This window comes from Lynx rufus, unplaced genomic scaffold (assembly GCF_022079265.1).
Source record: "Lynx rufus isolate CCGP_SWC_20201006 ecotype Redwood Valley unplaced genomic scaffold, mLynRuf1.p SCAF_1, whole genome shotgun sequence".
In the NCBI taxonomy this organism is placed as follows: Eukaryota; Metazoa; Chordata; class Mammalia; order Carnivora; family Felidae; genus Lynx; species Lynx rufus.
In genome coordinates, this window is record NW_025814823.1 from 174,554,392 (window position 1) to 174,625,816 (window position 71,425).

General features: G+C 49.8%; 1 protein-coding gene across 2 annotated transcripts; it reads right to left on the bottom strand.

The window, feature by feature from the left end:
* Positions 1 to 5,137: 5,137 nt before the first annotated feature.
* On the bottom strand, positions 5,138 to 58,708 carry HRH2 (histamine receptor H2). 2 transcript variants are annotated; one of them, XM_047090937.1, is made up of 3 exons: positions 58,642 to 58,708; positions 35,297 to 36,875; positions 5,138 to 8,061 (listed from the first exon to the last, which is right to left on the bottom strand). In XM_047090937.1, exons 2-3 carry the CDS (start codon positions 36,370 to 36,372, stop codon positions 7,869 to 7,871), a joined length of 1,269 nt encoding a protein of 422 aa, XP_046946893.1. In that variant the 5' UTR covers positions 36,373 to 36,875; positions 58,642 to 58,708; the 3' UTR covers positions 5,138 to 7,868. The 2 variants fall into 2 exon arrangements, with proteins under 2 accessions (XP_046946893.1, XP_046946903.1); XM_047090947.1 differs by lacking the exon at positions 58,642 to 58,708 and adding an exon at positions 41,778 to 41,903.
* Positions 58,709 to 71,425: the final 12,717 nt, after the last annotated feature.

The window sequence follows — 71,425 nt, forward strand, 5'->3', positions numbered from 1 at the left end:
ATCAGAAGTAGGGCAGGTGGGACAGGCTGCCAATCCAAGAGAACGTCCCCAGGTACATAACTATTTTTTATTTCCATTTTACACTTGGTGAAACTGACACACAGACCATGCCTTCCACTTTGTCTTGAGGGATTCCTAACATCAGAAATTGTGACCACTGAGGGGCGCCTGGGTGGCTCAGTCGGTTGAGCATCCGACTTCGGCTCAGGCCATGATCTCACGGCTTGTGAGTTCGAGCCCTGCGTCGGGCTCTGGGCTGATGGCCCAGAGCCTGGAGCCTGCTTCCAATTCTGTGTCTCCCTCTCTCTCTGCCCCTAACCCACTGGCATTCTGTCTCTGTCTCTCTCAAAAATAAACAAACATTAAAAAAAATAAAAAAAAAAGAAATTGTGACCACTGAGAATATACCATATTAAAAATAATTTTTATATAATCATGAGTTGAGCCGAAGCTATGGTTGACAAGCTATGGTAGACATCTAAAATGTATTTTGTAGCTATTTAACTGAGCATCATTCATTTTTTAAGTTTACATTTTCTTATATTTTGGAAGCTCTGACTTGTTCTTTCGGTTCCCAAATCTCTCTGTAGGTCTCAGAACAGCATGTGGTTCTAGTGTCTAATGGATAGAATAACCCTGCCAGCAGGGGGCACCCCTGCCCATTGCAGTGGTTAGAAAAACAAGATTTTTGTCAAAGCAGAATTTTCAAAAGATTAAAAACACAACTCATGCAAATGTATAGTCAACACGTATCAGAGTTTAATTGAACCCATTCGGGGGCGGCAGAGGGGTGGGGAACAAGCAAGGTGGTAAAGTTAGCACAAAGAAGTATCTGAGAGACAACTCTGTACCTGGAAAGGAAGAACCTTGAAATAAGACTGCCAAGACACAAAACTGGTCAGTGTCCTACAGCACAATAAACCATAACCTCTGGCATTATCTTTTCTACGGAAGAGAAGTCACTTGCATTTCTACCGGGCCACAGGAAAATCATTTGCAACGATCAATCTTGTACAAATTAACATGTGACTGCAGACTCTGGTCCCTGATCAATAATAAGTAGTCAGCAAAGGGACCCTTCCCCTAGAGAATCATCTAATACTGGTCACGCCTGCTAGCCACGCTCCAATATGACACTCGGAGGACACACCATCACCTTGAGCCCTATTTCCATGCTTTGGATACATTTTCTTAAGAATAGAAAAGATGTTTTCTGGGGCAAGTCCTGGCTGGGCTCAGGGCTGGATGTCGATGCATGGGTACCTGGGCAGGTAAATAGTTTGGCACCCCCTCCAGATCTATGTCTCTCAGTCTCTGTTCTACACTTAGTAGAACCAAGGGAAAAATGATTTTTCCGTAAGAACAACCAGATACAGAAAGAAAGTCACTCATTCACGTCTATGGTCCCAGCGAGTCAGTTCTGAAAATACTCAGCAAAACATTTCTCATTTTTTGGTGGTTATTATTCCTTCCTTAGGTTGCCTTTGGGAGTATCCAAATCCAATAACTAGTGGGGAGCATAGTAAAGAGTTTTAATTTTATATAAGACTTTTTTTTTTTTTTTTGTAAGCAACAGGAATGACTGGGTTTTAGAATTGCGTTGGGTGTCACTGTGGATGCCAAGCTTGCTCTGACCGCACACGTACACACAAATTGTATGGAACGGGCAAGTCCATAGGGACTAAAAAGAGACCGGTGGTTGTCAAGGTGTCGGGGAGAGACCGCCAATGAAGTTTCTTTTGGGGATGACGAAAATGTTCTGGATTCAGACAGTGGTGACGGTTGCACAACTTAGTGGATGTGCAAAAAGTGCTGCATTGTATACTTTGGCCATTGTGAGCGAATACCGTCTTTCACACCACCTATGTGACTTGGGCAGGCTGGCTTCCTCCCTGGGGACCCAGAGGAAGGTAAGACTTGGTAGCACTCATGGAAAGCCTGGGGTGAGCTTTCTTCTAGTTAAATGTCCTGTCCTGCACTCACCGGAGGTAGGGCATCTCTAGGGGGAATATTCTAACTTCTAGGGGATGGAAGAAGCCAAGGCATGATAAAAAAGACAGGTGGGATGGTGGGGCTGTAGGGAGACAGGCCTCCCACCCCCCCAGGGTCATTGGTGGGAGCTTGGATGATCTGTGCCTCTCTGAAGGGCTATTGGGCCACACGTAGAGTCCATTTCCAGAATTACACATGGAGGTATGTTAAACACACATGCACGCCTCCCCACCCCCCATACCACCACCACCACCACCAAAACTCACTTGCATATGTGCACAAGGAAATGTTGTCAGACGATCATCATGGTATTGTTTAAACAGCTAAAAATTAGAAATGACTCAAATGTTCATGGCTAGGGGGACACCACAGAACACCCTCTGGTAGTTAGCAACAATGAAGGAGCTCTTTATGGGCTAATGTGGTTGACCCTTGGAGACACATTGCTGAATTCAGCTCCTACGGCGGAGTATGGCGTTTATGTTAAAGCAAACAAAACTGAACAAAACACCATGCAGCAGACTGGGTAGCAGAGGTTGCATCAGGGAGAATTGCTAGGGGGAAGGAGGGAGAAGGGTGGTCAAAGGGACTCTGGGTTTCTCTGGAATGTTACAATTTTGAAGACAAGCGGGTCTGGGTTGGAGCCTCAGCTGTGTCACTTACTTGGGTTTTTAACTGCTCACTTTGTGTCCCTCTTCAGGCCCCAGCTGGTGGGGATGTGAATCTCTACCTGGCAGGGCTGACTGGTGGAAGAAATGAGCTGGCGTCTGTGGAGGGGCTGACATAGTGTCTGGGCACAAGAAGGGACTCATAAATGTCAGTTGAAAGATGATAGGGTCGTCTGGGAGCCACACAGAGCCTGCAGGTCCCTCTGGGACACTATTTCCTCGGGAATCCTGCCAGGACCACTGGGCACATGAGAGCCCCGGTAATGCCCCAGCAATGAGGGCTGTGGTCCAGCCAGGCTTGCACAGCGGCATCTCAGGGCATGAGAGGCACGTTGTGCTGTGTGACCCTGAGTGGGGAGGTTGGGGATGTGGCACGGACACCTGCAGTGACCTCCAAAACTAACAGATTATGAACCCCTTAGAGCTACCAGCTGGGTGAAAGGAAGCTTCTCCCAGCCACTCTTCAGATTGTTAGTGACCACGGAAGGCTCCTGAATTGTCCCTGGAAAGCTTGGAATTCTGGGAGGTATGTGTCCTTGGCCATTATTTCCTGCTTGGGTGGCCTGGAAAGAGCTCTCTCAGATGGACAGCGAAGATGGTAAATTCTCCCCCAAAGCTCCAGCTGCAGTCGGGTCAGCAAAGGTGAACCGCTGGCTATGCAGCCGAGATGGGATTCCAAATGGATTCCCACAGTCTCGGCTCTGAGCGCTCCCCCCTCCCACCCACCGCGCTTCTAACCTGCGTTTAAGCACAGCCCGGCCCACGTGCCCCAGGAGCGCATCCCTTCAGAAGGTCACGGCTGCCGCGGCCATGTCCTCCCCACACCCCGCTCTCTGCACCTTCCACCAGGCCTTGGTCATCCCGGCACTGGCCCCCGTGTCCCATTCCTTCCATGGTTCCTTGGTGATTTTAGGTTCAAGCCAGTCTCCCTGGAGGGTGGGGAAGGTCTGTTCCTTTGGGCTCCCAGCATGGAGTCTATGGCCTGCAGTAGAGCCTGTGATAGATCCTCATAAAATGCTACAGTCCGTCCTCACTGGCAGGGGCTGCTCCCTCAGCTCGAGTCTGATCTTTCCATAACACACACGGCATCGTTTTAGCCTCTCTTGATGAAGACCCTTCCAAGCCATGCCATGACTCCTGTGCCCAATGCAGCCGCCTTGGGGGGCCTCCCCGTGGTCAGCCCTTCCAGATGCCCTGATCTCCTTTTCCTCCCGCCGCCCCCCACCTCTTTGCCTAGTTAGCAATAATGGTTTAGCTTCTCTCCAGCTCCCTATGGGTGGAACCTAAGCTGGTTGGATTAGGATGCTGGAAATTGCGATTCCCAGGCTTCCAGCCCTGGCCGGTTGCCTATGCAGTGCCCCACTATTCGTCACACCCACTAGTACAGTTCGGGGGACACGTCCCTGTCATCTTCTTCCATCTACACAAACTGCTTAACACCATCTATTGGCTCCATTTGCCACTCTCATCTTTCCCAATCCCCCTTAGCACATCTTGGTCTTTTCTCCCCTGAGAAAACCCACATAACAACCCATTCTGAGCCAATCACTTCCCGTGAGCTTTGGCTGAGCTGACACGGAATCCCTTCTCTGCCTCCAGGGACATTCGACAAGGCGCGCGCCTCTGGGCCTTCTCTGCAAGGCCCCACGTTCAGGATTCCACAGCCTCCTCTGGCCTCTTCCCTTCCCTCCCAGGGGACACTGCTCACCCCTGTCCTCAAACGGTGACCTCGACTCTGGTCAGCTCCCCCTTTCACTTTCCAAACCCTCTCATCGGTGCCTTTGGGACTCACTCCTGGCACAAACTCCGTGAACTTCTTCTTGACCTGGTGGTCCCTTGCCTGTGCCTACTCTACTGCAGACTTCCTTGACGGACACGTTTTCCATTTAAAAAAAAATTTTTTTTTCAACGTTTATTTATTTTTGGGACAGAGAGAGACAGAGCATGAATGGGGGAGGGGCAGAGAGAGAGGGAGACACAGAATCGGAAACAGGCTCCAGGCTCTGAGCCATCAGCCCAGAGCCCGACGCGGGGCTCGAACTCACGGACCGCGAGATCGTGACCTGGCTGAAGTCGGACGCTTAACCGACTGCGCCACCCAGGCACCCCTCGTTTTCCATTTTAAAGATCTCCTCTTCTCCTACTTCACAAAGGCGTCTCGGAAGCTGGCAATTTCAGAAATACTCCCTTTTATAAACCCTTATCAAGAGCCTACCACGTACCTCGCTCACAGGGCAAGCGGGACAAAGGCCTGATCCTTCCGACCAGCCTGTCCTTCATTGCCAGCATGGTGTCCTATGATGAAACCTTGTTCCCTGAGGACTCTTTTACTTTTTAAGGTAGCTTCCAAGTTGGCTTTTACTGCAGTGTTTTCTCATAACTCTTTTTCTAAATCAAGACACGCCGTACGATGAAGTCTGGGGAGTATTCCTCACCAGGAAGTGAAAAAATAAAACCGCGAGGCAGCATCTGTTTCGATAGCTTTATTGGAACATGGTCGCAACACAGAACATGGATCTGGGGACCCACCGCAGACACTCCTCCTCTAGACAGCATGTGCCCCACTTCTGCAGCCAGCAGAGGCTCTAGGAAGCCTCCAGAAGGGTGGCGGCAGCTCAGAGACAGACCCGAAGGAGGCCCCTGCAGTGGCAGGTGGTGTGTGGGCACGATGGGTTGGAGCCCTGACCAGCTGAGACCGTGATCAGCCAGGCCAGTCTTATGCCTCCAACTGCTTGGCCATGACTTAGAGACCCACCTGCCTTAGACCCCCAAGAAAACTTGAGGAAGGGATTCTGGGGCTTTCAGATGGAATCCAGCCAAGAAATTGAGCATCTCTGAGGGCCACTGGGGCAAATCATGCCTTCAAGTATGCTGGCAGATAAACTGCTTAAAGCCCCTGCTATGTGCCAAACGCTCTTCTAGGGACTAGACATACAAAGGTCCAAAGAAATAGGCAGGGCCCATGACCTCCTGCGTGGGGGAGATGGACAGAGAACCACACAGATGACTGTAAATTACAAACAATCAATGGCTTCTGAGGAGAGTTCTGGGGTATGTGGGGGAGGCCTGACCTAATAGGGTGGGTCAAGGAAGACTTCCTCAAGAAGTGATATTTCAGCTGAGATCTCATGGTCTCACGTCATGGAAACAGCCTTGTGCATGGCCTAGTAGCTGCAAAGAGCAATAAAATAAACAAACAAAAGAGAGAAGCCAGTGGGGTTGGGGTGAAGCGACAGAGGGGACCATGGCAGGAGGAGGCTGGAGGGACAGGTCAGGGCTGACCATGCAGGGCTGGTGGGCCATGAGAAAGATGGTTTCTTGCATGCGCGACGTGACCATATTAGTGTTTTGCACAGCGCGTTGTGGCTGTTGGGTGGGGAGGCAGGCTGGAGGAAGGCCAGCAGGGAACATGGAGAGCTGTCAGGAAGCTGTCTCAATTGTCCTGACCGAGGGATGGCAGTGGGGCCGAGTGGGGACAGGGCAGGTGCAGAGAATCAAGCAGAAGGTGGGGACATGTGGAACTAGGGCTCAAGAAAACTGAGCAAGAGGAGCTAGAAAGGGAGGTGCCAAGGCTGACCTCCTTGGCCAGTGGCTCGGGCTCTAAAGCCAGTGGCAGACGTCTGTCTGAGACCGGGAACCCGGAGAGGAGCAGGTGCAGCGAAAAGGTCTAGAGTGTGGTTGTGGACATGCTAAAAGCGAGGTGCCTTTGAAACACCCAGGTTGGAGGTCGTGGCTGGAAAGCCACAGTCGTGGCTGGAAAGCTCCCAGAGGAAGCTTGGGGTCCAGGTACAAATCTGTGAGTCATTTCCTCACAGGGAAGCCTCCTGGTAACTTCGGTTAAGAGGGCGCAGACGAGGTCACAGAGGGAGAGAAATCGCAGTGAGAAGAGAAAGCCCTTGGGACAGGCACACCGGACAGCCGGGGAGAGGACAGTGAGTCGCAAGAGGGCTGAGAAGGCATAGGTGTGCAGGGAGGGGGACGCCACGAGGGGGTCTTGGAACCAAGGAAGGAGTGGGCTCAGGGAGGGGCAGTGGTTAGCAGTGAGGGTCCACGCACACCCTCATTTCTCCAGGCTGTCATCACCCTCACTGCCTTGGGTCTCATCAACAACCCTGTAAATAGGCCATCTTACCCCCTTGGACAGAGGAGTCAAGAGATGGCCAGAAAGATCGCTACTGACGCACCCAAGGTTACGTATCCAGCAGAGGGCGCTGTGGGGCCAACTCCCCCCACCCGGCAAGGCCACCTCTCCCTCTAGGACTCCGGCGCACTAACCACCACTGCCCACCCCGGACCTGCCCCGAATGTTCGAATGCTCGCTCCGCTCCACACCACTTCTTGATGAAAAGCACCAGAGAGGGTTAGTACTGCAGCATGAAGGGATCCCCTAGGCTCCGGCTCTGAGCCTCGCTAAGAGGCAGGTAGGCTGAGTCAAGGAAATACCTTGATCTCTCTCCTGAGAAGCAGTGCAAGGTCATGGCAAGAGCCTGGGCTTGAAGCCGGGCTTTTTACCCATGCTCCCACTTGCTAATTCCCTGCACAGCTATTTTTCGAGTGCCTCCTATGAGCCGGGAACACATACTAGCTGAGTACCCTGAGGCAGGCCCCGGTCTTCTCTGAGCCTCAGTTTCTACTCTGTCATGTAGGTTGGTGATTCTTACCACATGTTATAAGGATTATGTGAACTCATGTAGATGAAGTACCCGGCACACAGAAGGTGCTCATTAAAGGCTAATTTCCTTCCTTTCCTTTCTCTTCTCTTCCCTTCCCTCTCCTTTCCTCTCCTTCATCCTACAGAACCCATGAGGGAGTGAGAGACTAACTCTTTATGGCAACGCCGTCTGCTGTGCTCAGAGGGCCTGCGCGTTCCTGCACGTACAAATCCATGCACACACCTGTGCACGCACCTCCAACGTCCAGCCATCTCTGCTCGTGACTCAGGGCCAGCACCAACGTGAGCTCTGAACCCATGGGATTCAGCGGACCCAGACCCAGGAGAGTTCTGAGCATCTGCTGAGAATGCCCGGCACAGGACAGGCCGCACCACACTAGACCCAAGGACCCCGGCACCCCGCTGCGTGCTCTGGGACTCCCTAGACTCGGGCTAGGGCGCATCTTCGGTGGCTCTGGGGGCTTCTGGGTCCTTAATGGCTCCAGGAGTCAAATCTTGGTGACCAGAAGCAGTATCTTCTGTGTCCTGGGCTGGGTCTAGACAGCCTCGGAGGGCAGAGTCCTCACCGCTTCCTGGGGTGGTGTCCTCAGTGGCTCCTCGGACAGTGGCTCGCCTGGCTGCTCCTCTGAGGGGCCTCTCACGTGTCTCTGGAGGAACCTAAGCCCCCACAGACTCTTGCAGCAGCTTAGAAGGTTGCTGGAGCACACAGTGCAGGATAGCGCTGGCTTCCTGAGGAGACACAAGCACAGGTCAGGGCTGAGGTGACCATGGAGCAAGGCCAGTGGGCCCAGGACCTAGCCTCTGGCCTTTGCTTCCTCTAAGCTGGCCTTGGGAAGGGTGGGGTGGGATGGGGTGGGAGCCCTTCCTTTGCCACCAGGGCTGCCCACGTGCAGCCGGGACTTCCCTCAACCCACAAAGGAGAGAGCATCCAGGAGACGTGCTTTCCGATCTCAAGTCTGCTTCTAACATGCTCTGTGTGCCCCTGAACTCCTCTGAACCCCAAACGGAGGAAAAAATAACCACCTTTCCAATTTTTGGCAGGATTAAGTGTCACACAATATGTACGAAGGTATCCCACACATTGTCTGGCTCACAATAGGAGCCCAGGTAATGTTTGCTGTTTCTGACTCTAGATGAAATGGTTCCCGAACAATCTACAGCACGCCTTGCAGGAGTTCGGGGGAAGGCTGGGAGAAGAAGACACACAGATTTATTCAGCCTTGCCTTAAAATCAGTTGCGAACACATCTGTCCATTAGAAAGTGTGCTCCCTAAAGGCAAGGCACTTGCCCCGACAATTATGGCTGGCATATAGTAGTTCCTCCGTTAATCTCTGTTGAGTCAATCTGATCAAAGACTAGATCGCTGAAGACTGAGTTAGCCCAAAGCTTGGTAGGAAAGTTTTTAACAAAGCATTTGGCATACATTTTGAGGAATAAGAGGATTTCCCTCACTTCTGGGCATACAAATTTCCTTGGCCCTGTTGCCTGCTACAGTGTGGATGGCAGACCTGCTTTTCTCTTTAGCTACTTTCAGGGAGTCAGAATTCCCTCATCACTTTTATTTCAAGCTTCATGAAGTCAGAGGGAAAGGCTCAGTGTGGCGCCCCTGTTTTCAGTGCCTGGAGACCTACCCAACACCTGCAGATCTCCCTTTATGACCGAGAACAGGTGGCAGGCTCTGAGCTTTCGTCAGGCGATTGGGTCTGGTCAAACTTTGATCAGACCTTGTTTTGTGTCATTGTATCTATGTTCACGAGTTCTTTGTGTTTTCCACAAGTGATAGTACATTTCTGTTTATGGTGACAATATCAAGTTTCCTCGTAAATAAATTTCAGCGCAAAGTGTGTTATCATGCAGGTGGGAGAAGACTATGGGCTGGACTGGATGGGGAAGGGAATGCGCAAGCAGCTGCGGTTTGGGGAGTGCGGTTCCTCGTCCCCGACACATTCCAGCTGACCCTCAGTGCAAACACAGGAGAAGCTAAGTAGTGCATGGTGACCTTAGAGACTCTGTCTGGGGTCTCTGTAGCTCCAGGGCAGGACAAAATAGCTCTGTCTAAAGCTACCAATGCCTCCTACTTTCTGGCTTCCCTGCCTAGGCTGGAGTGGTAACTTTCCTTGTCGGTTTCAAGCTGGGAGCCACGCATCGCTTGGTCCTGAGACCCACTGCAGTTCCTGGGGGTGTCCTGTGAAACTCACACGGGGCCTCAGCTCCTGCCATCATCTGTTAAGGTAATCTGGCTGCCAGAGGAATCAAACTCCCTGCTCCTCCCTTCTACATAAAGAGAGCAAAGAGCACCGAGCTCGCCTTTAGAATCTGTTAGATGGGGGTTGTGGGTTTGGATGCCTGGCTTTGTAAGACACAGATGACAGTGGCCGCCGACCCCCTAGCTTTCCTAGGTGTGTAGGTACGCTCCAGCTTAGCCACTGCTAGAGTCCTCGAGTGGCCCAAACTCTCTCTGTAGGTCTGGCCAGCCCTTCTCTCCCCAGAACACCTGCCCTCGCCTGGACCTCAAGGTCATACCCCTGGCACCTCCGAGGCTCCAGTCCTCCATGCCAGCCAGTGTACATATTTGACCAAGCAGGCAGGTATCTACCCTTGGATTAACATTCCAGACGCAGCTCTGATAAACCGATTTTCACTGAAATTATCAAAGAAAAGCTAGCTGTGGCTACGAAAGAACTACCTCCCTTCAAACGAGCTTCCACATCACTTAAAATAATATTATTATGGAAATATCACATGATCCTGGTAAAAAATTCAGGCCGGAGAGACGAACAAAACAAAGAAAATAAACATCTCAAATAACTCCTCTACTCAGCCATATCTTTTTGTTACCTGTCTGTTCTGTCATTAAATATTTTTAAATGAAATACATTATACACCCAAAGAGACTACATAAAAAACAAAAATGCATCATTTAAAGAATATAAAAGAATACGAAAATGGATACCAGTATAACCACCTCTCAGGTTACGAAACAGAATTTACCAGGAACTGACTTGTTTCAGCAAATATTTACGTATCCCTAAAAAACATATTGCAGTGTTCTGCCTGCATTTTACTTTTTGGGTCGGGTGGGGGGGGGGAGGCTGTAAATTACAGCTTTTTTCTTTTCATGAAATAATAATTAATTCAGCAGTATTGTCATTTTCCAAACGGGGACAATCCAGATTTAGCTCCCACAAGGCTGTTCACAGATGACAATCATCTTGAAATAAAACTTGAGTGGACAAATGTGATTTATCTGCCCCACACGCCTTCCTTTGGGAACCATCCACTCCCCACAGCATGTGGTCCGGGTGGGAGTGCAATCACTGGGCCCCATCCCCTAGGGGATGCCTTTGGATTGAGCTATCCACGTGGCAACAGTGACTGCTTGAGAGGTGAGTCCATAACTCAAACTGGGAGAAAGAGAGTCCTTTCCACGACTACTGTATCTTTCTTATGAGGCAGAGAAGCTGGGAGCACGTGAAACGAAGGTAAGTCAAGGGCTATCCAACTGAATTACTATCGCTTGCAACCGAAACACTTTTGTCTAATACGACAACACAGAGCATTAGTTGAGGTAGACTATTTCCAATATGGTCAGCAAAACAACCTTCTACAACATTTTATAACTAAACACAACCAACCTTCTAGACTTTATGATCACAGCAGTGCTCTAAACCCTTTACGGCTGTAAACAAAACAACTTTTACGATATTTTGGAACCGCAAACGTAAGTTTCACATGCCTGGAAAGACCTGCCACCTACTTGACGTTTTGAGTGCATTTAAAAGGCTTGAAAAAAATACTGGCTTATTTATCGCTTAATACACAGTTGCAGATGCTAAAATTTTGGTTATTTAATGCATGTAGTGGTTTTGGGCATACACAATCTCTCAGCATACATCTCAATCATTATCACTTAGGTAAGAAGCATAAACTTATGTAATAACTATAATTTACTCTGGACTGAAAACATGTCACCGCTTGTAAAAAAAAAAAAAAACAGAAAAAAACAAAGATTAAAACTACAAATCGAAAGTATTTAAAATTTAGTATTTCCCTTTTATATAAATGAAATCATGTCTTATGATTGTTTTTCTGTAGCTACCTTTTGTTGTTACTGTTTAATGCCATATTTTTTTTCAGTTAATTGAAACTGTGTTGATGCATGTCCCTGCAGTTCATTGCCACTGTTGTAAAGTAGTTCATTACATTGTACTCCAATTTATTTGTCCATTCCCCTGTTGATGCACATCTGAATTGTTTCCATTTTTTTTCAGTCATGTCCTTCTCATACTTGCTTTTGAATTTATACTATAATGGCCTCATCAAATGAATAAGAGAGTTTCCCTTTTTCTCTCCTCTGATAGGATCTGTGCAGAATTGGAATGATTTGTTCTTGGAGTACTTGGCAGAACTCCTTTGAAAACCAAATATTACTGGTGTTTCATTCATTTTATTTATTTTGAATGGTTACAGGACCATTCCAGTTTTCTCTTTAATTCCAAGTCAGTTCTGGCAAGTTCTATTTTGCGAGATAAAATTCCCTATATCTGAGTTTTCTGTTGTTTAGGGCATAGAATGGATTACAGCACTCTTATTATCCTTCTTAATCTCTGTAACATCTAAAATTTCTAAAATAATACCCCCCATACTCTTATTGCTTACTTATGATGTTTGTGATTAATCTTTGTAGTTCTGTAAATTTTACTTTACGTATTTTTGAAGCTAGTTTATTGGGTATGTACGAGTTGAGAATTACTATCATTCCAGTAAATAGAATCTTTTTCAAAATATGGTGACCATATTTATCTTTAGTAATATATTTTGCTTAAAATTCACTTTGTCTGATATTAATATAGCTACCCAGATTTCTTTTGGTTAGTATTTGCCTAGCATATTGTATTTTTCTTTCCTTATACTTTCTACATTTTTGTTTCCTTAAGTCTATTTCTTGCAAAAAAAACATTTGTTTAGGTTAAAAAAAAAACAAATCGGACAGCCTTTATTTTTCTTAAGTGGTCAGTTTATTCCATCTACACGTATCATGATTACTGATACACCTTGACTGATTTCTTCAATGTGATTTTGTGTTTTATATTTGCCCCACCTCTAACCTTTCCTGTGTTTTCTCGCTTTGCTTTAAATTTTTTTTAACGTTTATTTATTTTTGAGACAGAGAGAGACAGAGCATGAACGGGGGAGGGGCAGAGAGGGAGGGAGACACAGAATCGGAAGCAGGCTCCAGGCTCCAAGCCGTCAGCCCAGAGCCCGACGCGGGGCTCGAACTCACGGACCGTGAGATCGTGACCTGAGTTGAAGTCGGACGCTTAACCGACCGAGCCACCCAGGCGCCCCTCTTGCTTTGCTTTAAATTGCCTTTTCTCGCCTCATTCTCTTTCTTTCTTATCTTGTGGAATCTCTAGCCTCTTATAAAATAATTTTAAGATGCATATTTAACATAATAAAGGCTAGTGGCGTGGAGCCCTCCTCCGCTCCTTAGTTTGCCATCCATGCCAGCTGTAAGTTGGGATGAGACATTCAGCCAAATTTCAATATTGTGTAGACCGTACTAGGTTACAGAGTCCAGAGAGACTGGTAGGGTTAGTATTTCCTGACCCCCTCCATAGTCCCATGGCCCGTCCCGCCCTGAGCCCTAACCCTTGAAGCTAGGGTGTAAATGGGGGTTCTTGAGGGCACGTAACGCAGTGTCCACACAGTAAGTGCCTATGGTAAGCAGTTGTCGTTTTCACCTTTTCCTATCATCGAGTCCCCTTCTCTTTGGGATCCAGCCTTCCTCACTCTTTGCCCACATGAGGGAGGGGGTTGACCTCTTACTCTTCGCCCTGACTCCAGGCCTGGGTGCAGAGGTAGACACGTGACCCCCTCCCCCAGCCAACAAAACGTAGGCCTGTAACTTTTTGGTTGCAAAAGTTGGAACCATAGGAAAGGACACATTTCCCACTGGACCTGCCAAGGTGGTAAGATGTGACCTCGGAGCTGCTGGCGGCACCCCAGGGAGACTCTGACCGAGGCTGAAGTTAACACAGGGTGGAACTGAGTTGAAAGGGGGAGAAGGATGAATTTCTGACGACGTGTGTGCATTGGGAGCCAGCCATCCTTGAAGCTACTCTTGTTCTCTGCAGTTATATGAGCCGGTTCCCCACCTCCACCAATCCCAGCCTCTTTTAACTGGGATTCTACTGCTGGTGGTCAACAGTGTCCTAGTAATATTCCTAGAATCTGAATTTGAATCTGAATCTGAATCCCCTCTTTTCATACGGAGGGTGTTACAATATATTCAGCCACCCACAGTCTGGATCTCATTTCAGCGCCACGCTCTGTAGAGGAAGCCTTGCCCAGGTCCTCCCTGAACCTGGGTTTTCTCATCTGTGAAATAAGTTGATAAGAGCAACCTCACAGGACATACCGTTAATGACTGTCAGTGCCCTTTGCTATAACCTTCTATTGCTTATAGTACAAATTATCACACAGAACCACCACGTGCACGCATCCCTCTGCTATTACTTCTACCTGTGTCTTTGCACACGTCCCGTTGCTTGAAATGCCTTTCTCTTCTTGCCGTTCAACTTCTACTTCTGTTTCAAGGTTCTGTTCAGGCATCACCTCCTGCGGGAAGCTGTCTCTGAGGCTTCCCGGGATCGCCGAAATCTGCCCCAGCTCCTGGAGCCCCTCTGCTGAGGCCCTGACCTCCTTGGGTTAACTATCAGTTTCCCTGTCTATTTCCCAGACTAAAGCCAGGCAACCGGACCTCTAGTCTGCATCCCACTGTCCCAAGTTTATCGTAGGCGTTCAGCCATGTGTGTGAAAAGGAAAAACCCAATAAATGTCAGTTTCGACAGTGATTCTCCCATGTTCCGACTTCCCCAATTCACAGATTGGCAGAAACAGAAGCACTTCCCCTGCCATTCTGGCAGTGCCTCTGCTGTGTGAGGTAGCCCACGCCGGCTTTATTTCCATATCTACCTCTCTGCGGCTAGCCTGGAAGAGCCTCGTGGGCAGGAACGCCGGGAAGGGCAGCGAGGGACGCCGGCCGTTTCAGCCAGCACCTCTGAGGCTAGCCATGTGCCGGAGAAAGTGTGAGATTTGGGACGAGGAGTCCTGAGTGTGGTTTGAGACTTCCTCATTCTCCTGCCGTTGGGTCGCAGTCAACTCCATGCCTTCTCCTGGGGACAATTCCAGCGAAAGGGCTGGGAGAGGAAGGCCCCCCTTCCCCCTCCCTTGTCTCCCGCAACGGGCCCAGCCATTGGCTGCTTTGTACCTTAGGGTCACCGAGAACCAGCGGTCGGGGGACTGTGTGTTGAGGGTCTGGGCTCACGTCTGAACCCAGGTCCTTGCTCTCTGGTTCCCAACAACACGGCAGAACCAACCACTGCCCGTGTCAGTTTCACCTACATCCTGGGAACTGGGTCACCGGAAGTCCTTTCTCCTCTATGAGGAAATGCAAGTGGAGATTAGAAAGGGGAAGAGGCTCTCTCACATCCTCAGAGCCAGCCACAACCCACCAGAGGTCTCTCCCCTGCCTCAAGCTTCTGTCATAATGAGGGGTGACCCCCCCCTCCAGGCCAGACCCAATTTCGGGTTGCTCTGAAGTAAGCTATGAGGTGGCAATTTGGGGACACCATGACGCCCAGACACCAATCAGAGTATTATCTTCCTATACCTGTGTTCCGGCCACAAATTGATAGTGCCTGATAGGCCGAAATGACCGAACTTCAGGCCTCTCTGCTCATGAAAGAAACTAATTTTTCACGCCCTTCTCATAATTTTCTGGAAGCAAACACGGAGAATTTGCCTACACCAGCATCTGCTTTGAAGGGACGGTGGAGAGGTCTTTCTGTCCTTCAGCAGCCAATGCCAACAGCAAACTGGACAGAGGCTTCCTGCAGGAGTTTCGCTCACACGCTCGGTTCACCTTCATGCCAGACAAGGTGAGAGGCTTCCCGGAACTCCCTGGGACTCAGTTGATATAAAGAGGTAACAGTCATAAACCATTGGGCCCTTTAAATTTTCTCCCCATGACAAGGGAAATAGATGGTGACGGTCCAAAAGCTTTAGGCTCCTAAAAGGGATCTTGATTAGGGACCTCACAGGACATGCATCCCTGAGTGCTGGAGCGTCACAGCCTGGGACTGCTCTGGGAACTCAATGACGGAGGGGTTGGCTGCGACTCTAGCAGTCCCCAAGGGGCCTGCCACAGAGCAAGTATCATGAGTTGTACTGGCGAGTGAATAAGTGATTCACAAGAACTAGCATTTACTCAGTGCTCATGTGCTAGGTCCTGACTGGGCAGTTTTGCATCCTTTTTCTAGTTAACCACTGGCACTATGAGGCAAGCACTGGTGTCCCATTTCACAGACCAGAAAACTGAGGCTCTGGGCATCTCAGCGATGCCCCTAGGTCACCCCATAGCAAAACTCAAATATGAAACAACGGCCGTTGTCTCCCACCTGCACCCCCTTCCCACTGGGGCACGCTCCTTCTGGAAGACCAGACCGAATGAATTTGATAGAATGAGCTAGTATGAGAGATGTGGAGACGGTTAAGGGTGGGGCCACTGGTCTCAAGTGACTCACGGGTGAGGGTTGGTGTGTGGACACACACAGCCGTGTGGGTGTGTGAGCGCATGCCAGGGCCTGAGTGTGTCCGGGCGTGCATGGGCAAGACTGTGCGGCACAGAACCATTCCTGGCTCCGGGCCTCAGGGGAAGCGACGTGGAGCAGGTGGCATCTGAGCTGGGCCTGGGGCGATGGGTGGGAACTGAAAGGGGATGTGGGGAGGGGGGGAGGTCTCTTTGGGCAGAGGAGGCAGCCTGAGCTGAGGGCTGTGTTCTGAGAGCAGGGGTGCCTAGTTCATCCGGCGAAGGAGGAGCCCCGGGATGTAGCCCCGGGAGAGGAGACGGCACGGGATCCTATAGCCAGAACATGATGGGCGCGGTGGGCGGGTCTGCATGGGACCTGGCAGGTGCTGGAAGTTGCAGGATGTGGGGGGGGGCGGGGGGGAGGGGTCAGGAGCCCACCGATGGACAGTCTCAGCTCGTGGCCTGCCCTGGCCCTTCTCCATGATTTTACAACTATGTGGGTCAGTGAGATGGCACCCGAGTGAGTGCCAGGCATGGGGAAGGAGCATGACCCTTTGTCCCGTGTGCCCACCACGGGGAGGCTGCAGGGCGTGGGGCTGCACAGTGTTCAGGGGTGTTCTAAGACTCTCGGTCACCAGTCATGTTGAGCATTTACCGTGTGCCTGGCCTGCCAGGTGGGCACCACCCACATCTTTGCAGATGAGGGGAGCAGCCCTTCATGGAATTAAGTGACCTGACCAAGGCCACACAGCGTGTGGGTGGAGGAATGGGGTTCTTGCCATGTCTGCTTGGTCCAAAGCCTGTGCTCTGAGCCCTGAGAGAAAACAAGTGATAGCCGCCATCCCCGGAGCGACCCCCCCACTCTGGCTCTCAGCATTTATAAGTATGAGTTCATTTAATCCACACACCAACCCCATGGGGTAAGTGCTATTACTCTCCCCGTCGATGGAGGAGAAAACTAAGGCACAGAGAGGTTAGGAAACCTGCCCGAGGTCACACAGCCAGTAAGTAGAGCTGGGTGTTACAGCATGCTGGGCTTGTTGCTTGAAAAACTGAAGGCGTGGGGGGCCCTAGTTTCACTCAACCCCTCCTGTGCCTCCACGTTATCCACATCCTGCGGCTGTACTCGGACCGCCGAATAATAAAGTGCTCATGGGTTGGGCACTTAACCCTGAACTCTCCAGCACCTACATGACACATAGGATATAGTCGTTAATTTATTATCTCTGACAGACGAGGAAGTCTGGGCCCCGAGAACTTTAGTCAGTTGCTCAGCGATTCCCAGCAAGCAAGTGGCAGAGCCTTGAGGGAGCCCAGTGTGGCCCAGCTGTAAAGCTGGAGACGCCCTGCCCACTCTGCCCCCTTCCAATACACAACGTGGCTCTCGGGGAGGCCGGGCATCCTCCGTCGATCTGGGTCACACTCCGTTCCACCCTGGTCCCAGCCTTGTGCTTCCCCCGCCCTGTTGCTCAAACCCTCCAGTAACCCCCACGAAACTGGCATGCTTGCCCAAGCCTCTCCTTGAGACTACAGAACGTTTTGTAAAACTGAAGAAGGTTCCAGAGCCCCTGCCCTCTTGCACCAGTGGGTGCTTATGTCGGAAGAACCCAGGGCCCCTGAGTCAATTATCAAAGTCATTTCCTATCACTCGTTCTGCCCTACTTTTGTGAGGCAGGCGAAGTGGCATGCCCATTTTGCAGATGGGGGGACTGAGGCTCAGGCAGGCCTGGCATTTGCCCAAGGTCAGGTGTGGTCAGGTGCTGCATCGTGGACCGAGCTCCCTGCATCACCATGCTGGTCTCTTCGGTTTGAGACTTGTTTGCTCTGAATGGCTCAGGACCTGGACGTGTGACAGGGCCTCCTCTCTCTGACGGCTCCTTCCCAGCCCTTTCAAAGACTCTTCTCCCCTCTTCCCTGTCCCCTCCGCCCCCTCTGGCCCCTTCTCCTTGCATCTATGTCCTGCCCTGGCCAGCCCCCCCTTACAGCCCTTCCAAGATGCTTCCCTTATGTGGCTTTGAGGAAGTGATACCTTCAGATGTGGCTGGCGGCCGGCAGGGAGGCCAACAGCCTGTCTAAAAAACAACCGTGCACAGTGTAACAAAAGGCTTAAAATCTCCCTCCCCTTCTACCAGTAATGCTCTTCCCAGAAATTCAGTTTCTAGGGAAATAATCTGAGAGACACAAAATATCCTCTGCGTGGAGATGTTCATCACAGGGTTGCTTATAATAGCAAAAAAAAAAAGTGGATACAACAGCAAAGTACGTAGGGAAACATTTCAGTCAGTGATGAGGCCCTTCATGCACCCCTCCCCCCGCAAGCAAACTGCCATGGGCCGGTGTCCACTGAGAGATACCCCCACATGCCAGGCACTGTTCTCAGGCCTTCATATTTATTCTCTCCTTTAATCCTGACGATTTTTTTTAAGTTGGTACTTAAAACGCCCCCATTTGCAGACAAACAAACTGAGGCAAGGAGAGGCTAGGTAAACTGCCCAAGGTCAGAAGCTTCCAGGCACCCCGACTCCACCAGACTCAACCACTCCCAGAGCCGTGGCGGTGACTGATGACCATCACCAGGAGTTAGTTGTTGAGGGCAGGTCAACGTGCCAGGCGCTTCTCCCTCTTGCTAGTCCCCATTGCCATTGCTGCCCCCCCCCACCACCATCCAGGCCGGCGAGGGCACAGATGATTCCTTAGGCCCCAGACAGAAACAGCAGTGAGAAAGTCTTAGGGTGTTTGGCGTTCAAGAGCCCATGAGAGCAGTCCCCCACCACCCAGAGAGGAGGAACCCGCTGGGGACTGGGCCAGGAGCCTAGAGTTAGGTGGGAGAGTAGGCCCTGCCCCTGCCGCCCTCCCTTGGGGTCACTGGGGTGACTGGAGGCGAGGTGGGGGTCACTGAAGGATGAGTGTGGGGGTCTGAACGCACAGGGGCTTGTGCCCTACTCCCAGCTGGAAGCCAGGACAAGGGAGGGATCCCTTGCACCCCAATTCCTCTGCTCCCATGGGGGGTGCAGGGGGTCCCCCAGATCTCCTGGACCTACGGTGAGCCCCAGCACATGACTGGGCTTTGAGGCCTGCCTGCTGGGAGAGGTCCAGGGGGCTGGGAACCTGCAGCAGAGGCCAAAGCCCCTGAGAGAATGTGGTTGGTCTTCGGCAGTGCCAGATAGAGCCCAGGAGTAGGTCAGCGGTGTCCCCTGGGCCCGACCATGGTGCAAACACCATGGAGGGAACCTGGCAGGACAGGTCTATCGCGGTCCAGAGGGTGCTGTGGGGGTCAGACAGCCTGGGGAACTTCGCTTACCCTGGTGGGAAGGAGATGGTTGGGGGCGGGGGAGGAGAGTGGAGACGATCTCGTATTGAGTTGGTTCAACTTCCAAAGTCACCACGTTTACAGCTGGAAGTGACTGAGCTCTCGGACCTGGAAAGCATGCGTTTCTCCAGCTTCCACGAAATGGTCCAAGGGCACCCAGGGCGGAATGCAACAAAGAATCTTACAGCTGGGCGGGCACAGGGCACTAACAGCCCTGCTCCTTTCTCCAGCCTGGGACATTGGTGCTGTACGGACCAGCCTCACTTTTCAGATGGGGACAGAGTCCTAGAGAGGGGAGGACTTGCTCAAGATCAACTAGCCAGCACAACGGGGAGATCAGCCCTCAGAGCTCTCTCAGCAGACCACAGCACTACACGGCATCGCATTGCCCACGAGCGCACCCCTCTCCCCACGCTGTCCCTTTGCCCAGAATGGCACCTCTGCTCCTCAGCTTAGAAAATTCCAACTGTCCTTCAGGAGTCAGCTGAGACGTTCTGAGACATCACCTCCCTCTGGGCCCTTGGTAAAGGAAGAGTGGACGAATGAATCAGTAAGACTTAGCAGCCCCCAAAACAGGAGACATGTGGCCTGCTGAGGAACTCAAAGTGTGTCACCTCTTGTTGCCAGGATATTAAAGCCACGTTGGCTCAGGAAAAGCCTGAAGGGAGGAGAGAGCCATGATTTCAGGGATTGCATAAGACGGCGACAGAAATGGGGTTTCTCTTTGACTTTCCATTTGAATGTTCCCTTTCAACAATGATTAAGTATTTATAGATACTGTGTTTCCAAAATCAGTGTGGAAGTTCCCTGAACCCTCTGGGCATTGGGACTGCCTTGCCGCCCATCCCAAATGTCCATCCCTGGGTCACAATGGCACGTGTTCAGTCCCGGAATGAGGAAGACCGGAGTCTCATCCACGGGCCTGTGATGCCCAAGCCTGTGACCCTCCCTCCACCCTGCAACCTCCTGCACAATCCGTACAGAGAAGCGGACCCACCGAGGCTTTGTAGAACCACTTTTTGCTACTTTTTGCCAGTTGGGACAAACTCCCCTGTCCCCTCCTTTCTACCTCTGGGCAGAGAGTAAGTGGTCCACAAACCCCAGGAGAGACTCAGGGGCTGTGGACACCCTGAAATGCACAGTGGGTCTCAGGCATTACCCTACTCCTGTCCCCCAACGCTGCCACACACAGCCCCTACGGGTTTAATGAACACCCCAAAGCTGAGAAGCCTGTGACCCACTGCTGTTTCTGTAGGAGCAGTGGCAGCTGGCAGAAATCTTAGCTCTCTTTAACAGATGAGGAAACTGGGGCTCAGAGAGGGATGCGATCTTCTCACGGCCACACAGCCAGTCAGTGGCAGAGGCGATGAGAAATCCAGATCCCCCCATCTGCCAGGCTGGGGTTCTTTCGGCAGCCCCGCCGTGCACCTGCTCTGCACCCCTACCTGCACTCACAGCTTGGGTCGTGACAAGGACACGTTTTCCTGAATTTGCCTCCGTAACTCAGAATGATTCATTAGTATGAAAAACATGCTCTTCGCTGCCCTTGCCAGAAGATTCTTGACACAAACACACTGGGGGTTTGGCATAAAATCTCTCCCTTGTTAAGCATTTATATATAATGAGGGTTGAAATGGTCCCTTGAGACTGATCCAAGCCCCCCATTTTCGGAGGAGAGATATGAGGCTCAGGGGTCAGGGCCTGATTTGAACAATTCAGTGGCACAGCTGCGATATGAATCCACAAAGCCTGCCTTGAACTTTCCAGCTGCTCCTTTGTAGAGGGGTGAAAGAGAGGAAGGAAGGAAGGAAGGAAGGAAGGAAGGAAGGCAGGCTACCACTTACTAAGCATCTACTCTATGCTAGGTGCTTTGTATAAATTGATGCTGAGCCTTATTGCTATCCCCACAGGGAGACATTTTCATCCCTGTTGTGCAGATGAGCAAGCTGAAGCTCAGAGAGAGCAGGCCATGGGCCCGGAGTCACAGAGCCCAGCAAGTGCTGGGGCTGGAACTGACACCCATTTCTTTCCCCTACACCAAGGGTTGGCAGCAGGCCAAATCGCCTGCAGGCCAAATCCAGCCTACCAACCTATTTTTGTTGAAATGGTGGTGGTGGTGGTGATAGGGGGGAATCAATAGAAGAATAACATTTCAGGACTCGTGAAAATGATATGGAATTCGAATTTCCGCATCCATAATAAAGTTTTATTGGAACACAGCCATCCCCATTCATTTACGTATTGTCTGTGGCTGCTTTCACATCGAAAGAGCAGAGTTGAGTAGTTGCGACAAAGAACATACGGGTTGCAAAGCCCAAACTATCTACTATCTGGCTCTTTGCAGATAAGATTTGCTGACTCCTGCCTGATGCCATGCAATTTCCCAGGGAGCCTGGAAAGTCCGCAGAGCTTCCCTTGTCCCTGCGCAAGGGCGTCAGGGCTGAAACCCAGGCCTCCTCCTGTTTGCCAAGCTGTATGCCCTGGGGCTGGATCCCCTGGAGAGGGGACCTTCACTCATTTGTTCACCTGGAGTGTTCACCCTCTTCTTATGGGGAGAAAGCTACTAGCAGTGGCCCCAAATGCACAGTTCCCCTTCCCTCCTCATCACAGCCCCTGGGAAGGCAGCCCCAAAGCATGTCCCATCAGATCTGCTGCAGAAGGAGTGGATAGCGAAGGTGGGGAACAAGCAGGGGCAGGGGTCTGCATGAAGCCAGAGGGAGGGAGGGGGGATGGCCTGGGCACAAGCTGGGGCTTCTAGCTGGCTTCAAAGGCACAATTCCCAGGGAGTGAAATGAGGAGTTCTCTACCTTTCAAGTGACTCCTGGGAAGTCACTATTTATTCTCCTTGACTTTTAAGGCTGTAAAAGGCTTCCCACCTCCTCTCTCTCTCTCTCTCTCTGCTCTCCTTCCCCTAACTTCCTCTCTGGGGGTAGAAAGGAATCTCATTCCCCAAATGCTCAGAAGAGACAGAAGATGAAAAGGATTAATTTCTTGCTGTAGCCTGTCTGCTCTCCTGCAGCTGTGCTGAAGCATGAGCACTGCAGGCCTGGGAACGGGTGTTCTGGGCAGGTGGCAGGGACAAGGGGAGTCTAGGGGTCCATGATACAGCTTCATGCCTGGAGCTCCCCAAACAAGGGCTATAAATGGCCAAAAGCTTCCATAAAGCCCAAGCGCTTTAGTGAATGGGACCATGGATGCAGGAGGGGTAGAAGGAAGAAACAGAGGGAAGAAAAGAAAACACAAAACAGAAAGGAAGAAAGGAAGGAAGGAAGAAAAGGCAGACAGAAGGAACCTGGAAGACATCATGCTACATGAAAAAGCAGGGCACGAAAGACCACACATTGTATGAAATGTCCAGAATAGGCAAATCTGTAGAGATAGAAAATAGATTAGTGGTTTCTTGGCTGGGGGCCAGTAGGGGATTGGGATCGGGAGGTGATCGCCAAAGGCTACAGGGTTTCATTCGGGGGGTGATGAAAATGTTCTATGATTGGTTGTGGTGATGCGGCACAGCTCCGTGAATATACTAAAAACCAGTGAATTGTATACTGAAATGGCTGAATTGCACAGTATGTGAAGTATACCTCAATAAAACTGTTACGGGAAAGGAATAAAGATGGAAGTTGGTGTCCAAGATGGCGGCGTAGGAAGACCCTGAAATCGCCTTCTCCCATGGACACACCAAGTCTACGGCTGCACATGGAACAACTCCTGCTGACAAAGGATGGAAATGTAGCGGCACATTTCTGTCCACAACAAGGCATAGAAGGGCCACATCAAGACAGGTAGGAGAGACAGAGATGCAGTCTCACCAAAAACCTCAACCCCGGCGGGATAATTCACAATACGGGAAGATCTCATGGGTCTGGACTCTCTCTCTGAGGAGAGAGGGGTTTGTGCTACACACTGGGCACCCCAACCTGTTGCACTTGCACTGAAGAGATGAGGCCCCCAAGCATCTGGCTTTGGAAACCAATGGGGCTTACGTCCAGGAAACCTGGGGTCTGTGGAGACGAGATACTCCTTTGAGGGACTTATGGCTCATGCACAGACTCGCTCATCAGGGGACCAGCAGAAAGGCAGCAGTTTAAGAGGTGACTGGATTGTACGTGCAGGAGATGCATTTGCGAACCTAGATTTTTTGGGGGGGGGAGGGGCAGAGGGAGAGGGAGAGAAAATCCCAAGCAGGCTCCACGCTGTCAATGCAGAGCTCGACGCAGTGCTTGATCCCAGGAACAGTGAGATCATGACCTGAGCTGAAATCAAGAGTTAGATGCTTAATCGATGGAGCCACCCAGGCATGCTGCAGCCACCCAGGCGGGCTGCATTTTGCTAATCTTACAGTATTCACCAGAGAGGGCAGAGGTCAGTTAGGACTTTGGGGATGGAGGTGCTGGTGAGCGCCATTTTTGCATTTTCCCTCTACCTTGCTAGCACAGCTAGGTAGGCCCCAGCCTCAACACTCTCTGACAGCCTCACTAAAGCTGGTGGGCAAGTGCAATCCACATGGGGGATATCCCTCGATCACCTGCCCCTTGTGGCCAGAGGTGCTTGTGTTTCCGGGCCCCATGGGACCCAGACAGTTCTGGGAAGGCTACTATACCCAGGGCACTGCACAGACAGCAGACTGAAACATAAGTCCCACCTGCCTCTGACAAAAGCCCATCTACTTGTCCTAGAGCTTTAACCGAGGGACAGGCTTCAGGTTTGCCAGACATCTAGAGGCTACCGAGGCACTCTCCGGGAATGTAGGCAAGGAGAAAGCCTTCCCTCGGCCTTTACACAGCTCACTGGCATCTCTTAGAAAAGAGCTTACACACTTGCCTGGAGCCCTGATTTTTGCAACAGTTGCCCATAGGACACCTCCAGATTTCGTGGTCTGGAGGCCAGCAAGGTTTACAATTACAGTCCCACAGGACTATATATATTTGCATACTTAAAAAGCTGCTGCTTAAGGATCTGGCTTCCAATCAGCCTGAAATTAGGTGCTGCCTATGATTACTCCCTTTGGAACACTGGCAGGTCTGGGCATACCTTCAACAACAGAGGCCTATCAAGAATAAATCAGGGGGCGCCTGGGTGGCGCAGTCGGTTTAGCGTCCGACTTCAGCCAGGTCACTATCTCGCGGTCCGTGAGTTTGAGCCCCACGTCAGGCTCTGGGCTGATGGCTCAGAGCCTGGAGCCTGTTTCCGATTCTGTGTCTCCCTCTCTCTCTGCCCCTCCCCCATTCATGCTCTGTCTCTCTCTGTCCCAAAAATAAAAATAAACGTTGAAAAAAAAATTAAAAAAAAAAAAAGAATAAATCAGGATGGGGCCCCTGCGTGGCTCAGTCGGTTAAGCGTCTGACTTCAGCTCAGGTCATGAGCTCACGGTTTGTGCTGGCAGCTTCAGATTCTGTGTCTCCCTCTTTCTCTACCCCACCCCCACTCACGCTACTCTGTCTCTCTCTTTCAAAAGTAAAATAAACATAAAAAAATTTAAAAAAAAGAATAAATCAGGCTACTCAGACAATCACAAAGGTTTGAGGGACAAGTAAGAGCTGGGGCAAGGTTGAATGATAAGGTTCATTTCCTGTATAAGGCCACTCTTTCAAGACTGGGGGAGGTAGTTGTTTTGACTAATACATGGAAACAAACACAGAGAGGCAAGCAAAATGAGGAAACAGAGGGATATGTTCCAAACCAAAGAACAAGACACAAAATGTCAGAAAAAGATCTTGATGAAACAGAGATAATCATCTACCTGTTAAAGAATGCAAAGTAATGATCATGAAGATTCTTAGGAGAAGGATTGAAGTGAGAACTTCAATGAAGAGACAGAAAATACAAGAAAGTACCAAACAGAAGTGACAGAGCTGAAGAATACAATAATGGAACTGAAAAATACACTAGAGGGGTTCAAGAGCAGACCAGATGAAGCAGAAGAACAGATCAGTGACTTGGAAGACAGAGCAGTAGAACTCACCAAGAGAGAAAAAGAGTTTTAAAAAGCGAAGATGGTTTCAGAGACTTATGGGAGAACGTGAAGCAGAGTCACATTTGCTTTATAGGGGTCCCAGAAGGAAAAGAGAGAAAGGGGCAGAAAATTTGTGTGAAGAAATAATGGCTGAAAACTTCTCTAACCTGGGAGCAGAAACAAACATCGAGGAAGCTTGGAGAGCTCTAGATAAGATAAAACCAAAGAGAATCACATGAAGACGCATTATAATTGAAATGTCAAAACTTAAAAAGAGAATCTCCAAAGTAGCAAGAGAAGACAACTTCCTGCATACAAGAGAATTCCCATAAGATCATAAGCTGATTTCTTGGCAGAAACTTTGCAGGCCAGAAGGGAGTGGCATGATATATTCAAATTGCTGAAAGGAAAAAACTTCCAGCCAAGAATACTCTACTCATCAAGGTTATCGTTCAGAATTGAAGGAGAGATAATGAGTTTTCCAGACAAGCAGAAGTTAAAGGAGTTCATCACCGGTGGCCTTACATGAAATGTTAAAGGGATTTCTTTCAGCTGTAAAGAAAAGGCACGAACTAATAACAAGAAAATATATGAAAGTAAAAATATGACCAGTAAAGGTAGTGGATTAACCATGCATAAAGCTAGTATAAAGGTTAAAAGATAAAAGTAGTAAAATTAACTAAAGCTATAATAATTAGTTAAGTGATATACAAAATAAAAGAATGGAAATATGACATGAAAATCATAAAACATGGGGGAAGGATATAGAGTTTTTAGAATGCATTCAAGTTTAAGTTGCTATCAACTCAAATGAGACATCTGTATACACTATTCTATGTGAACCTCATGGTAACCACGCGGCAAAAACCTATAGCAAAACATAATGAGAAAGGAATCTAAACCTCATACTAAAGAAAGGCATAAAACCACAAAGGAAGAGAGCGAAAGAAGAAGAACAAAAACAGTGAGGAACTATAAAACATCCAGAAAACTGACAAAATGGCCGTAAGTACATACTTACCAATCAGTGTAAATGGACTAAATTTTCTAATAACAAAACACAGAGTGGCTGAAAGCATAAAAATAAGACAACGATATTCTGCCTACAAGAGACTCACTTCAGATCGAAGGACACACACACACACACACACACACACTGAAAGTGAAGGGGTGAAAAAAGATATTCCATGGAAATGGGAATGAAAAGAAAGCTGGTTTAGCTCTACCTATATCAGACAAAATAGACTTTAAAACAAAGACTGATAAAAGACAAAAAAGGGCACTATGTAATGACAAAGGGGTCGACACAACAAGATGGCAACACTTATAAATACGTATGTGCCAGCAGAGGAGCACCTAAATATAGAAAGCCAATACCAACAGAGAAACTGACAGCAATACAATGATTGTAGGGGACGTTAAAACTCCACTTTCATCAATGGATAGATCATCGAGACAAAAAAATCAACAGAGAAACACTGGCCTTAAATGACACATTAGGCCAGATGGACTGAAAAGATATATACAGAATATTCCATCCCCAAACAGTGGAATACACATCCTCTTCAAACACGTATGGAACATTCTCCAGGGCACATTACATGTTAGGCCACAAAACAAGTCTCAATAAATTTGAGAAGACTGAAATCATATCAGGCGTCTTTTCTGACCACAACGGTATGGAGCTAGGAATTAATTACAAAAGGAAAACTGGAAAAATCACAAATACATGGAGATTAAAAAACATATTACTGAACAACCAATGGGTCAAGGAAGAAATCAAAGGGAAAATACAAAAAAAAATACCTTGAGACAAAGGAAAATGGAATGACAACAATCCAAAATTGATGGGATACAGCAAAAGCAGTTCTAAGAGGGAAGTTCATAGGGATACAGGCCTACCTCAAGAAATAAGAAAAATCCCAAATAAATAATCGAACTTTACACCTAAAGAAACTAGAAAAAGAAGAACCAATGAAGCCCTAAGTTAGTAGAAGTAAAGAAATAATAAAGATCAGAGCAGAAATAAATGAAATAGAGACCAAAAAGAGAAAAAAAAAAAAGAAAAGACCAATGAAACTAAGATATGGTTCTTTGAAAAAGAAACAAAATTGACAAAGCTTTAGCCAGACTCATCCTAAGAAAAAGGGAGAAGGCTCAAATAAGTGAAATAAAAAATGAAAGAAGGGAAGTTATAACTGATAGCATAGAAATACAAAGGATTATAAGAGACTGCCAAGAACAATTATACATTAACAAACTGGACAAATTGGAAGAAATGGATACATTCCGAGAAACATACAATCTTCTAAAACTGAATCATGAAGAAATAGAAAACTGGAATAGACCGATTACCAATTGTTAAAGAGACTGAATTAGTAATCAAAATCCCCCCCTCCCACTCCCTCCGAAAAATCCTAACAAACAAAAGTCCAAAACCACACAGCTTCACTGGTGAATTCTACCAAACATTTAAAGATTTAATACTTACCCTTCTCAAACTCTTCCAAAAAATTGAAGAGGCGGGAATACTTCCAAACTCATGTTAGGGCCAGCATTACCCTGATCCAAAATCAGACATGGACACCATAGAGAAAAAGAAAATTACAGGCCAATATCCCTGATAAATGTTGATGCAAAAATCCTCAACAAAATATTAGCATGTCAAATTCAACAATACATTAAAAGGACCACATACCATGATCAAGTGGGATTTATTCCAAGGATGCAACCATGCAAGCATGGTTCATCTCAAATTAATCACTGTGATACACTACTTTCACAAAAAAATGTATAAAAATCATATGATCATCTCTGGGGTGCCTGGGTGGCTTAGTTGGTTAAGCACCTGACTCTTAATTTTGGCTCAGGTCATGATCTCACGGTTTGTGGGTTGAAGTCCTGCATTGGGCTCTGCACTGACAGCATGGAACCTGCTTGGGATTCTCGCTCTCCCTCTCTCTCTGCCCCTCCCCTGCTCATGCATGTTCTCTCCCTCCCTTTCTCTCTCTCTCTCTCTCAAAATAAATAAACATTAAAAAAAATCATGATTGGGGCACCTGGGTGGCTTAATCAGTTAAACGTTCGACTTCAGCTCAGGTCATGATCTCATGGTTTGTGAGTTCGAGCCCCGCGTCAGGCTCTGTGCTGACAGCGTGGAGCCTGGAGCCTGCTTTGGATTCTGTGTCTCCCTCTCTTTTTTCCCCTTCCCCACCCCTGCTCACTCTCTCTCTCTCTCTCAAAAATAAATAAATATTAAAATTTTTTTTTAAATCATGATCATCTCAATAGATGCAGAAGAAGCATTTGACAAAATTCAATATCCATTTATGATACAAGAAAACTCTCAAGAAAGTGGGTATACAAGGAACATACTTCAATATATTAAAGGCCACATATGACAAACCCACAGCTTACGTCATACTCAACAGTGAAAAGCTGAAAGCTTTTCCTCTAAGATCAAGAACAAGACAAGGATGCCCCCTCTTGCCATTTTTATTCAACACCATATTGGAAGTCGTAGCCACAGCAGTTAGACAAGAAAAAGAAATTAAAAGCACCCAAATTGGAAAGGAAGAAATAAAACTGTTGCTACTTGCTGATGACATGATACGATATCCAGAAAACCCTAAAGACTGCACCAAAAAACTGTTATAAATGAATTCAGCAAAGTTGCAGGATACAAAATCAACATACAGAAATCTGTTGCATTTCTCTACAGTAATAACGAACTATCAGAAAGAGAAATTAAGAAAACAGTGTCTTTAGCAACTGAATCAAAAAGAATAAAATACCTAGGAATAAATTTAACTAAGGTGGCAAAAGACCTGTACACTGAAAACTATAAAACACTGACCAGAGAAATTGAAGACACAAATAAATGTCAAGACGTTCCATGCTCATGGACTGAGAGAATAGACATTGCTAAAATGTCCATACTGTCCAAAGCAAGATTCGATGCAATCCATATCAGAATTCTGACGGCTTTTTTCACAGAACTAGAGCAAATAATTCTAAAATTTGTATGGAACCATGAAAGACTTTCTCCAGCCAAAGCAATCTTGAGAAAGAAAAACAAAGCTGGAGGTATCACACTCAGATTTCAAACTATACCACTACGCTACAGTAATCAAAACAATATGGCATTGGCGTAAAAACAGACATAGATCAACGGACCAGGATAGAGAGCCCAGAAACAAACCCACACCAACCTGTGAGCAGTGGTGGGGTGGGACTTCTACTGGGGCTCCCTAGTTCCACACCAGAAGCAGGAGAATACCCCAGCAGCTTTGCTGGGTAACAGCCAGGCACAGAGGCAGAGGTAACAAAGCAGCCAGTGGGATTCCAGTGTGCAGGGGGGCGGCCAGGCCCCTTCGTTAGGGGGGAGCTGCTCTGGGCACCTCTGCAAAAAGCACCATAAAGGCTGTTAAGAAATGCTGGAATCAGTGTGCCAAAAAGTTAGACTACTTTAGAACCCAAACGATAAGAGTAAACAAAGCGAGGCTCTTGGCGGGGTAAGCTATGGGAAACTTCCCTTCTGAGCAACACTCCTTAAGAAGAATGCGCTCACGGCTCCTGGAACTCTTTCACGCCAGCTGCATCCGCAGAGGCCGAACTTGGAGCAGCAGATGAAGTCAACCCCCCACTCTCTTGTGCCGCCAACCTCTGGCTAAACCCGGACATGCCGGGGAGACATCACGGACAGCCACAGAGCAGCAGGCTGTCGGGAACCGTGGGCTCCCACCCCTCTCGGAAGCTCCCTTGCTGTGCCCTCGGTGCGAGTTACCTCACCTCTCTGGGCCAGGGGGAGGGGCTGGGTTACCGTTAGGGGTGTCTTCCCTCTCCAACACCTGATTCAGAGCCTGTGGTTGGCTTCTGCTGTGAGGCCCGCCCCTGACACCACTATTTGGAGGGAGGCCCGTTGTGACATCCAAGTTAGAAAAGGGAACCAGGAATTTCTGCCTCCCACTAGTTCCTGGAACTTCCCTCTTTGAGTCTTGGTTTCCTGATCTCTGAAGTGAGGGCAGCATTATGCACCTCTTAGAGTTCTTGGGAAACCAGAACTAGATATTCACGCATTCATGCATTCATGCATTCGTTCATCCAACAAATATTACTGTGCCCATCCTATTAGGGATACAACAGTGGACAACACAGACATGGTCCTGCCCTTGGGGAGCATGCTGTCCGGGGGTGCAGACATTAAACACACAGAAGGCATCAAGAGGAATAAGATAGTCTGGACTGAGGCAAGGGTGCGTGGGGTACACGGCCTGTGAGGTCAGGATGAGACCTTTGTGTTTTATTCCAAGAGCATCAGGAGTGGAAATCTGCTCTCTGGCTGCGAAGGGAGGGAGAGCAGATGGGGAGGGGGGCCTGAGCGGACAGCTGACCAGGGGCCTCGGAGAAGAAAGCACCTTGCCCTCCTCGCCTTCCTTTGCATCTCTTCTCCTAGGGTCTTTCTTGAGCTCTGACTCCAGCCTGCAGGTGCTCTGTCGGAATGAGGAAGCGCCACACCCAAGCGAGACTGTTGATACTCCAGGTGCCCATGAATATTATCTCCCTGCCCTCGGAGATTACCCAGAGCAAATGAGCATGTAGAAAAAGGACCCAAGAGCCCTGGGCAGGGGCCCAAAGAACTCTGTCTACTCCTAGCTCCTCCAGTATTTGCATTGGACCTCAGATAGGTCACTGGCTTCCCCGTGTCCTCGTTTCCTCATCTGGTATCTATGGGACTAGCACTGAATCCAGGCTAAATTTAAGTCCAGGTAGCATTTACTGTGCAAAGACCCCAAGCTTTGGGGTCAGACAAGCTTGGGCTGGAATCCTAGATTCCATGTTTGAGGCTGTGTGGCCTGACGCTGGCTACTTTGCTTCTGGAAGCCTGCAGCTGGCTGAGGGCCCACACTTTGAGAACCACTGCCCTAGAATAACACCCCTCAGGGAGGAGGACCTGTGATTCGCTCATTGCTATGCCTCAAGCAGGGCTGGCGTATAGCAATTCCTTGCTGTGTGCCTGGGGCGTCGGGGCGCTGAGAGGTTTGTTTTGGCAATGGCAGAAGTGGGTCGAGGGTGGGTGTGGGCCGTGGGATGTTGGCAAGAAACAGGAAGAGGGTAGAGCTTCTAATGCCAGGTGAGGAGCTGGGCCTTGTGGTAGCTGAACATGGTCCCCAGAGATGTCCACATCCTCATCGCTGGAACCTGAGCACGTTACCTTATGTGGCAAAAAAGAACTTCACAGGTGTGATTAAGTCAAGGAATTCGGGCCGGAGAGATTATCCTGGATTATCCTGGTGGACTCTAAATATAGTCACAAGAACCCTTATAAGAGAGAGAGGCAGGAGATCTGGCTACAGATGGGAGAAGGGGATATGACAAAGGAGACAAGAGGGACAAGTGATGGGAGAGAGGGGTCGTGAGCCAAGGAGAGTAGCTGGAAAAGGCATGGACGTGGATTCTCCTCTGACGTCTCCAGGAGCAACCAGCCCCATCCACACCTTGATCTCAGACCTCCCAAACTGTTAAGAGAATCACTCTGTGTTGTTTTCAGCCACTAAGTTTGAGGTCATCTGCTACAGAAGCCCTAGGAAACGGCTGCAGACCCCTCTATCCAGGAAGAACAGTGGAGGCCACTGAGTGGGGCGGGGCAGCACATGGGGAGAGGTGACGAGGGTGGGGTGAAGGCAACCAATCAGGGGCAGGAGAGGCCACAGAGAAGGGAGGACGGGCCAGCTGGGCCCCTCCCTCCTAGAGTCTCCCGTTGGCTGGCACCCTGGCTGACCGTGTCCCTCCCTGCTCCAAGGGCAGGCCCAGGTATTCCCTTCAGAATTCTCAGCTCAGACCTCCACCCACCTCAGCAGTGATAAGGGCCTTTGGTCAGGTCAGTGCTATCGGTCATCAGGGAAGCTGGGAGCCAACCTGATGGAGGGCCACATGAGGCCCTGATACCCTGGCAGTCTCAGTGTGAAAATCAACCTTTGGCTGTTCTTGGCCTCCTGCGCCCCCCGGTCCCCACCGTCGTGTGAAACCCTCCAAAGCAGTTCACCATCCTCCTCTGCCAAACCCCTCTGCCCACCGTTTCCAAGGCCTGGAGAACAGAGCATGGCCATAGCCACACAGAACATGTGCTCTGAAGGCTTTGGCTCTGTGGCCACTGGGCGTGATCGGGGCAGGCGCAGCCTGGCTTCAGCTTCAGAGCCCCTCTCCCAGGGTGGCTGTGAAGGTCAGAAGAAAAGATGGGCATACACAGGGCGCCCAGCACCCAGAGGACAGCCAGTAATGGGGGCTGCTATCTCTCTACTCAGAATGTGGCTCAGAATGTGGCTTTGGCTGACACAGTAGCTTGCATCACTTGGGCCATTTACTTCACTTTCCCGAGCCTCACTTTTCCCATCTGTAAAGCGGAGATTAAACAAGCACCTACTTCATGGGGTTGTGGGAAAAGCGAAATGAGGTCACGAGGCCAAAAGTACCACCCTGGATGAATAAGGTCTTTCCCGTCCCCGTTTAAGGCTCAGCTCAGAGGTCTACTCCCTGGGATGGGCTCCCTGGGCCACGAGCCGCCTCATCCAGGCACCCAGCACGCTGGGTTGCGATCCTTGGCAAGTGCTGCACTGAACCGCTGCCCGTCTACTCTGCAAGCAGACCATGAGCGATTACAGGTGGTGAGACCGATGCTTGGGGTGGGGTGGGGTGAGGGGCTTGCTTTATGTCCCTTTGCACCCTTAGCACCCAGCACAAGGGTGGGGACAGGATGCCCACAGAATGATTACACACAGAAACAATGGCAAACATGTAAAGCTGGCACCCAGTGGGTACCCAGTGTCAGCTCTTGTGGCTGAGTACTTACTGAATGCTGTTCCCTAAGGATTAGGGGCGAAGGCAGCCTATAAACCAGGGGATCACACGGGTAAGAGCAGTGGCTAGTGGCATGCATGACTACACTGAATTGTGTCAATGGGCTTCTACAGTGTCTAAGCCCTTCTTCAAGGTCTACGCCCCGTGCTTTGTTCTTTGCTTCACGAGCTAAATTAGCTTTGTACTCGAGGTCACTTTCTGAATGAGGGAACGTGGAAGGACGTGGTCAGAAGGGGTCTTACCCATCAGGGCCAGATGTGGAAGTCTTTAGATCTGCATTTTGGAGAGACATTGCTGGGTGGTTTGGGGGACGGATCTGAGACGGAGAGTCTCGAGGTTAGGAGGCTGGAGCAGGAGCAACGAGGCTTGTTCCAGAAGGCTAGCAGTGGAGGGGTGGAGAGCCCAGGATCCAGGTCTATGGTGGGACACTCCATACCTGGCTGCTGCCAGGACCAGAGGGACCATGAGGCCCAGGGGTCCAGTTGGGCCATTTTGCTCCCACAGCACTCCCCAGGGATCAGAACCCAGAGGGTGTGGGTCTGCAGCATCTGTCCAAGCTTTTCTCAAGTCCGATGCTCAATTATTGAAAGGAGACAAACGTCCCATTGGGGTTGTAGAGCCTGTTCACATCTCTTGGCTCACTTGTGCATCAGGCAACCCTGGGAGGTGAGTAGGGCAGGCTGCATGAGGACGGACCCCACACTCTATGCGATGAGGAAACTGAAGCCCAAGAGGGACAGGGGCTTGCTCAAACCGCAGCGTGAGTGAGGACAAAGCTGAGACCGGGGCTATGCAGTTGACTTTCCATCCTGTTCATCACAATAAATGCCCAAAATGTCACTTCTGCATCTCCAGTGCTCAGCACAGTTCCAGGCATGTGGTGGGAAGTTGATAAATGTTTGCAGATAAATGTATGTATGTATGTATGTATGTATGTATGTATGTATGTATATGTGGATGGATGGATGGATGGACAGGTGTATGTATGTATGTATATGTGGATGGGTAGATGGACGGATGGATAGGTGTATGTATGTATGTATGTACAGATGGATGTATATGTGGATGGAGGGACAGATGGATGGAATGGTGGATGGGTCAGTCACACAGACCAGCATTCTGGCACGGTCTGTTGGAAGAGTAAGGAAAGCAACATCTGTTGAGCACTGCAATGTGCCAGGTGTTCTACCAGTGCCCATTCGTTCACCCCTCTCAACAGCTAGAGCTCCCCCAGACCTGTAAACACCCTCTCCGTGCAGTGGGTGAGCTTCCTCAGAGCCACTCAAGTGTTTGATGGGGTTTCCCTTAATACCCGCATTGGCTTTGCCACCAGTGCGTTTATCTACAGCTCATTCTGATCCTGTTTTATCTTTTCAGCCTGGATACCTCTTGGAGGTGGAATCCTGGGGTGTCCTCTCTCTTGCATCTCCTGTACCCCTAACGTCCAATGCTCTCCTAGCCTATTTTTTTTTATAGCCTCCTAGATTTTGCTCTATTCCCTTCTCCTCTCTCATGGGCCAGTACCACACCCCTCTTCACCGATGGCCCCTTCTCATCCCTCTTGTCCACACCTTACAGGGAACCAGAGCTCTCTATACAAAGCACAGAATTGCCTGGGTTACCCCCACCCTTGTTTCTAATCCTTCCACCTTCCCCTTAGACCTATGGTATAAGGTCCAAGCTCCTAGCCTGACCTTCAAGGCTGTGCCTTCCCAATTTGGCCAGTCCTCTTTCTCTTCTGACCCGAGTGCCCCTAGCATAAGAGCTGGTGCATAAGAGATGCTCAACGAATGTGGACCGAGCTGGGTTTGTGGTTACTCCCCAGGTGGCAGCATCAGCGCATGGCCATTTGAAGGTGGTCCTGGAAAGCCTGGGTGCACACTTCAGATGACGAACCAAGTGGCAGAGTTGGGCTTCAAACTCAGGGCTCCTGATTGTAAGGACAACGTAGATAGAAAAAAGGGCCCATAAGTTCTGGAGTCAGAGGGCCTCTGTCCAGGTCCCAGCTGAGTGGCCCTGGCCAGGTTCTTTGAGATTTAATGTGGTCCTTTAAAAATGAAGGTACAAGATTCTACCTCAGGGGGATTTGGGAGGACGGAACCCCACGAGGTTTGCAAAGTGCTCACGAAGAGTTCCCAGCACAGAACGTTCAACCAGCACCTGGTGAACAGCCGCCACCTAAGGGTTACCACTAGTGGGTCCCCCTCCCCATGCACTTGTCCTGCATACAAATGGCTGGGTGGTTACCTGTCTGTGGCTCCTTGAGGGGCTGTGGCCTCTGTCCCACTCCACACCTGGAGCTTCAGGGGCTTGTCTTCCTGCCGCGTGGGTTCTCGGCTTTGATTCCTGGCCAGCTGAGAGCTGCCAGACCTCAGAGTAGTGTCGTGGGCATTGTGGCTGGCAGGTCCGCAGCGGAAGAGCTGCTGGTATGCCGTGCGGAAGTCTCTGTTTAGTGTGGCGTACAGGATAGGGTTCAGGGCCGAGTTGGCATAGCCCAGCCACAAAACGACGGCTTCAAAGGCCTCGTTGATGGCATCATCCCCTCTCAGCCCACGGTAAACAAACACAGTGAAATAGGGGAACCAGCAGATAATGAAGGCTCCCATCACGGCGGCCAGTGTCACTGTGGCTTTGTGCTCCCCGATGGTAGCTGCCTTCCAGGAGCCGATATGGTGGATCCTCTTGGCCTGATCCCGGGCAATCTTGAAAATGCGGTAGTAGGTGATGCACATGACCAGCAGAGGCAAGTAGAAGGTGACCAGCCCATCCACCAAGCCATACACCAAGTTGACCTGGACTTTGCACTTGGGGATGGTGTGGTTGAAATTGCTGGTCTCATTCCTGCTGTTCCACCCCAGATGGATAGACAGAAAGGACAGGGTGATGGAAATGACCCAAATTAAGACAAGAGACACAGCCACTCGGACTGGGGTGACCAGCACAGGGTAGCGCAGGGGGTCCGTGACAGCGCAGTACCGGTCGAGGCTGATCATGAAGAGGTTAAGGATGGAGGCCGTGCAGAGCATCACATCCAGGCTGGTATAGATATTGCAGAAGACCTTGCCGAAGCTCCACCTGCAGGATAGCTGGTAGAAGGCTGAGAAGGGCAGCACCAGGAGGCCAAGGAGCAGATCAGTGATGGCCAAAGACACAATGTAGCAGTTGGTCAGACTGCGGAGCCGGCGGTTCAGGCCCACAGCCAGGCAGACCACCACATTGCCGGCGACGGTGATGAGGATGAGGACAGCGAGGACCACGCTGACAGTGATCCTACATGGGGGAGAGTCCAGACAAAAGGAAGAGGCTGTGCCGTTAGGTACCATCCTGGAACCTCACGGCTCCTTCCTCTGCCCACGGCCCCTGGCCGCTGCTCGTTCAGCTCCCCCGGGTGCCAGTTATGTCAATCACTGGGCTCTAGGCTTCCGGGAGAGCCAAAAGAAAATGTCCAGACATGGGGAGGCTACGACGACTGCCGCAGTACTGCTTTTCTAGAAATAAATAGAGCCGTCTCCGAGGAGGTATTGGGCATGAACGTGAATGAAGAAGAGCGAAGGAAGAGAGAAGGTTCTTGGTTCAAATTCCAGTCCTCGAATTACCCCCTGCAGAGCCAGCTTCCTCCAAGGACTGAAGCAGGTCTCCACTCTCCAGGTCTTGCATAGAGACTGAGGCACCAGAGCATGTGTCTGGAGGTGGCTTTGGTTTTATGCAGGAGAGATCACGTGGAGATGTGGCCACATCGTTCTCCATAGCTGATGGATGCTCCCACCCATGCGACGGGGGTCAAGGACTGCTGCGTCTGCCTCTTAGGACCACTGGAGAACAGGAGCTGAAAATGCAAGGGTCAAGTGTTGAACACTTTGCAATCAGACTAAGAGCGTGACTGATTCAAGGCGAATCCGTCTAGACCTCGATCTCCCAGCGAGGCTCCAGGAGGCACAGGGCCAATCTGGACACCTCTCCTTAGGAGGGACTGAGGCAATCAGGATACACAGTGGGAGGAGGAAGGGAGGCAGAGTGCAAGGGACTGGACCACTGTGTCACCTAGTGAGATACGGCTGGAGTGGATACTTATACGGGAGAAAGAAAGAACTAGACAGAGACTCTAGACACAAGAACAGGGACTGCATTTGCTGTTCACTGCTGGTCCCCAGTGCCTGACCCCACAGGGAGGCATTAAGCATCTAATGGATAAATGATAAAATGAATGAATAAATCAGCAAATGTAATGAATTTACTCTGATAAAGCACTGAGAACTTGACGCTGTGGGTTTTACAAAACGTCACCACACAGTAAACCAGGAGCTGACAAAGTTTCTCAGGAGCAGGCCAGGTAGTCAGTATTTTCCGCCGTGCAACCCCCAAGGTCTCTGCTGCAATGACTCAACTCTGTCACTGTAGCACGAGGGCACCTACACAGACAAGGTGCAAATGAATGAGTGTGGCTGCGCTCCCAGGAGGCTTTACTATGGATGCTGAAATTGGGAATTTCACGTAATTTTCACGTGTCACCAAACAGTGTTCCTCTTTTGATTTTTTTTCTAACTCTTTTTTTTTTTTAAATTTTTTTAATGTTTATTTATTCTTGAGACAGAGAGAGACAGAGTATGAACAGGGGAGGGGCAGAGAGAGAGGGAGACACAGAATCCGAAACAGGCTCCAGGCTCTGAGCAGTTAGCACAGAGCCCGACGCGGGGCTTGAACTCACGGACCGTGAGATCATGACCTGAGCCGAAGTCGGATGCTTAACCGACCAAGCCACCCAGGCGCCCCTCTAACTCTTTTTAAAAACGATTTCCAAACTATTTAAAAATGTAAAAGCCATCCTGAGCTCACAGGTTGCACAAAACCGGGCAGAGGGCCAGATTTTGCCCGCTGTCATAGTTCGCCAGCGGCACCTGCTCTAAACGTCTCTCTAAATCTTACTTTTCTTATATAGCAGCACACGTCATCGGTCAGCCAGCACAGAGCTCACTCAGCCTCTCCAATGGCTGCACAGCAGCCCGTGGGGTGGCTGGCCATGGTTATTCTATTATGCCCTTATCACGAGTATTTTGGTGGTTTCCAGTTCCTTCCTCCCTCCCTCCCATCCTTCCTACCTTCCTTCCACCTGTCCCCATGCAAACCCCACTTCAACAGAATGGCTGCACACACAATACTTCCTGGTTAAATCCCAGAGACTCCCTCCTACTGGTGGCATCCTATGATCCCAACTGATGAAAACAGCTAAGGCCCTGATGATTCCCTTTCACACAAGCTGATCCTGATTTTCCAGACAGCAGCTAGCAGGCAATTTACCGCAACCTGGGAGCGTGCAGAAATCAAGCTGACGGTAGACCCCCTCTCAGAAGCAAGCTAATCGCCATGTGACAAAAATTAAGCCTCTCTTAGGCTCCGGCCTGGAGCGGTTTTGCAACCTGAATACGAGAAGCATCATTTAATCGTAACCACTGTGTTGGTGCAAGGATCACGGCCTCTTGGTCACCTTCTGCCACTCCAGCTGGTTCAACCACCAGGCCTTGTGAGCTGGGCCTCTGGGTATTATTTTTAGAAGATCTTTTCATTACATAAATAACACAAGCAGCATGGCTCTCACTGGTACATTTAATTAACTGTGGGGGGGATAGCAGCAAAGCTCTCTTTTTTGAGCATCCCTGTCTCCAAAAGCAATTTTTTTTCTGAGTCTCTGTATACCTCTTATACAGGTATAGGTATTTGTGCCCTGGGACCAATGTTTTCCTTAGCGTTCGGGGTTTTCAAACCTGAATCGAAGCAGTCTCTCACATAATTCAAACTTCATCTGCCCTCCCTTCTTTCCTTCTCTTCCTTCTGTCTGTTCTTTTCAGCAAATACTTCTTTCAGAACGTAACGTGCCAAATGCTGTTCTAGGTGCTGGGGGCACAACGATGAACAGAGCAGCGGTAGTTGCATTTTTCAGGATGTCTCAAAGAAGAACCACTCTGCCGAGTTTCTATTTTACAGCCCAGGTCCCAGAAGTTTCCGGTGACCTCTCGTGAAGGCAGGTGAGCATCTGATGGATATGCGTTCGCCTGGAGCTTAATCCATCCTGTGCCTTCTGGGTAGAGTGACTGCCCTAGAGGGCCACGGCACCACAAGATCATTATCATTATTTTCATCATCACAGCTAACATAAAAAAAAACCAACACTTTCTTGAGCTTTCCTTTCAAACTTCCAAAGCAATGACATGCTTATGGCAGTAAACCAAGTATGCTGAGGTATACAGGAAGGGTCAACGGTTTGAGTTATCGCACACCCAGACTTTCATGCCCGGAAGGTGACTGCTGCTGACGCTTTGGTATGATGGGGGCCTTCCAGTCTCTTCCCCGTGCTTCTACTTGTACACAGGCACACACATTACACAATCCTGAGCGACCTCCTTTCCCTAATTTCTTCATTGCATAAGGATGCCCCTGTAGGTCACTTAGACCTAATTCGTTCTTTTGAGAACCTAGGCTGTGGCAATATAGCCTCTGTCACGCTAAGATGTATAAAGGATTCTGTGCCGGGGGGGTTGCAAGAGGCAAAAAGTGGGAAACGATCAGAGTGCCCAGCAGCAGGGGATGGCTCGACACATTACAGCACCTCCTTACTGTAGGATAGCCCTGGGCATGGTGAGATCCCATATTACATGAAATACCGTTTCATGCTCACAATAACTCAAGAGTGAGCGAAATCACTGCTCCATTTAATGTCTGAGAGACGGAGGCTCAGGGAGGCCAAGGGATGTCACAGCCCTAGTAAGTGAGCAGAGAGCCTGGATTCAAACTCAGCTCACACTCTTCAGCCTGCCTTACATGCCTGTGCTTCGATCAGACTTCAACCCATCCTTCCAGCTGGATCTCACCAAACACCCCTGTACTTGTCCCCTAACTTTGCCATTGAGGCAACCCAGGCTTTCCCCAGATGTATTAGCCCTTCTCACACCTGCCTTTGCTGTCTCCCTCACCTGGAGCTCTGCTCTTTCCTGTATTCACTTTAACTACTCTCCTTTCAAGGCACCGCTCAAACACTCTGGAGCTTTCCTGAATGCCTGTACTTTGTACCAAGTTATACCGTTGGCACCTGCTACCTTATAGTATAATATGGCTTTGTGTTTGCCCTCTCCACAGGGCCTGGATCTTGCCCACCTCTCTCCACCCCCTATCCACCCATCCACCCACCCACCCGTCAACCCATCCATCCATCCAACATTTTCTATTGTCCATGTAACAGGAGAGGTACAGGGTATGTGGAGTGTGTGAGTGTGTGCATGTGTGTGTGTGTGTGTGTGCTTTCCCCACCTTGGAAATCTACAGGTATTCACCTCAGAATTCAGTGGGTCCGGTGAGCGTCTGATGGGCCTATTTCTCCCCGCATTTTATGGCGAAAATTTTCACACACAAAAAGTTGAGAAAACAACACAATCTTATCTAACACAGATCTTATCCAACTGTTCACGAAGACCAGATAATCATCTGTTCTACCTCTCATTCGGTGTGTGTGTGTGTGTGTGAAAATTAATTGAAAGTCATTAGAACAGGCTCCAGCCACTTCCTCTACTCATCTTGCACGCTGACCGCGGATGTTACAGCTGCGAGTCGCACGGCTTCCTCTCCTCATCTTTGTCTTAATAGCCTTTGAAAAGGCACCTTTGGGAGAATTTGCTCAGGGTGGCAGTACCCTGCACTGCCCCCGGGGAGGCTTCTGACCTTTACCTGCAGTGATCACCTAGCAGATGCAGCCATAACAAAGAGCGAGGCACTGCGGGGGCATGCTGGCCAATTAGCCTTCCAGAGCAGCCCCAGCCCAGCGTGATAAATGCACTCACTGCACTCTCTGATGTCTTTCAAACCCACCGTGCTGGGCTCTGTGCGGGAGGAGGTCTGATTGCTCTCCATTACGAGCTTCGGTTGGTCTCTAAGTTTAGATCCTTGACGTGACATTCAAGGTTCTTCGTGACCTGGTTCTGTCTTCTCTCTTTAGTCTCAGCTTCTGTCTGCCATGTGCAATTTTGTGTCCCAAGACAACACTTTGAGAAATACAGTGCAGGTGACATTGAATTCCTCCTGGTTTTGAAAGTCCCAGGCCCATCCTGACTCAGTGCCTTTGCACATGCTGTTCTCACTGCCGGGAATGTCCCTCCTTTCTTCTATTGACTGATGAGTCCTCGGTTTTCCTTCAAGGCCTGGCCTCCTCTGCTATCTCGTCCAGAAGCCCAGAAGCATTTGTTTTGCCCCCTCAATTCTACCTCCCACTTACACCCACCTCTGGCACAGGCTTGTGCTTTCTGGGGCACACTGGGTAGAATGCTGGGTTTTCGGTGTCCCCGGAAAACTCTCCTTCTAGGGGGATCCTTGGTGATTCAGCATCACAATGTGTCTCCCCAGGAACTGAGTTGTGGTGGGTGGGATCCAGAATATCATTTTCCTCTGCATTCCTCCCACACAGCGCAAAGAATACGGTCGAGGGCCACCCCACCAGCACAGAGGTAGCCCGGAGGCAAACCCAAGTCTACTTCATGCCTCAACTTCCCTCTCACTATTCCTCACAGAGGAAATGTCACTGGTTGTACATTCTGTTTGCTAACTAGAGGGATGAGGCCATCTAGAAAAGCCACTAGTCTCGAGGCTCAGGTCTCCTCCTTTCAAATTTTATCAAACTGAGTGCAGCATTTTCTTTTCTCTTTTCACTGGGAAGTAAAATGAAGTTCCTCTTTCAAGGTTTACGTACCTGAGTTCCGGGCACAGCCACCTGGGGAGCCGGCGTTGTGCAAGCTGCCAGCAATTTGGGGGAGATCAGTTAAGGCTTGGCTGATTGGGTTTCTCACTTGGCCTCACAGATGAATCTGATTTTCCAGGCAATAATTTTATACTAGGAAAAGAAAACGGTATTCATCAGACGACCCCTGTATGCTAGGTACCTTCTGGGTGAACCAGCAGGCAATCCTGTGAAGAAGGGTGATTTGATCCCCTTATTCTGTAAAAGTTGACACACAGAGAAATGAAGGAGAGTCCCAGGGGCTGAGAGCGGGGACTTTGGACAGATCAGGGTTCTAATTCCAGTGCTGTCGTATAAAAGCTTTGTGACCCTGGGCACTTTCCTGCAACCTCTCTGAACCTTAGTTTCCTCATTTGTAACATTTGTAAAATAATATGCCCCCCTTCACGTGGTGGATGTGAAAATGCACAGTAAGAGTCTATAAAACACTTACTGCCTGGCACATGGTAGGTTCTCACCAAATGTTATCTGTATTATTGTCTAAAGCTGCACAGCCGGGAAATAGCATTCACGAGCACCTGAGTGCCTTCCAGGGGCAGACACTGTACTGGGCTTTTAAATACAGCAGTGGGCATGACAGAAACATCTAGAAGCTTCTGTTACAGTGGGGGAGACAAATATTAAGTAATTCACTGTAGTATTGCTCATTTAATTACAGTTCTCTTAAGAGTTATATATAGAAAGGGGAGATAGAAAGGCAAAAGTTATATATAGAAAGGAGCCAAAAAGATTATATAATGGGGGAGCTGCCCGGGTCCAGGAGTTAGTTACTGAAAGCTGGAGGAGATATTTGAATTGAGACGTTAGACGCCAACTCAATGAAAATGGGGGACAAACAGGTTCCAGACCGAGGGAACAGCTCCCACAAAAGCTCCGATGCAAGGCCTCTGGGGTAGAGGGGGAGTGTAAGCGTAGTGATGTGACTGGAGGCAGGAGGAGGCTCGCTGCCCTGCTGTTTACACGAGGAGATGGGGTGTGGCAGTGGGGGTGGGCCTGAGCTGAGCCCTGCCGACCACACCCAGTAACCACTGTCGGTTCGGAGACATAGAAGTCACTGGGTCCTGGAAAGGCAGTTCTTCGTCTTTATGAGCCATAATTTCTTAGAACTTTCCCCCTATAACTGGCCATTTCAAATGTCCTAGGTACCTGCTGCTGAGTACATCAGAAAGTGGCCCCAGCAACAGACCCTCAGGAGCTCTGCCCCTGTCAGAGTCCCAAAAGGGCCCGAGGAATGGGGGTTATGTCACGGGGCAACGTTTTATTCTTTAAGGAGGGAAGACAAGCCTTTGCAAGCTCCAGAGTGGCCATACCCACACGGGGTGCTGAGCAAGCGTGACTAAGGCTCAGACGGCGGGAATGGAAATGACCTTGGTCCTCCCAGGGTCCTTTTCTTCCCACTTACCGATGCCAGCCGATGCGCAGCTCCGCTTAAGAAATGCTGACACGCTAGGAGCCCTGGGGGCTCCTTCTTACCATCACTCGGGAGCCTGAGGCAAGCTGTGGGGCCGGGGCAGGGAATGCAAACCCAGTGGACACGGCAGGTCCCAGCCCCTGCGGTTCGGACACAGCCAAGCCCCACGGTGGGGGCAACGAGGAGCTGCAGGAATTCAAAAAACTGAAGTGTGACTCTGGCTGGTGGCAGGTGACAGCTGTGTGTGTGCACGCTCGCACACATATACAGAAGGCAACATTTTACTAAGCCTGGAAAACCCCATTAGTGTTAAGAACACTCAGACTCCTGACCCAGCAGTTGTGCTTCTAGGAATTTGTCCCGTGACTCCCCACGGTGCTGATCGTCTTAGCAAAAGCTGGAAATGGTGTAAAAGTGCACAGGACACAGAGCAATGACGCCATCGAAAAGACAGAGGAGGTTGTCTGCGCCCACGTGGGATGGTCTCCAAACATGTGCCGAGTGGGGGAATGTGTGTGTGTGTGTGTACCCATGCATCCACACGCGGCTGGCTCAGGAAGGCCACCTGCCAAAAGGGCAAGGTGGGCTGCTTCCCTCGGGGACCTGGGGGCCGAGCCGCGTGGGAGTGAGACTTCTTTCGCCATGCACCCTTTGTGACCTTTTGGAATCTTTTGTACCTTGGGTAGGTATCACCTTTTCAACACCTAGCAGCCACACGGTCCGACAGGTGGAGGAGGGAAGGGGCAGAGTACGCTGGGCAGAGGGAACAGCACGCAGAGGCACGGGGGCTGGGTGATCAGATCAGTCTGAGCAGCAGGATCGACCACGTGGTTGGTCAGGGCTCCGGACCAGGGTCAGTCCGCTCGGTCCGCAGGGCCCTTTGTAAGAAGTCCTCCACTCCAAGCTCACGGCCCTCAGGGACCATCCTCCCCCCACTCCCCCACAATCACTGCACAGGTCTGGAGTCAGGCTGGTCATGCCATGCCCTCCGCTGCTTCCCCTGTGGTGAGCGTAAAGATAACCGCGCCTGCCACACCCTGTATGAGCTGGCCTCGGCCAACCTCTCTGGCTGATTCTTAGGGGGAAGGTGGAGCCGGGGCTGGAGGGCTGAAGAGTTTGGACTTAGTTCTGAAGGCAATAGGGAGCCACTGAAGCTTCAATCAGTAGGCTCAAGATTGTCCAGGAAACCGGTAGAAGGTGTGGAACACATCTCTCCTGATCCCAGTCAGCCACCAATCAATGAGGACAGGAGGACACTCTTCTTCCTCGTTACCGCATAGAGAATGCTTACTTCGCGACAGGCCCAGGGCTCTCGATGTATACACCACCTCATTTACTCTTTATCACATCTTGAAGCAAGAGAGCTTTTCTGCATTCTATAAATGCAGGAACCAGGGCTCAGAAAAGTTCAGGAACTTGCCCCAAGTCTCAACACCATTAGGTGGATTTGAATCCAGGTCTGTCGGACTCTAGAGTCCCTATCGTGGGCCACTGTATATTTAGCTTTTCCTGTGGGGAAAGGAATGATCCTTGGGCTTTTCAAAGAGATGGTGTGATTGGGCATTTGCGGCACAACATTCTTCCTGCTTCGCGATAACATTCGCGTTGGTCTTTCATTTGTGTGGTGGAGATTTCTAGCTCCTTCACAGCAGTGGGCTGGGTGTTTCATAAAAGCCCTGTAGGCAGGAAAAGACTTCTGGTTGAGACTCTTCTTACAGAGAAAGGTCCTAGACTCCCAGTCATCTGAGTTTTGGTCCCAACTTCCATTGCCTCCAGGGGCTCAAAGCCGGGCATTGTGTTTGCTTCTGTCCTCAAGAGTGTTGTGTTCCAGGGGGGCCTGGGTGGCTCAGTCGGTTGAGCGTCCGACTTGGGCTCAGGTCATGATCTCATGGTTCGTGAGTTCGAGCCCCGCATCGGGCTCTGTGCTGACAGCCCAGAGCCTAGAGCCTGCTTCAGATTCTGTGTCTCCCTCTCTCTCTGTCCCTCCCCCACTCACACTCTGTCTCTCAAAAATAAATAAATGTGCAAGAAAAAATTTTTAATAAAAAAAGTGTCGTGTTCCAAGAATGGCCACCCCCCTGCCACCACCAGTGGGGCCCCTATGCATAGGCTGAGAGGTGAATGGATCTGAATGTTGTGTGGAGTCTGGGACAGCTTGACACGGGTTGGGGAGAGCCCCACCCCCTCCTTAGTCCAGAGTGGGACGGAGGGAGGCGGGTCAAAGTGGACATTTTATTATGATGAGTGTTATCACTCTGGCATCATACCTAGGGAGAAGGTGACCTGGACCAGAAGCTGGGACACAGATCACTTCTGTGTGCTGAGCTCCTACAGATATTCTCCTATCTCTGTGAGGCCAAGATGATTACCGTTCCTGTTTGACAAATGGCTCGGAGCAGTTAAGTCACTTGTCAAGTGCACACAGCTGGTAAGGAGGCAGGCAGCGGGCTTTGAGCCAGCCCTGGTTCTACGGTCTCTGAGTGTCCATAGGTTCCACACCTACCCAAGGTATGTACCTGGCCCAGCTCGTTCCCTATGTGTGTCACCAGTTCTTGCGAGGGTGTCTTCTTCTCAATGAGACACCCTCTGCAGCTCGCCTGACCTCTTCCAGGGGTTGATGTGGGAACCCGAACCACATATGGTGACAATAAATTCCCTTAGTTATTATCGTTTGTCTGAGAAACTTTATTTCCCGTGTCCTTTTTGTTTCAATGAAGGTGAAGGTCACATCACATAAAGCTAACCATTTCCAAGTGTACAATCCGGTGGCATTCGGCACATGGACAATGTTGTGGCTACAGGACACGTCCATCACCCCAAAGAGAAAGTCCACACCCATTCAGCAGTAACTCCCCATCCCCCGTTATCCTGGTCTCTCCCAACTCCCAGCCTGCCTTCTGGCTCTTTGGATTCACCTATTCTGGATACCGTGGGCACAAAGTGCATGTAAGATTGGGAAGTGTGGGGCTGGGGGAGATCCCCAATTCTCCTTTCCACCTTCTGCTTCCCTTTCGTTCACCTAGGTGCTCAGCTAAATGCGTAGGCATCCTCCTTGACATTCAGCCTACCAGGGAGCCTAGGGAATCTCCCTCTGAAATATGTGTATCTAGGATGTGGCCACCTTCCTTGGCCCCTGCCGCCATCTTGGTGCTAGTCCAAGCCAGCATCATCTCTTGCCTGGACTTTTACTTTTAAGTTTATTTGTTTTGAGAGAGAGAGAGAGAGAGAGCGTGCACATAGGAGAGGGGCAGAGAGAGAGAGAGAGAGAGAATCCCAAGCAGGCTCCGAGCTGTCAGTGCAATACCCAACGAGGGGCTCAATCTCACAAACCTTGGGATCACGATCCAAGCCAAAATCAAGTTATGTGCGTAAGTGAGCCACCCAGCTGCCCCTCTTGCCTGGCCTTTCATGACAGCTCTTGACCGGCTCCCTCCTCTCTTGCCAATGCTATACTGTGACACCCTCACCTTGGCTCATAAGGCCCCGTAGGCTCTGTGCCCTACCTCTCTGGTCTCCTACGTTATGGCCATGGCCTCAGTGGGCACGTGACCACCCTGGCCTTGTTCCAGTGCCTTGGACATGCCGCTCGCTCCCCCTTGGGGCTCTGCCTGCGATGTGATGGGCTATTGACCTGGATGTCCCAGTGTTGCCGCAAAGATCAGTTCTGCACAGGGGCCCTCCTTGACCCTCAGAAACAACTCTCTTCACCTCTATCATACCCCTCCACTTGGCTTTCCGCACAGCACATCTTTTTTTCCCGGCATTTTTCTTGCTTCCCTACTTGTTCGCTATTTCCCTGTCCCCACTGGAACACAGGAGCCATGAGGGCTAGGATCCACTCTGTCTCGCTCCCTGCAAGCACTTAACGAGGGCTCAATTAATACTTATCGGATTGACTAAATGCACGTTGAAAACAGCCATCATAACAATATCGTATCCCATTTATTGGGTACTTTGAAAGTGCCAACCGATGTTCTAAGTACTTTATATACTTTATCCCATTTAATCTCTGCAACAACCCTATTATGTGCATTCCATTCTTCATTTCCACTTTCTAGATAAGGAAATTGAGATTTATGGTGTTTTGTGATTTGGCCCAAGTCCATAGCCAGCAGCAGCTTGGCAAGTGTGGGAAAGGCCTGGGGAAGGCCTTTTCAGGGCAGGGGACGGACTGGGCTAAATGAAAACTCTGCCTTGGTTCTCCTGAAGGAGGTGAGACCCTGGATTGCCAATGTTTGCAAGGGGGCCCAAATCTCTGCCATCCAGGGCAAACTGCCCAGGGGGCCGGGGTGGGGTGGAGAGGGCATAGGGTTGGGAATTTGGACCGTGAGTTTGAGTCCCTGGTACGATTCTGACTTGCTATGTTACCTCCAAGTTTTATATCCTAATTTTCCTCAGCAGAAAGTGAGGACATGGGATTAGAATATCTCAAAGGTTTCTTCCAGCAACTTTATGTATGTGTGTATGTGTAGAGGGGGTGGGAAGGGTGCAATCATGAGCTCCCCAAATAAGAAAATAGGAGTGCTCTGGGTAGAAACAACATTCAGGGGCCACCTGGTGGTCAAGAACCCCTTGTTCAGCATCCCTGAAAGGTAGTCATCCCCAGTCACCTTGCATACCTCCAATGATGGGGGACTTACTATCTTACCAATAATTTGCCAACCAGTCACAGCCATTTAAAAACATACAGAGCCCTATACACGCTGTTTTGGAGGCACAGCCCACTGGATAATAAGTGCTTTGCAAAAATACGTATATTCCATAGAAAAGAGAATGTGTACTTAGCTATTTAGTATAACGAGCTGCCACTGACTAGCTGTCATAGTGTTACATTTGTAGATAGCCAATTAAACACTCATTACTCGCAATTTTGTGGTTTTCTTTTTGTATGTTGGGTCTGGTACTCGCGTGTGCCTGTGTGAGTTTGCAGACATTTTTGTAGGTTCCTGAAAAGCTCTGAAGCCCCACGGGACAAATCTAAGTCCCCTTTCCCAGGCAGCCCAACAGGGCTTCATGTGCTCCTGAGCTTCCGCTTCTTTATGATACAACAGCCCTCGGGCCCTCCGACTGGACTCACCACCATCATCTCTGCCATCGCGGCTGCCATCACCGCCACCACCGCCCTGCCCGTCACTGCTGCCATCCTCCTCCTCCTCCCCGTCCTCATCCCCATCACCGTCATCACCTGCACCCGCAGCAGCCGCCGTGGCCACGGGAGCTGGGTGCCGGAACTGGGGCCTCCCTCCCTCTCTGATCTTCCTTCCCCCTGACCTCACTGCAGCTTGCGCCCTTCCCGCAAGGTACAGCTTGCTCTCACAGGCACGCGTCCTCGTGTGGCCGGCTGGGTCACCTTTAAGGACCCAAGCAGCAAACAGCTAACATTTGCCAGGAACGTTCACCCACACTGGCTATCTTCTTTATAATCCTCCCTGTCCTCTCCCACCTTCCATGGCCCCTCCCCCGGCCCATGAACTCATTTGGGGTCCTGCAGAACTCTGTGGAGCAGTCAGGGCGTTCTCTATTACCCCGTTTTGCAAATGTGACACAGAGAGGCCAAATGCCTGGGCGGAGGCCACACAGCAGGCCAGAGGCGGGAAGAGCCCTCCCAGGTTTCCATTCCCAACAGCTTGCCCTGTCCCACACCCCCTGTGTTCCCCACACCTCATTCGTTCGTGCACCACCTCCACGGCTTTTGCCAAGCCCACAAAATGCCAGTCCTGGTTTGTTTTTGTTTTTTTTGTTTTTTGTTTTTTTTTTTACTTGCTATCTTTCTTTAACGTGTTTGAATTTATTGCAAAAGGAATGGCTTTTATCACTGTAACAATCAGCAGGATCCCTTTCCCTGCAACGGGTCACCCTGAAAATCAAGGCGGCGAAAACGCAATCAGTGTTAAATTCCGTGTGGCTGCTGCTGCCCAAAGAGCCAGCCTCTCTCCCTGTTGGAAAGGCAGGCTGGCGTGCCTGGAGACGTGCTTAAGACGGATTAGCACCAAACTGACGCTTTCCCTGTGACACGAGAGGAGGACGTGAACGGAGAAGGGAATCCTCTCGCTGTGGGGCTGGATGTGCTCTAGCATCCGTGGAACCGACCGCCCAGGTCCACTTTGGGACCCTCAGGGCTGCCGGCCCCGCCCCTGAGGAAGCATTTTGCCCACCGGGGAAGCCAACCCCGTGTCGGGGAAAGGAGCCGGGAACTTCTCTGAGGCTCAGTTTCCCCATCTGTACACGGGGCGTGATCCCACAGGGTGTGGCGCCGGTCAGATGAGATGCGACACGAAGGGCTGGCGCTAGGAGTGAGGCGGCACCCTAGCAAATGTCATTCTCAACCCCCCGGCCACTCTCTGCTCTTCCCTCACTGAACGTGGAGGCCTGCCTTTTCGGGGAGAGAAGGCACCCAAGGCGGCCAGAGCGGGGGAAGAAATGAGCGTGGCAAGTGCACACGGGCCTCCACGGGGACAGTCTGGGAGCAGGGGCAGCTCACGGTAGGCCCAGGACTGCCTGCCGGGGCCGATGGACCCGTGTCCCCGGTAGCACGCTTGTCCTCTCAGCCTGCAAACCTCAGTGAAACACCGGGTCCCCCACAGCAGCTGCAGGGCCTCCTAATTCCAGCCCCGCTGCTTATCAGTGGGGCAATTCTGGCCAGGCCACCTGGCCTGGAGCCCTAAGTCCCCTTCCTGTGAAATGGGGATGATAATCTCAACAGCACAAAGGTGCGGAGAGGCTTGCGGGCTTAAGAGCAAGGCACTTCTAGACAGCCAGCTACCCTGCTGCTCCTGTCCGCGGTCACAGCAAGCACTGGCTTGGTGTCTCTCTGCCTCAGACTCCTCGACGGGCACAACGGAAATGATGACGGGTTCTACACATTTGACTATTGTCAGGAATAAACGGGCGGAGGCGTGGAAAGCCCTAGTAGTTGGGGTTGAGGGGGTGCAAACCCCCTACGGGATTCACAAGCCCTCAGCACCACGCTTGCTGCAGAACATGCCTTCCTCCAGCTCTCCCCTGGGCTCTGTCCTGCCCTGTCCCGTCTCCTTCCACGACCTCACCACGTCCCCTTTCTCAGCTGTGCCCCTAGCAGCACCCCCAGCTCCTACCCCCTGCCCTGGGGAACCAACCCACAACCCTTCGGCATCTGACCCAGGTGCCAGGATTCCCGGAGACGTCCGCTCAGCTCAGTCCAAACACATCACACACCGTAGGACCAACTGTATTGTTTACGACAACTGAATACTGGAAATGACTTGCAGGCGTTTAAAACTAGAAGACTGGCTGAGCAAATTATGTCATAATGGAATTCTCATAGCGCTTACTATCACGTTTTGGAAATTACGAAATAATGAGGGGACCTGTTTTTGTTTTTTTTTTTTTAATTTTTTTTTTCAACGTTTATTTATTTTTGGGACAGAGAGAGACAGAGCATGAACGGGGGAGGGGCAGAGAGAGAGGGAGACACAGAATCGGAAACAGGCTCCAGGCTCTGAGCCATCAGCCCAGAGCCCGACGCGGGGCTCGAACTCACGGACTGCGAGATCGTGACCTGGCTGAAGTCGGACGCTTAACCGACTGCGCCACCCAGGCGCCCCGAGGGGACCTGTTTATATTTAAGTAATAAAATAGCAGAATTGAAAGTGTATATAGAAGATGACTGGAACTCAGAACTCCTACCTTATCAACCTACAGGGGAGAAAAACAACTAAAACTTATGTCTAGAAGGCAGGCTGCACAGTAATAGTGGTTTTCTTTGATGGTGACAATGACTTATTACTGTCTTCTTCCAGATCTCTTTACCAAACTTTTCTACATTGGGAATTAATTCTACAGTGACTAAAATAACAACACAAAGGTGCAGAAGTGCGTATGACATGCTCCTCTCATGTCAAAAACATGCACATACGTATACATGTAAAGCGTGTATGTTTTTGCATAAAGCAAATTTGAAAGGATACATCACCATGAACTAACATAAGTGACCTCCTCTTTTGGGCAGGGGACTGGGCGAATGGGGGTCAGGGTGGAGGGAGGCTCCCTTGTATATTGTATTTCTAACCACATGGATGTTTTCTCTGATCAAAAGGTGAAAAGAAGAAAAGCCCATAATCGTCTAAGAATTCTTCAGCAAAGGCGGTAAGTATTTTTCCAAATGGGCTCTGTGGACATTTGTTCAAGTTGCTACTTAAAAAAAGGAATTTGTGGGGCGCCTGGGTGGCTCAATTGGTTAAGCGTCTGACTTCAGTTCAGGTCATGATCTCGCGGTTGGTGGGTTCCAGCCCTGCGTCAGGCTCTGTGCTGACAGCTCAGAGCCTAGAGCCTGCTTCTGATTCTGTGTCTCCCTCTCTCTGCCCCTCCCCTGCTCACGCTCTTCTCTCTCAAAAATAAACATTAAAAAAAAAAAAGGAATTTGTGCTGGAAGTACAAGGTCTTAATGGTGGACTTGACTTATTTTTCCCATGGAGCCCACCCTACAAATAATGCTCCCAGGACCACTTTAGGGAACGCAGAACAAGGGAAAACTAGGAAGACTGTCCTGCCTCCCAGGCCCGAGGGTGCCCTGGGCCAGGCAGGCTGTGTGTGAATTGTCTATGCCCACTGTGGGACTGTGGGGGTGTGGGCATGGTAACCCAGAGAGAGGATGCGTGCCCCGGCCAGAGGGGTGGCCACTGTGGTCACGATGGGTCAGTGCCACCAGATTGCCACGTTTTTCAAGAGAAGCTGGAAATCTGGATTTTAAATGAAGTCTTCTGGCTTTAAAATAAAATATCTAAACTTTTCAACTTTTTATTTTTTCTCTAACATCTTCTTCTGATTCCCTGTCAAAGACCTCCACCAACTGCTGGCTATGAGCTCAGCATGTTCCTGGTGTTCTCAGAAAGCTGGGTCTGCCCCGAGGATTTACTTCCATTTCTAACCACCCACCCTCTTGCATTATTACTTTGAGAACTTTGATCCAGATCAACATAAACTCACTGGCCAATTGCTCAGGGAGCTTGCCTTCCTTGTGGTTGAAAGTCAGGTTGACTTTCACCACCTCTGTCCCATGAGTGTGGTAAGGAGTCCCGGAGAGGGCTAACCCTAGCAACCAACTTTCTCGTGGGTCGTGAACGTTCTGCGTCAGGTAGTGACAAATGGTGGTGCTGTCGCTAGACTTCTGCTCTGGGGCTCTCCCGTCCTCCACAGCCTCAGTTTCCCTTCCCTTCCTGCCATCACGCCCTCTGTGCACCAGCCAGCCGGAAAGTCTCACCCTCCCTTTGACTCTCCATATTCTTGCACCTCAGTGCCTTTGCACATCCCGATCCCTGAGTCTGGATCACCCCCTCCGGCAGCTGCCTCTGTCCTCCGTCCCTCAGCCATCTGGACAGTGCCACACTCAAACGTCAGCTCCTTGTGCCTTCTCTCTTATAGCCAGAACCCCAAAAGGCTGGCATCCACTGTTCTTGCGTCGTTCATTATTTAGACTCCCATTTCTCCTTCAAACCCGCCCCCACCCCCCACCCCCTTGCATATGCCTTCACCTTCCAAACAGTTTTTGAATCTGTTCCCTTCTCTTCGGCTGCAGTGTTCCACCCTTGATCCCAGCTCACCTGGACAAGAGCAGGGGCATCCTGACTATGTTCCAGGTCTCGGCTCTCTCTCAGCCCCACCTGCCTCCGCACTGTGTTTTAGAAAACACAACCTGGTCACCTCAGTCCTCGGCCTAAAATCCTTGCGTTGCTCCCCGGCCTACAGGACAGAGTCCAAACTCCCCAATTTGACATTGTGGGATCCTGCCCTGTTGACTCCTCTGTTACCTCCTTCCACTGCCCCTTGTGCCTCGGGCAAAACCTAATTGATTGTCCTGCGTGCCCTGAGGACACCTGGAGGTTTCGTGGCTCAGTGTCTCTTAACCTCTTTCTCCACCTGCAATCCTCTTTGTCTACCTGCTGCCTTGCCATTGACCTCTGCACCCAGCTCTGGGAATCCTGCCCCGATTCCCCCAGGGCTGTAGGTTTGGAGGCTAGACCATTATTCTTGGCCGGAAAGGTGGGTGATCGCTGAGCTGAAAGTGGCCAAGGCGTCCAGTCCTGGCTGGGGCTGTTGACAATTCTTCCTGCTGCTCCTGGAGGCTGGGCACCAGGTCAAGGCTGCCACATGCTCCTGGAGACTGTCCCCACGGGGCTGGCGGTAATCAGCCATGCTGCCTGCTCCAATCTGTGACCAACTTGGCTCCAGCCACCTTTCTCTCACTGCCACGGCGCGAGGCCCGCACCCTCCTGGCAGCGCTGTCCCACGGAAGCTGGCATCAAAGAAGGACAGAGTCAGAAAGGATCTGTGAGATCAGCTAGTGTGCCCCTGCCTGGTTTTAGATGGGGTAGCGGGGGGCCCAGAGAGGGACAGTGGCTTGCCCTGGGTCACACTGTGATGGAAGGTATAGTGGTGCCTGGAGCCCAGGTCTTCCAGATCTTATCAGATAGGAAAGAAAGAAAGAAAGAAAGAAAGAAAGAAAGAAAGAAAAGAAAAGAAAAGAAAAGAAAAGAAAAGAAAAGAAAAGAAAAGAAAAGAAAAGGAAATAGATCGAAGGAAACCTTGAAATGTGCTAGGGAAGGGAGGAGGGCCTTGAAATTGAGAGGACAAGGAAGGCCCCCCCTGAGGCTCACCCCAGAGCTCCTAGGTACATGGTGATCTGGCAGAGGAAAACAGCCCATGCAGGAGACTCTAGTGGGGACCAGCTTGCCTCCCTGAGGGCCAGTGTGGTCAGAGCACAGGGAGTGAGCAGAGATGCAGTCAAAGCAACACACAGGGCCCGATCACGCAGGGCCCTGTAGGCCTTGGTAGGGCGTGCCTTTTGGTCTAAGTAAGGGGGTGACACAACGAAGTTTTGACTCTGATCTGAGTGGACATTTCGGCAAACGAGACATACAAATGGCCAACGGGCACCTGAAAAGAGGTTTGAATTCATCAGCCAGCCGGGGAACGCAAATCAAAACCGTAACGATAGCCCGTCATGCCCACAGAACCCAAAAATTGGGTAATAAGGGTTGGTGAGGATGAGAAGACACTGGAACCCTCATACAGTGCTGACGGGAACATAAAAGGTTCGGCTGCTTTGAAAAAAAGCACTCTAGTAGTTCCTCAAAAGGTGACACATAGTATTACTATATGACTTAGTAATTCTATCCTTGGGTATATCCCCAGAGGAAATGAAAATATATGTCCTCAAAATCTGTACACAGATGTTCACAGCCGTATTGTTCATAATGGCCAAAACAGTGGAACCAACCCAAATGCCCATCAACTGATGAATGGGTAAACGAAATACGGTGTATCCATGAAGGGAATGTTATTTTGGCCGTATAAAGGCATGATGTACTGATACGTGTCACAACACGCATGAACTGTGGAAACATGCTACGTGAACTAAGCCAGCCACAAAAGGCCACACGTTATTCCATATTATCACATATTACATGATGCCACTGATACGAAATGCCTAGAATGGGCACTTCTATAGACACAGAAGAGAGACGGGTGGTTGTCTAGCCTGGGGTGGGAGTGAGGATTGAACGGGGAAGGACAGTTAATGGGTACAAAGTTTCTTTCGGGGTGATGAGAATGTTCTGGAATTAGATCGTGGTGATGGTCGCACAATATGCTAGAAGCCACTGGCTTGTAGACTTTAAGTAGGCGAATTTTATGGCATGACAATTATGTCTGTACGATGCTTTAATTTTATCAGAGAGCACTCCAGTTGCTGATGGCGGCAGAGGGACAGCAAGAGGGCCAGGCGGCCGATAGTGCAGTCACAGCCTCCAGCACACAGGACGTCCCCAGCACACAGGAGGCACTTAGGGACTACCTGTGGGTGCCTCACACAGGCCGATCACTGTTCAGGAACGCCCTTCTCTTCAGCTCCAGGGTTTCTTAACTCTGCATGGTTGACATTTTGCACAGGATGATTCTTTGTTCTGGAGGCTGTCCTGTGCATCCTGGGATGTTTAGCAGCACCCCTGCCCTTCCTCACTAGGATGTGAGCACAGCCTCCCGCCCCAGTTGTGACAATCAATATCCAGTCCCCAGTCCTAAGGGACTAAACTGACCCTGACTGAGAATCACGCCTCTAACCTCTTTTGCCCACCTGGTGAATGCTTGCTTACCCTTCCGGAATCATTTCCAATATCATTTATTCTGGGGAGCCTTCACCCTTCGGTCTCTGACGTTCCATGGTTTCTTAAGCAAATCCCATTGAAGCCCTGGCACACTGTATACACATCAGTCTTCCCCACAGCTGTGTAGAGATGGCACCTTATATACCTTCGGGTCCCCAGCATCTAATACAGAACCTGGCCCTGTGGGGGTCACTACTCAGCCCTTTCCTCAGCCGTCAAGTAGGGACATGCACGGCCTCCCCCAGGTTTTCTGTGACTAGTGCTCACACGTGAGCTAACTGAATCTGCCCACCCCTCCTGACTCTGCTTAGGGGTGTAGACTCTGGATCCAGATGGCCTGGGTTTGAACGCTGTGGGGTGCTGGGCCAGGGACTCAATTATCTAACTCTTGGTTACAGATCATTCTTCTCTGTAACACGGGGATACTGATAGTACCTACCTTGTAGGGTTACCATGAACACGTAGTAAGAACACAACCAATATCAGATATTATTGGTAATAACAATGAAGTATTCTTTCTTTTTTTCCGAGGGGCCTTCCAGGCCTCAACAGAGAGGTGGCCTTGTCACCGATAAGTGTCCATGTGCCAGTCCTGCCCTGGGTGTTGGCCAGGAGGAGGTGGGAGCGGGTGGGTTATACCATGCCTAGAAGCCAGAGGGTTCTATGTCCGCTAATGAGCATATTACATAAAATGTGGGAAGTTCAGAAATTGCAGTCAGGGAACAAATCTATAATCCTACCACCCACTGGCAAACATTATTAACACTCTTTGGTCCGTTTCCTTCCAGTCTTTTTTCTAAGTGCTTGCCACTAATTTGTGACCATGCCCTACATATGCATATGCATAGGCATGTCCCCATTCATTAAAAACTCTCCATTTTTAGTAGCCACATGGCTGTTCCATAATTTACTTAATTGATCCCCTATTTGACATTTAGGCATTCTCGGATAGTTGATGACTATCTTTGCATTTGAAAGAGCCTTTGTTCACATTCCCATCATTTCATTTGGATGGCCTCCCTTCTTTTAAAACATTTTTGGCAAAGGGATGCCTGGGTGGCTTAGTCTGTTGAGTGTCCAACTTCAGCTCAGGTCATGATCTCACTGTTCATGAGTTCGAGCCCCGCTGCTATCAGCACAGAGCCAGCTTTGGATCCTCTGTCCCTCACTCTCTCTCTCTCTCTCTCTCTTTCTCTGCCCCTCCCCCCCTCACATTCTCTCCCCCCTCCTCTCTCTCTCTCAAAAATGAATAAACATTTATTTTAAAAAAAAAAAATTTTTAGTAAAGGAACCTCTCTAGCCTGCTGAGACACCCACTTTCCCATAGCTGGGTGCCCATTTTCCCATTATCAGGGATTTCCTCCCCAAAGCTGAGCTAAATCCTTGGGATTGGGACTTAATCCTGTTTCCCCTTCTCTGGGCGTTGGTGGAGATGGACCACAGCTGGCCTTGTTTTCCCGTGGGACCCATCAGCTGGGAGGGAGAGTTTAGTTAGTCGTCAGCAGAGTACGGAGAACAAAAAGTGTCCGTGAAGCTAGAAGTAGCCTGGGCCAAGGTTACCAGAGACAAGGTTAAGTGGGACTAGGTGGTAGAGGAAATGAAGCTGGCTGGCTGGGGTGAGCCGGCTTGATATCTGCTTCCTATGTGATGTTGATTAATGACCAGCTTTCCTTCCAGAGAAATCACCCCTAGAGAAATCACTAGGCAAACCCCAACCCCAGTGCTAGACTCAGACTCACTTTCCCCAGTGATGACATAGCAGCTCCCTCCTCTTACACATGGAACAAGAAACCAGCGCTGACTTGGTCCCCACCAGGTGCCAGGCCCCATGCTGGACACCTTCCACGGTCATCTTTTGGGGAGCCACTGTGGTACCATCACAAGTACTCTGGAGTCAGGCAGATCTAGGGCCAATCTCAGCACAGGCACATCCTACCAGTGTGACCATGTGGCAGCCATTCACCCTTGTGAGACTTGGTTTCCTTGTCTGGAATTTTGGGGTTTAATGACACCAGCTTCCCAGGATCCTTGTGTAGACTACAGCCAACATTGTGTATACAATGCACCAAGTACAGGCCTGCACAGGGCAAGGGCAGGAGAAATGTTATTTCTCGTTCCATTCAATTCTTGTCGTATCTCAGGGTCAAAGATGTCAATAAATGTAATCTATCTAATTGCCTTTCATAACCTCCAGCGACAGGGAACTCATTAGTAAGTATGAATTTATAACTTCCCATTACAAATAAGATACAGAGGCTCCAAGAGATTCCCCCAGGAGTCTCTCAGGACAGAGACTGTCACCTCACAGTTTTCATGTCTTAGAAAACGATCAGGATGCATGTCTAGACTGGAAGGGACTCCTGCTCCCTATCCCAGTTCGCAGGACCCCGCTTCATGCCCAGCCAGACCACTGGCCACCTCTGGCAAAGGAGAGCAGAAGGAGCCTGGCCAGGACAGATGAGTTCCCAGGAGGCAACCAGAACCAGGAATCTGGCCATGGAAGTTAGGGTATGACAGCTGCCACTGGGGGACACCACAACCTGCAGGTACTTTCCTGCCCCACTTTCTTATCCTCATAGCCTTCTCAAAGGGGGCAGTGGTATACCCCTCTTCACGGGGTGGGAAACTGAGGTTCACAGGGTCAAGGTCAACGGCACTTTCCCTTAAGTCAGCGAACTGGGATTCCTGGTTAAGGCCACTTGCCCAGCATATCCTGGAGGCAAATCGGGCCAGGCGAGGCCAGCTCCGTCCTCGCTACTGGGCATAGGGCAGCAGCCCAGGAGGACGAAGGCCAGATGCCTGGGCTCCCTGAGGAACTCGGAGCCCCCCTTCCCGCCCGCCCCCAGCCCTCCACTGGCTTTCCCTCAGCAGAATGTGACTCCACGCTCCCGCAGACAAATCGCCCCTAGAAAACGCCGCCGCTCAGAGCCTGGGGGCAGGACAGAGGCTGTTTCGGTGCAAGTGGACTTTCCAAATCCACCCCCACCCGGGCAGCTGGGGCGATACACCCCACCCCGCGCCCTGAGCACTGCTGCGAAGCCGAACCCGGGCTGCGTCCCGTCCTTGCAACGCCCCCTTGGCGCGCGCACGACCTCGGCGGGTCACGGAGAAGGAAACTGAGGCTCGGAGGCGGAGGAAATCGCCCAAGGTCAGGCGCAATCAGCGAGCCCCGGGGCCGGGAGCTCAAACCCGGGGTCAGGGTCGAGACGGCGGCGGGGACCCCACCCGGAGCCGAGACCTCGCGGGGAGGCGGCGGCCGCGTTACCTTGAGCTGCTGCGCCGTGGGGCTCCGGCTTCGGCTCCGGGCTCGCCGCGGTCCTGCGCCCGCGCCGGCTCCGCTCGGGGCAGGGATGGAGCGGGCGCCCGGCCTGCGCCCCGCCGCTCGCGCCCACTTCCTCGTCTCCGCCCCCAACTCGCTCCTCCTCGCGCTCAGCTGCTCCCGCCCTCCCTCCCTCCCTTCTCCCGGTCTCTGCTGCTCCCCTCTTCCTCTCCCTCTCTCCTCCCGCCTCCGTGCCCAGCACACTCTCCCTTCGCTTTGCTCGCTCCCCACACTCCCAGGCCCCCACGCTCCCCCACTTTCTCCTAGACCTTCCTCCCTTCTCTCTCTGGCTCCGACGCTTCCCCCTTCCCCTTTCTTTCGGTCACACTACCCTCCATCCTCTCATTTTCCCACCTCACTTCCACCCACCGCCCCGACAGCCCGGGCTGGGAGCCGGCGTCCAGCTGTGCGATGATCCAAGTGGAAGGGAACTCCCGGGCTGGGGCCCAGGGGTCAGGTGGCAGCCTTCCGCAGGGGTGCCCAGCGGCACCTGGAATCAGGCTACATGAGAGAGAACGGTCTCGTTTCAAGGGGAGAGCCTGGATAATTCCGGGATCAGAGGAACTTCAGAAAACCCCAGAGTGGATTTGTTCTAGTTGAAGGAAGGGATGGAGAAAGAGAAGAGGTAGAGAGGAGGGAGGGTCTTGGGAAAAGGGAATTTGGGGTATGGAAAATGGAGGTTCAGATGAGAAAAATCTCTCTTAAATATCAAGATGTCAAGGCTGCTGTGCTCACCGCGCAGCTCTGGGTGGAGGGAGCTCCCCGATGGCGGGGGAGGGGGGCAGGATGGCCAAGGGTGTTGGCCAGACCTGCATAGTCAGCCCAGGGTACGAGAAGCAGGTGGTCAGATGGGCTGCCCGTGGTTGCTCAAGGAACCTGATATGAGCAAGGGAGTTTGTGCAGAAGCTAGGCCAAGGAGAGCAAAAGGATCCTGGCTCAGTTGACCATACATTTCAGAGCCATGCTGATGATGACTGACAGCACACCAAGCCATTCTGTCACTATGGGCCTCACCCTGTGCTTCTGTGTTGGGATACTCACTAAGGCCACAGACCTCTGCAGCTCTGAGGTCACAGCTTCTGCGGGAGGAGGTTGTAGGCCATGCATCCAAGTCACCAGTATCCTGGAATGACAGCAAGAGCCTCCAAGCCTGTCTGGGGGACTCCACACTTGCTCACCTACAATTCACAAAGCAGCATAGGTCATCTCTAAAAAAAAAGGTGCAAATCACCTCTTGCCCCTGTACTCCCTTGCTTAAAACCCTCCCATGACTGCCTGTTGTAGTTAGAATAGAATCCAAGCTCCCTACCACTACCAACATGATCTGGCCCACTTCTCTGACCTGATGCCTCTCCACCCTCTGCCTCACTCCGTGTGCCTCAGCTATGGCAGCTTCCTCCTTGTGCCTGGAACAGGCCATGCTGGACCATACCACAGACCGTTTGCACTGACTGTTCCTTCTACTAAGAAGGCTCTTCCCCCACGTCTTCCTGGCTGCTCAAATGTCAGAGAGGCCACAAGGCCTGCTCATCTTACCTAAAGCAGTCACCTCCTTACCACAGCGTTTTTCACATCATCCTGTTTTATTATGATGAAAACTTCTCAGTATCTTCAAAAAACATTTTTGTTTTAATGTTTATTGTCTGCTTTCCCAGGATATCACCAGTGAAAGAGCAGGAACCTTGTTTGTATTGTTCCCTATGTCTCCCCAGAGCTTGTAACAGTAGCTGATACATAGTCATAAATGCACAATAAATGTTGGTTGAATAGGTGAATGAATGAATACTATAACGAAAAGGTTTAGGAAAAAGGAAAGTCTCTTGACCCTGCCAAGGGAAAAAGAGATGGTCTTGAGATAGAAGTGGAGAAGGAGGGAGGGCACAGCTGGAGGGAACAGCATGGAGACAGGTTTAGGGCATCAAACAGCCTGGGGCATTCAGGGTGGGCCAGCCAGCAGGAATCAGATGTGGGGGGGGGGCAGGTGGATGGGTGGGGAGCTTTAAGGACACCTCAGTGATGGGACTTTGGACTTGATCTTGTGAGCAATGGGAAGCTGTGGCAGGTAATCAGGAGGGGGGCTGGAAAGGCCGGCGTGTGTATCCTGGAAGAGAGAAGGCTCCAGCAATCTCTCTCTCTCTCTCTCTCTCTCCTTCTCTATGAAGGGTTCTCTGAGGGAGCAGATGAGACTCCAGCACGTGGCGCTATGGTGGAAATAGCATGAGACAGATTTGGGCTCTGTAAAGAATTTTTTTTAAAGATCCAAAAAGGAAAATTGGCTCTGTGTGGGTGAGGTTACTGTGCACTCATAGTCGGTGCCTCTCCCAGAGGGAGGATGATATGTCTGTGACCCGTTTGGCTACTGATGTGTTGGTGAAGGTGATCTGTGTCACTTCTATGCAGGAGGGTCTGTGACAGCCAGCGTCTGCCATGTCACTCTTCTGTCTTGAGACTGGCTCCAATCAGGCAATGTTTCAGGCTTCATCACATTGGGTCCCAGAGTGAAGTCCCAGAACCGGCCCCAGCCCGCAGGGGACATGTAGGGTAATTGAGAGATAAATTTGTTGTAGGCCATTTGGATTTCTGGAGTCACATGATGTTGCAGGATAATCGTGGGCGCTCTTTACTAAGTCGGTTCAGTCAAGCTGGTTTCAGCTTATCACAGCACTTACTAATTACTAGCTGCGATAGAAGGTCAAAGAGGGCCACAGCAATTTGGCCCAAACCCCTTTGCAAAATGGCAGCACCTCCCACCAAGAGGTGGAAACTGTGTCCCTTCCCCTAGTCTGGGCCTGCCTTGTGACTTGCTTTGGCCGACAGAAGCCAGCGGAAGGGATGCTATGCGACTTCTGAGGCTAGACCTTAAGAAGCCTTGGTGCTTCAGCTGGCACTGTCTTGGAACAGTGCTCTGAGACTGCCAGGCCACAAAGATATCTGGGGTGAAGGGTCACATGCAGAGAGATGGCCAGCTGTCCCAGCTCTCACAGCCACATGGCTGAGCACAGGGAAGACCAGCAGAAGAGCCACGCAGCCCACACACAGAACTGAGGCAAATGATGCATCTCTATTGTTTTAAGTCAGTAAATTTTGGGGTGGTCTGTTACAAAGCAACGAATCAGATAAGGGGCCTTGGGAGGAATCAGGTCTCTGAGCTCATTTCCTTGACCATCACATAAGCCTAACAGTAATGTCTTCCTCAAAGGGTTTAGATGAGGCTCAGATGAGAAAAGAAATGGACATTAAATTCCTTCCTTCCTTCCTTCCTTCCTTCCTTCCTTCCTTCCTTCCTTCCTTCATCAACACACATTGACCGGACCTACTGTATTTCAGGCCCGGGGTTGACTATGGAATACAGCAAGGAACAAGATAAGCAAGGATCTGAAATGTGAGGAGGAAAAAGGCAATGAGTAAGCCAGATAATTTCAGCCAAATGTAATTGCCACGAGAAAAGCAAAGCAGGGCAATGTAATAGAGAGGGCCTGGAGGCAGTGCTTTGTTAATGATGGTTGGAGAAGGATTTTCTTAGCACATGACGGTTAAGCTAACCCAGGTGTATGATAAGGGGGAGCAGCGTCCCATGTAGTAAGAGTCGTAAGTACAAATGCCCCAAGGTACGGAGAAGTTTATCATGGCTGAGTGCATGAGGGAGAGGGGGAAATGGTTGGAGATTGTGTTGGTGCAAGGCCATGGGGGGGGGTATGTAGATTTCATCCTAAATTAAATGGAGCCAAGGAAGGATTTTAACAGGGAAGGGATACCCTTTGTACACTACAAAGCAAGTTAGTACTAGAGTTATTGCTGAGGGCATTTCATGGTCAGTCACCCCACAGTCTGGGATGACATTTGCACCCCCTTCCAGCTCTAAAAGTTTCCAGTTCTGTAACAGATCTGAAAAACCTTTGGAAACTACTAAAAGCGTTGATCATGTAGGAAGTTGTCATTATTACTAAGAGGCTCCCCACCTTGTAAGAGGGCTTGGGATCTGATAGCCTAAATTTTCTCCTTGCTCTGAATACTTAATAAAAGCCATCTTTCAAAGGAAACGGAAGAAGCTTCTTATTCTGAGGAAACCCAAACCACTATTTGACCAAAATAGAAGAAAAAAAAAACAACAAAACGTGCCTTCTTTGAATGAGTAATCTCTGCCGAGTCTGACAGCTTAAAATTGAAAAAAAAAATGCAACAATTAAGATAACGAATGACATGGCATAGTGATAACATTTACTAAAGTGGTCTGCGGAAAATTCCAGCGAAACCCACTGGTTTTTTTCATCAGTTATTTCTTGTCTCTATCCTGGGCTCTCGGGTGGCTCTGGGTTTGCGGTAGGGCACCTGAGACTGTAAGTGTGGGATGCAGTTTCCTGGCCATCATGTGCTCTGAGTCTTGAGAGAAGCTTTGGAAAAGTCTCAGGGCTGAGACTGGGGTACCCCAAAGAGCCCAGATTTGCCAATTTCCCTAAGGTCTCTAAGCTTATAGATGTCCCAGTTCTGGCTTACAAGATAGGAGGGAACACAATTTGTTGGATATATACCATCTTCTATATACTGTGCTGGATTTTTTTGTATAAATCATCTCAAATAATTCTCACCCTATAGCCCTATGAGGGAGATACATTTGTTATCCCCCACCAGCACCTCTTTATAGATGAAGAAACTGAAGCTCAGAAAGTCAGAGTTTTTCTCCAAGGTCCCACGGCTAGCTGGGGAATTCAGTTGACTGGTTCCAAAGCCCCATCTTTCAACCAGTGGGCTCTCCTGGTGCACTCCACTCGCAAAATAGAAGGTTCTGTGGGAATCCAGAGTTGGAAATGATGTGTTCAGCCTGAGTCTCCAGCCTGCCAGCCCACCTTATGCATTTTGGACTTATCATCCTCCATAATGTCATGAGCCAATTCCTTAAAATAAATCTCCCTCTCTCTTTCTAAGTTTATTACTTATTTGGAGAGAGAGAGTGCTTGCACTCATGAGTGGAGGAGGGGTAGAGAGAGAGAGAGAGAGAGAGGAAGAGAGAGAATCCCAAGCAGGCTCTGCCGTGTCAGCTCAAAGCCTAATGCAGGGCTGGAACCCACAAACTGTGAGATCTTGACCTGAGCCGAAATTAAGAGTGGGATGCTTAACCGACTGAACCACCCAGGCATCTCTTAAAATAAATCTTTCTATGTCCACATTCTATTACTTCTGTTTCTCTGGAGAACCCTGACTAGTACATAGAATATTACTATGTACTATTAGCCATAATGCAAGGATTTCCTGAGAGCAGCTACAGGATGTATTGGCCCGTACAGGCAGCCCCGAACTGGCACTCCAGTAAGAGAACAGGGCGCAGAATGAAGAAAAAGCCAGGGTTTGGAATCAAGCTGGGCTAACCCCCTGGATGCCTGACTGGGTTATTAATCCGCCTTCCGGGAGGCAAGAAGTTGGGATGTGAGGGTCAGAAGGTGAGCCTGGGACCCAGCCAAAGACGACTTGGGCAGCTTGTCCCTGGCCTGGGGGTTGGGGGCGGGTGCGGAGGGCTCTGCTGTTGTCTGCAACAGCGACTTCCACGACTTCCACCGTGCTGTCCCGGCCTCCATTACAAATGGAGGTGGTCATGTGACCCAGCATGACCAATGAGAAGGGAAGTCTTTTGGAGGGGGATGAAAAATTTTCCTCCTATAATAGGAGACACAGGAAGCACACCTCCTCCTGCTTTGTTCTGCTACTTCCCTCCTTTGATCCTGCAGGTGTCGCAGCCCTGTTGTGACCCTGAGGGAAAAACTATGAGAACTGCAAAGCAATGGACTCAAAACCCAAAATTATAAGGCTTTTGGACCCACTTTTTCACCTGTGAGATAATAAGCCCCTGTCCCTCTTAAGTCAGGGTTTCTATGATTTATAGCTGAACACATCCTGATTCGAAGAGGAAATGCAGAAACACGCAAAAAATATGACCCCATCCCTAATCTGCTGCCCTTTGAGAGTAAGGTGACCCAATTTTCCTCTGCTGGGACATTTTCCCATCTGGTCCCGTGTCACACTTAGATATTACTTTCTCTGCAAGTTCAACCTTAAATTCCCAGGCTGGGTCACATGCCCCTCCTAAGAGCCTTCTTATCCTGGTGCACCCTCACTTTCATAACGCATCCCAAGAGGGGGCAGGAAAAATGGCGGTAGGAAGCGGGTGAGATCTGTTCCCCTCAGCAGGGTTCCACTTACATCTCATTTGCCCAAGTCTACCACGTGGCCACCCCTAGCTGCAAGGGAGGCTTGCAAAGCGACGACCTGGCCCCCCCCCCCCCCAGCCTCCAGAGTGGGAGGCAGGCAAAGGGGACGGCTGGGAACGGAAGTGCCAGGTTGGCCACGAAGCAGCATCTGCCACAAATGACAAAATTTCTTATTAAGTTCTTGGACGTTTCAACTGTATATTCTTTTTCTTTTTCTAAAGGGAAATACTTTAATTACTTTTTACCGATTCTAAACGTAACAAAGCTGGTTGTAAAAATGCAAACCATACGGGTTAAGCGAGTTTCCTGAGATCTTGTTCCTCCAGAGATAAGCTGATGAATAATTTGATCCCTGTCTCATTTCAGACTTTTATCTATACGTAAAAATATATTTTAGGTATTTATTTATTTACAAAAATGGAAGAGGGTGTTTTTTTGGTAAGATCATAAACAGATCACACCTTGCCTTACGAAAAATGGAATACCACCCGCCAAAGCTCTCTGCGGCCACTCCCTTCACTGCTCGCCCTCTGGGGACCCGGGAAAGGCTACCACTTCTCTCCACCCATCTGTTCCACTTTCATCTCCTTTATTGATCAGCTCCTCCACTTAGAGAAGGAAGCTCCCTCCTAGCTTCCTTGTAGGTTTCAAAATAAAATATAGCTGTTCTGAGAATGTGAATTACTGTAGATGTGTACAAAGTCACGTGTAATAGTGTGAACTCCACCCCAGTTGGTTCTCTCAGAGTATTGGCAAGTAACTATTTGATGCATATCTTCCTGGTTTTCTTGCTCAGCGGATGATGATGGTGCAAGCCTCTAGTTGCTGAGCACTTAATATGTTCCCAACATTGTTCTAAGACGATACATGCTTTAGTCTTCATTAAAACAACCATTTGAAGATGGTACGGTTATTTCCCACTTTAGAAATGAGAAAGATTGAGATTAAGTAATTTTGCTCAAAGCCATATGGCTGATAATGTCAGAGCCAGGATTCAAACATTCAAACCCAGCCACGTTGAATCTTACACACACACACACACACACACACACACACACACACACCATAAACATAAATAGAAAACTATGTTTTTTTATAAAATAAAAACCCAGTGCTTTTCTGCATTGTTTCCTATATATAAAGTTTTACCTGACTCTTTTAAATTCCTAAAAGATACTCCATTATATGGATCAACTATACTTTTTTTTTTTTTTTTTTTTTTTAGCCAATCTCCTATTAATGGACATTTAGTTGCTCCCGATTTGTCACTTGGCCCTCTTCCTCACCAGAATGTCTGACTTGAGGCTTTAGCTATGTGGAAGTGACTTAGGCCTTGCCCTAAGGTGACCATTCAGCTCATCTTCCTACCACCAGACCACAGCTATATAAGTCATCTCTTCATTCAGATCTTCAAGAGAGAGGATCTGATGGGTCTCAGGCCAGCAGATAAGCACATGTGACTCCAAAGGCCAGAGGGAAGGCAGGTCCTTTGGAAGGGGCAGTGTGTGGGGCCAGCAACCTGTCAACACCCTTTGTTTTTTGGTTTGTTTGTTTGTTTGTTTTTCCAGTGTTGCCTGTTCATGAACTTTGCCTGTTTTTCTATCAGAGTGGTTTTCTTTCCTTATGGGCTTATAAGAGTTCCTTGAATATCAAGCTTTGTCTGTGCTGCGGACATACTTTCTCATTTTGTTCTTTGTGTCCATGCCTTGTGCTATAAAGTAGCTTTAAACTGCAATGTGATTAGATCAATTGATCTTTTCTTTAGCATTATTGACCCTCATGTCCATCTGAGAAAGGCCTTTCTCAACCCAAATGGTCTCTATTACTTTCGTGAGTTTTGTCTCACGTTTAAATATCTGATCCAGGGGTGCCTGGGTGGCTCAGTCAATTATGTGTCCGACTCTTGATTTCAGCTCAAGTCTTGATCTTATGGTCATGAGATGGAGACTTGCGTCAGACTCTATGCTGGGCATGAAGCCTGCTTAGGATTCTCTCTCTCCCTCTGCCCGTCCCCCTCCTGTCTCTCTAAAAAAAAAAAAAATCTGGTCCCTTAATTTTGTCTATTGCTTTTATGGATTTGTCTTACATTTAAATATCTAATCCATTTTGGATGTGAGGGCAACCTGGCTGTGACATCCGTCACCCCATTATTGCCAGGGTTGATTCGGCTGATCTGGCTGGCCAGGCTGGTGTCCCCTTCCTTCCTCATGGCTCCCTGTGCATCCTCTCAAAGCCATGTGCTGCCGAAGAGAACGAACTTCCCCGATAGAGGAGTACTGCTCTTCGGTCAAGGGTATAGGAGTAGTTGCACTCTCCCACTAGAACCTCCAAACAAGCTCTCCAGGTCCATTTGTAGGACAACATAGGGTGGTCAAGCTTTCAAGATTCCAGACACATCCAAATGAGGCGCTACATGTGGCAGTCTGCCTTTAAAACAACAGCAATGGGGGCGCCTGGGTGGCTCAGTTGGTTAAGTGTCTGACTTCGGCTCAGGTCATGATCTCACGGTCCGTGGATTCAAGCCCTATGTCGGGCTCTGTGCTGACAGCTCAGATCCTGGAGCCTGCTTCGGATTCTGTGTTACCTCTCTCTTTGTCCCTCCCCCACTCATGCTCTGTCGCTCTGTTTCAAAAATAAATAAACATTTAAAAAAATTTTAAACAACACCAACAAACACAAACAAAAAAAAAACCCAATAAATATCTCATCCATTTCAGATTTGTTTTTAAAATCAAGTTAATAATCTCTCAAATAATTATCCCAACACAATTGGTTGACTAGACCACCTTTTCTCTACGGATCTGCAATGTCTTGATGTCCTATCATATCACATGTTGTGGTGTTCATGAGCAAGGGACACTAGAGTTGGACCGACATGGATTTTTGGCTCTGCTCTGCCACTTACTGGCTTGTGACCTTGAGCAGGTTCATATCTCTGGGTTTATGCTTCCATATGTGTAAAGTAGGGTTGATCAGGATTCCTGATTCACAGGATTACTAGGGGATGCAATGATACAGCACAGGCAAAGCACTCCACGAACATCCTTATGATTATGATTTCTTAAGTTCCCCGCCTTCAAGAGCCTATGCCTGGATCCTCACTGTTTCCTTCCATCTGCTTCTGCCGCAGAACCACACCATTCACATGACCCTAGTTCTATAGTATATTATCTATTAGACTGGAAACTTCTTGAGGACAGGGATGGTGTTCTATAACGGGCGTTCAATAAATATCCACAGAAAGAATGAATGAATAGCGTGAGCTCCTCTCCTTATTCCATTTCTTGAACATTTTCTTGGCTACTCTTGAACATTTTTTCTTCCAAATTAATTTTAATGAACGTGCCAAGATCTTCTTCTAGGCACTAATGGGACTTTTATTGGCTTTACAACAAATTAATGGGGCAATTTGAGGAGCAACCCAGGAATGTGATCTGCAGTCCCTTTACCCAGACTTCCTGCTTTGTCGTGCTTCGCAAAGCGGCATCATGTCTTTGCTATCGGCCTTGCCCGCTTGCCTGAAGGTTATTCCTGACTATTTTGCTATTACTCTTGCTCTTTCGAAAGGGGTCTTTCTCTACAATAGTAACTGAGCATTTAGAACCTTGAGTTGGACCTCCCCTTCCTTCTGAACTTCTGTGGTTCAGAGCACTGGCTTTGGAGCCTGGCAGATCTGGGTGCTAAACCACTTAATAAGCGTGTCACCTTGACAAATCATTTGACCACACTGCGTCTCACTTTCCTGGTCTGTGGCAGAGAAGTGGTGTCTGCTCCATGCATGTAAACATTCAGCAAAATATTGTGGGTCCCGCTTTTAGGGTGTTGCCTGGTATCCTTGCAAATATGCAATAAATGTCTGCTCTTACGATTACTTAGTAATATCACTGACATAAATATTTTATAACCCTTAAGCAATGTATTATCGTGCTGGGCATTTCATTATTGCTACATACAAAAAATATTTCTAACCCCCTCTCCCCACCTCATCTCTTTGGTAGCTGGGGACCCTTCTGTTCACTAAGCACATGTGTTGAGTACTCAGTCTAATGACCTTTCAGATTCTTAAAGTTGATATTGATGTTGGGTGTGGAGATGCTGGAAGAGCGTGGGATTTCTCTGCCTAAGACCCTGGAGCCTGGAGCTGGGAGGCAGGAAATCTTGGGCAGGATGAGGTGGGTTTGAGGGAAAGATTCTGAGAGAGAGACAGAGAGACAGAGAGTGGAGAGATTGAGCATGAGATACACAGGTAATGGGAAAGGAGGGTTGAACCAATGTGTCAAATGTCATGGGGATTTGGGAGGTAACCCCCCCCTTCCTAGCTCCTTCACCCCTACACACTTTTATGGCTACCATGGTTTTTTTTTTTTTCGCAATGCCACCGAGCTGGGTGTCCTACAATTCAACCCAATTCTGACACCATCTACTAGAGACAGCATCAGATCCTGCCAGTTAAGGGCTCAGTCCCACAAGACTGCCCCCACCCACTTCAGATGCCAGTCTGAAGACCAGATTGCCACCCGTGCTTCTGACTGACCAGACCGATCATTGGCCATTGGGGACTGATTCATCCTCCAGCCTCCCTCCTCTCCCCATAAGTGAGAAAATAAGGGGTTAGGGGTGGGGACCAGAAGTTCCAACCCTCCAATCACCCGGACGTAGACCCACCCCCACTCTCTCCTGCCCTCCTGGCAAACTGTCCACTAGCTGAGCACAATGGATTCTCTTAATAAATCCCTACTAAATTTTCTCAAAACCTGAACCGGGTGCCCAGATTTCTCAATCTTTTTTCTCACATTCTAAGCGTGACTGATGTCTTACCAGGTAAAGCATGAGCTCCCTTATCTGATTCTATTCCAGCCCAGCTCCAAAGAGAGGGGAGGCTTCCCTTCCAATCCTCAGCCAGAATTCTCCAACATGAAGGGATGCCTCTTTCCAGAGGGTCTGCAGATTCAGCTGGAGTTCTCCAGCTGACTAGATGGAAGATGTCATATTTTGAATATTCACTGCATACCCAATGTTGAAGTAAGCATGTATGTCTATATAATAAGTTCATTTCACTCTCATAGTTACACAGGTAATCATCCCTGATTTATGGGTGAGGAAAGTGGGGCTTGGAGAGGAGGAGGCCCTTGCTTAGAGTAACATACGAGGCAACCATATGTTGTGCGTTGCACAACTCCAGGCAGTGACATTCGTAAACTACATGAATTCACTGGTAAGAGCCAGTGCCAAGACTTGAACTTGATCTTTCTGGCCACACAGTGCATGCTTTCAATCACTGTGCTACGTGCCTTTGTAGAAAAGAAGACCCATGAGTCCTCAGAACCCAGTTTGCCCAGAACTTGCAAACTGAGGAGCCAAGAGTTGTGTCCAGCCTGTTTTATTTGTCTGGCATATTGGAGTCAATGGTTACAAATTCGAAGATGTCACCTAAAAACCCAGACTTTTGTCTTCTAAAAAGTCAAACACTGGGTTAAGGCTCACAAGGTAGCATTGGATGGGAACTGAGGAGTGGCTTTCTTGACAGGGCATGAGTTCTCTACTTCACTGAAGTCCCCACCCTTCCTTTGGTCTTGGACACTTGTCCACCTCCCTCATGTGCATTACCTCCTGGGCCCTGCAGTCACTGGGCTATGTAACTTCTGCTACAAATGTCTAATATACATACGTGAGTCCTTGCCTTCTGGGTACTCCCCAAACCATTGCCCATGTGGATTCCTCCCCTGGGAAGCCCAGTTCCCTTTCTCCCCCGAGAAACTCCTACTCATTCCTTGAGCTTTAGCTTGATGAGCCTCTGATTGTCCCTCAAGTATTGCAATGAGCTATTTACTTCTCCCTTCCCCCGGTGATGGGCTTCCTGGGGACTGGGGAAGTGTCTTTGATCCCTTCATCCCTCCTCTTGCCCAGCATGATATCTGGCCCAGAGTCTGTAGACACTAATCAGCTGGTCTATCTCCCTTTCCCTCTTCTCCCTACTGGCAAAAAACCCCCCCTAAGGATCAGAAAGGACATGTGAATTTTCCCAGAGCACACAACACAGACCATTTGAAGAGTAGGAAGAGCTCTTGGTGACCATTTTCTAGAACAGCAGGCAGAAGGGAGTAGCAGCTGGCTTGAGGACCCCCCCCCCCCCCCCGCCGCATCCCCCACAACCCATTGGTCTTCTCCCAGTGCTCACAGTCTCTTTTTCACATTCAAATTCTGGCTCATGCCTTGACTGTGGTAGAATCATGAACTCCCCATCCAGTTCTATTCTGTCCCAGCTCCAAAGAGTGGGGTCTTCCCTATTTCCCTACTCTGAACTCAGCAGAAAGAACACCTCTTCCCCAGGCCCTCAGGTTCAACTCCATGTGGGGGACGGCATCTGCTAAACTGTCAGTGACATTCCCTTTGAATTCTATTTCCTAACAGAGCCCGGGAATTTTTTCTGGATTTCCAGAACATCTAATGCCATAACTGGATTGGGCAAGAATGAAAAGTGGGGACCCCTGGCATTTCTCAATTCCCTTCCATCCCTGAGCTCAACGAAG

Bases quoted from the DNA above. Each gene is read 5' to 3' on its own strand.
- HRH2 (XM_047090937.1), bottom strand. From the start codon at position 36,372: ATGGTACCTAACGGCACAGCCTCTTCCTTTTGTCTGGACTCTCCCCCA. The intron at 8,062-35,296 runs GTAACCACCCAG...GTGTCTCCTCAG, and splicing joins CCTCAAGGAGCCACAGACAG to GAAGCCAGCGCTATCCTGCA.